Here is a 64,717-nt window from a genome sequence, read left to right as displayed (position 1 = left end):
ATTAGGACATTCCTAAAAGAGATGTGTATCAGATTTCCTGGTTAATGTGTGAGGAAAAAATATTTTTAATCCCAGCACAAACAACTAGACCTACTCACAAGGCACCCACTACTATCATTGTGAGCTCACTAAAGGTATAGCAAAAAAATTTATGTTTCGAAGAAATCATGTAATTCAGTTTTAAAAGAAGCCACTAAAATCAAGAATAATATTATATCACCATGTGTTTATTAATAGACATTATCAGGACAAAAAAATTACAATTCATACATTATGCTTCGAAACACAAAAATCAAAAAGAAATGTCTTGCCCAATCAGCATGGCTCAGTAAGTGAGCATTGATTTATGAACTAAGAGGTCATGGTTCAATTCCAGTCAGGGCATATACCAGGATTTCAGCTTGGGTTGGAATGAAAAAGTGAAGTAATTGATCAATGTTCCTCTTTCTCACTCCTTTCCTCTCTCTCTAAAAATCAATAAATACATGCCCTTAGGTGAGGATTAAAATTTTAAAAAAATGTCTTGTCTTCACCAAAAACAGTTTGGCTCAATGAATAGAGCGTTGGTCTGTGGATCGAAAGGTCCTGGGTTCGATTCTGGTCAAGGGCATGTACCTTGGTTTCAGGTGCATCCCTGGGGGGGGGTGTGCAGGAGGCAGCTGATCAATGATTCTCTCTCACCAATGTTTCTAACTCTCTATCCCTCTCTCTTCTTCTCTGTACAAAATCAATAAAATATATATTTTTTAAAATGTCTTGTCTTCTTTTTTTGTTCTGGCCACATTTCATATTTTGTCCTTCCTTAATATAAGTTAAAGTATTTAATAAATACTAAAAATTATTAAGATAATTAGTAGAGTACAGATCAAAATCATTATTACAATGATGATAAATATTTGACATTTTAGTTAAATTATAATACATTATATTATATATATTTTAAATTTTATAATTAAATTGTATTTACAAAAATGTTATTTTAACACTAGTGAAGTTTTCATGCATCTATTTGAAATAGATGTAGAAACACTAACTGTGGCCCATTTATTTTCATTATTTCCTATAAGCCACCAAATCCATCTCTCTCATTTTATTTGTTTGTTGAAATTAGGATTAACAACTTTTACAAGAAACAATAGGGAAACCAAAATCAACAACACATATCCCAGCAAGTGCACTGCTTTGTAGGATTTTCTGGATGTTTTTGTACAGAATGTGAAACAATCTTACTAAAATTTTAAAGAGATTTTATTAAAAAGACTAGGGCCCATTGCACAAAGATTCGTGCAATAGGCCTACCTTCCCCTGGCTGCCAGCACCAGTTTTCCTCCAGCACCCACACCCAGGCCACAGCAGAATGAAGCCTTCAGCCTTCAGGCTTGGCTCCAGCCACAGTGGAACCTTCAGTCTTCATTCTTTGCTCTGTGCCTGTGCATGCAAATTAACACACCATTTTGTTGGGTTAATTTGCATACACACTCCTGATTGGCTGGTGGGTGTCACAGAAGTACAGTCAATTTGCAACTTTCTCTTTTGTTAAAAGAGATAAAATGTAAATAGCAGTTTGCACCAGGAGAGTATGTTTTAAACAATGCTTTGAAGTGGACTCCTGATAATGATATGACTCACTACATTTCTTTCTCCTCTGAGTAGCATGGGTTGCTTTCACAAATTTCTTTGACTCAGATTTTTAGAAACAAAGTATTATGTTTAAATTAAGTAAAAGAATTTATTGGGTTTTTATATTTGTGTCCCATTTGTTATCTGTACTTTAACACTAGTTTAGTTTTAACTTTTCTTAGAAGAATATACAATCTGACTGAAAAAGCAAATGTGGGTATGTGTCTATTAATTAAAATAAGATGCAAGAATATTTTCTTTCAAAATGTAACTGAGGAAAAGTTTATGTTAATAATCTAGGCAGGATTTTATTTTAATGATAACAGATTCTTATTGACTTAAAAAAGACTGACTGCCGAAACCGGTTTGGCTCAGTGGATAGAGCGTCAGCCTGCGGACTGAAAGATTCCAGGTTCGATTCTGGTCAAGGGCATGTACCTTGGTTTCGGGTACATCCCCAGTAGGGGATGTACAAGAGGCAGCTGGTCGATGATTCTCTCTCATCAATGTTTCTAACTCTCTATCCCTCTCTCCTCCTCTCTGTAAAAAAAATCAATAAAACTATTTAAAAAAAAGACTATTATATATCAATTGTACCTCAATAAAAATAAATAAAAAGACTGTAAAGAAGACCAAAATATATATTTTTCTTTTGAGGTGACATTATCTATTATTAATTTATTTTTACACATTTACATTTCATCAACTAGCAATGAAACCATTATTTAATTTCCAGAAGTTTAATTTAAGTTTTTTCTAGCATTTTAAAAAATCTTGTACAACATTAAAATGGAAACTCCTTTGCATTCCCACTTTTTTCTACTCTAACTGGCCTTCCTTCTTGCCATTACCAGTAGGAAGGTGGGAAGGAAGGGGATACATTGGTGAGCCAAACAGACATTCAATAAAAAATTGCAGAATGGATGAGTGCACTAGGCTTCATTGAAACATTGCCTCAGAGACCAACTGCTGATCATCACTTACCTGATTTAATTCTTGGAACCACTAAGGTTCATACCGATGATGAAATTGAGGCTAGGAGAAGTTAAGTAAACTATCCAAGGCAAACAGGTAGTAAGTACTAGAACGAGGACTTGACCCAGGTCTGTCCCTCCAGTCCATGCTCTGTGCCCATTACACCATATTGCCCAACAAATACAAACACGAAGAATTTACTGGTATCTTTTGGCTTTGGTTGTTGTTGTTGCTTTGGCTAGCTCATTGTTTTGGGACTACAGTGTCTCATCCTGGCACACATATTCTTAGCCTTTATTTCCACTTACATTTTCACTTTTTCTATAAGGGTGTGGATGTGGATATTCCTGTCTGTATGAGAGGCATGCATGATGCAGTGACAATAACTATGAGTTTCTTTCATCCTAGTCCTTGTTAGATATTGTTTTTCTGTAGAGTTATAGACAGTTACACTAACACACTAAAATGCCCAATATTATAAAGTACCTTACCATGATTTCAAAGAAAAAGAATATATTTGCAGAGATTTTGCTTAACTAAAATATTTAATTTCTTTCAAATGTTGATGCGATTGGTGGAGAAGCAAGGGAGTACTATTTGTTCAGTTATGATTTCAGGTCAAGGGTGCAGTGTTCTTCATATTCGCTGGTGCTCTTACATAAGTCAAGGGCAGTAAATCAGTGACAGAAAACACCATTCGTCCTGCCCAGCAGCTCTCTGGCAGGAAGGGCAGATTTGTGGGCACTGACTGTCAATGCACTTGCTCTGGATAGTTTTACAATTCATGCCAGGCCCAGTTTGTAGAGCACAAGGCAATTCGTGTTTATGGTGTACAGCGCCCATTTGTGGCCAGGTAGTGTGCTAGGGGCCAAGGATACTTTGGTGACCTGGAGAGACTTGAACCCCATTCTCATAAAATTTTATGTCTATATGGAGCAGGGCACCAAAGTTTTGGCACCCTAAATCTGCATTTTTGGATAGTGATTTTAGCTGGTTATTAAAGAAAAAGAGACTCATAAAACACACACACACACACACACACACACACACACACCAAAAAACAAAAAACAAAAAAAACAAAACAAAAACAAAAACAAAAAACCACCCTTTAACCCTCTCCCTTTTCTTCCCAACAGATTCAGATGGAAAGGCCTGCTCCATAAAGGAAATCTTAGCTTTTCCACCTTCGCTTAAGTTGAATTAAGTATGGTAGATAGGAAGGCACCAAGGGACTGGTAGCTAGATGACCCTTGTCCCACTGAAGCAAAAATTTGCTTGACATGTGTGTCCTACACTTCCTCAGTTACATTTACATTGTCCACCTTCATTTTTGAAACCTAAAATCCCATTTCCCTTTTTTCTCCTTGTTCAAAATGACATATACACATATACACCCAATTTTGATTCACTGTCTTTAGGAATTTTCATGCTTATGTATTAAAATTTATTTCTCCCTGGCAATCTGTTTCTGTTAATTTATTAGCCCAGCTAAAAGCATTTAGAAGGTGGGGGAGGGTATTATTTTTTAGCCCCCACAAAGGGAAGACAGAAAATGAAAACTACTTATAAGATGCACAGTGCCTCAGACAGGGACAGATGATGCTGTGAGAACAGTAACTTAGGGATATAACCTCCTTCAGAGGGAAAAGAGATATACATGGAAAAGGCTTTTGGACTTGAAATGCGTGGTTTGAATGACTGTATGGTTTATATCATACACCTGACACATGGAAGATATTTGATAAATATCTGTTGAAGAAGATCTGAGTGTATGAATTAGTGAATAATTGAGTGAATAAAATAAAATGTTGTTTCTTTCTAAATAGGCATAGCTTTTGAGGAACTATACTAAACCATTGTTAGACGCGGTGTGTACTTTTCTAGTTGTATCCTGAGCTACAGTTTGAAAACCACTATCCAAGGGGAAAATAATACTAAAGAGTTGGAGGCCTGTTTGGACCAGAGCTTTGATGGGCAAGCCTGAGAGGCCAGTGTGGGGGTGACAATTGTAATTGGTTAGCCATCCACGATGGGAAAGCAGGGAAGGTGAGATGGGGTTAAGTTCTTGTCTTTTGTGGAGAGTCTCTCTTGACTTGGAAGATGCCACTTTGTTTTTCTTAAGGGAACTGATTGCTACAGAGCATGGCAATCTGGGAAAAATGGGATATTTTCATCTTCAACCCAATGCCAATCACAAGAGCTAGAGAACATCCAGAGATGCTCTTCTGCTTCTGTCACATTGGGACTCTAATGAGACCACAAAGGTTAATGAGCACCTGTTGGAGTTCTGTCCCCTTCTGTGGGAATGACCCCTAAAATGCACGAGTGGTCCTGTTAATATTGTGATACTCTGACTTCTTACCCAATCATATTCATAGCAGCATTCTAGAGAGAAAGTCTATCAACCCCAGCAGCAGAAATAACCAAAACTTCTAAACTTGACCATTTCATTCTTCTGAGACACCTGATGTCCTTCTAATAGTACCTATTCCCTGTTACTTAGGCTGAGATGGCTTCTAAGGTGTGTTAAACTAATCCAAAGGGAAAATTAAGATGAAATTTTTAGGAATCAGATTGATTATTTTTTATAGTATAACTTGCACATTAAGAAAATAAGCTGTATTTTCAAACAATAAATCATTAACAGTTTTTATACTTAAGTACACAGTGCCAGCAGTGAAACTGTAGAAAATAAAAATGTTTATTTTATTTTGGAGTATCTTATTGATATTTGTTAAATTTTTTTCATTAATAATTATTTCTTGAATTAAATTAACAATATTTTCTGCCCTGACAGGTTTGGCTCAGTGGATGGAGCATCAGCCTGTGGACTGAAGGGTTCCAGGTTTGATTCCGGTCAGGGGCATGTTCTTTAGCTGCGGGCAAATCCCCAGTGGGAGGTGTGCAGGAGGCGGCTAATCAATGTTTCTCTCTCATTGATGTTTCTAATACTCTATGCCTCTCCCTTCTTCTCTGAAAAAAATCAATAAAATATAAATATTTTTAAAAATTAACATTATATTCTGTAAAATTCTCTCAGGATTAGATTAATTGCACAATAGACACATTTATTATTTTGAAACATCCAATCCAATAATAAAGTATGCATTTTCATTCATTCAAATATTTTTAATGTCCCTTAAGTTCTTAAAATCTATATTGCAAATTTTTCATTTAATGCTATTATAAAATGGTTTTCCCTGTTATATTTTTAATTACATATATGAAAGCTTGAGATTTCTAATATTATTTTTGTACTCAGATACCTTAGTGAATTTTCTTATTATTTCCAACAGTTTCTCCAGTTGATTCCTTTTTTTTTTCAGATATAAAATTATACCATTTGCAAAGACAAATAGCTTTGCTTCATTATTTTCTGTTTTATACCACTTATTTCATCTTTTATCCAATTGCATGATTAGTACTTTCAGAAAAAAAGTAAGTATGGATAATAATGGTGATAGTGGAAATTCCAGTTTTGTGGCTGGCTAATGAGAATGTTTTTAATATTCATCTATAACTGGAACACATTTCTTAAAATTTACTATGATTAGAAAGACAGACTGTCCAAGTATTCTTTTTTTTATTTCTGACATCAGGTATTCCAAAAGAAATGAAAACTTTCACCATTTCTTTCTTTTGAATTAGTGAGGCATTATAAATCTAAAAAAAAAAAAAAAAAAAAAAAAAAAAAAAAGTGAAAAGGACATTGAACCAAACAACTCTGCATAATTAGTGTTTGATAAATATTTTAAAATTGATTTTTAGAGAGAGAGAGGGAGAGAGACATCAATGTGAGAGCAAAACATTGATTGGCTGCCTCTGACATGCCCCCTACCTCAGAATCCAGCCCACAGTAGATGCCAGGGCAGAAACAACTTTTGTTGCCTGACCAACTGAGCCATACCAACGAGGGTGGTTAAGATTTGTGATCAAGGAAGAAGAAAAAATATTTATCATTTTTATGAGCATAAAAATGAGAAAAAGCTTCCTATAAAAAGACCCAATAAAATGTGTGTAAAAATTGACAATGAAATCTACTCTTGTGATCCCTATCATTATTCAAAGGCACACAATTATTTGAAAGAGAATAAAGAGATCTCAGTATTGGAGAGCTTTTTAAAAAGTAGCTTAACCAAAGAAAGGAGGCCTTCCTTTAAATTTGTATTATTGGTTTCACCATAGCAGACTTAATGTTTACATTTAAGTTATTCCCATCAGCTTTAAGGAAAAATCCTCCTCCCCTTATGAAGAGCAACAGCGACCCCTACTGCTCAAATAAGACACCCTGGTGTTGGCTGGGACATGGATTCTCAATCTGGTCCTAGATCCTTTTAAGAATCCAAAGAAATCTACAGATCTCCTCCCTCACCAGAACAAAATTTAGGTTCTTATTTTTAACACAAAATTTGCATACAATATAGGTAATTCATGGATCCCTGGTCTAGATACATGTCACTGAGCTCTAAAACTTTCAAGTGTATAATTCTGCGAATTCAAGAGCTTTTTAAAACTTGTAGCACAATCTAATCCAAATGACCAAAATCATTACAATGTTTTCATGAGTCTGGATTTATATATATATATTTGAGGGGGAGAGGAAGGTTAACAAGCTAATAGACCTAATAAGACTATTATATTTCCAGATGTATTAGAGCCTTGCTTACATTTCTATAACTTTATTGCCATTTAAAACCGTGTTCTATTGTATAGTTATTACTACCTTTATAATTATATACACAGCATGTATTTTAGAATTATGGCATTTTCCTTGCAAGCCCTACCATCAGCGACCATTGCCAGAGAAAATTAGCTCTCGGCACAACTCACACTCAAATTCAGAGTGATTGCACCTTAATTAATGGGTTTAATTAATTAAAACTTAATGAATTTCCAAATGAGATAATCGGTTCACATTGCTATACTTTTGATAGATTTTTTTTCCCCTCCCTCTCAGGATGCCCTGGGGTTGTCCTGATCAGTGGAACTGATTCAGTTAAGAAAAAAGGCAAGCCAGTGAAATGTTCATCTACTCAAGTTGGCAAACGCGCGTCGCCACCCCGTTTTTCTTTATTCCTAAAAACACACGCGTTCCAGGAGCCTGGGCTCCTCAGGAGCCTGGGCCTCCGCCCCCGAGCATGCCGGGAAGAGGAAGGCCCGCCCCTAGCCCGGGACCTGCGCGCGCTGTGCGGGGCTACGTCACATCCGGCGCCAGGGCCCCGTTTCCGGAAGAGGCTGCACAGCGGTGGCGGCTGTTTCTGCCTTGATGTTTAGTGTCTTTGCTGCCGGAGCCTCGGAATACACGGCAGCATCATGGTCGAGGTAGGGTGACGCGTGGGTGCTGGCGTATTTGAAATACTGGGGCTGTTTTTCGTTGGCGGCGGGCGTGGAGGGTCGAGTGTGTTGCGACTCCAGGGAGAGTGGAGGCTGCGAGGGAGGCTTGTTTGTGGCCGTGGCCGGGTGTCCCACGGCTTTCTGGAGCGAGAGAGGCTGGGTGAGAGCACGGGTCGGAGGTGGCGTCCGAGCGGGAAGCCTGAGATGATGCCTGCAGCTCTGAGTTGAGCCTGGGGCACTGGTGGTGGGTCCTGTGTTCGGGGGCGGGCCTTCTCTCTGCTTCCGACCGCTGGTATTCGGCGTCCGCAGGGTCCTGTCCGATGAGACTGGTCTTCTTGGGTGTTCATTGTGTCTCTTACTCCAGCGGTTCCCCAGGAACAATCTGCCATTCTTGAATTTGTGCATTTTCCCCTAGCTGGAACAATCAAGCCTTGTCTCTGTTTTCTCAGAACTATTTTTTTGAATATATATTTTTGATTTTTTACAGAAAGGAAGGGAGAGGGATAGAGAGTTAGAAACATCGATGAGAGAGCGAGAGACGTAGATCAGCTGCCTCCTGCACACTCCATTCTGGGCATCCAAGGTACATGCCCTTAACCAGAATCGAACCTGGGACCCTCGAGTCCGCAAGCCAATGCTCTATCCACTGAGCCAAACCCGTTAGGGCTCAAAACTATTTCTTGACTTTTATCTATACTCACTGCCATCACCTTAATTCACAGCAGCAGCATCTTTCTCCTGGACAGGTGAATTAGCTCTCAGCTGGTCTCCTTGTTTCCATTTTTTGTTACAGCTCCTCTTCTCCCCAGCCAATATGTTTTAAAATGTACGTTGGTCCTGCTTTTCTTGCTTAAAACCCTTTACTAGCCTTTTGTTATTAGAGCGAAAATACAGAGGGTTGCAGTGCTCTTTAAAAAAAAATCAACCTGACCTGCACCTCGTCTGTCCACCCTTGCAACCTTATCTTGCTTCCCAACTCATCCTCTCATTGAATATATGTAACTATTGTGCAGCCCCTGGCATTATTTGCATTACTGAACACCTTTGTTCATGGCATTTTTGTCTCTGCCTGGATTGTTTTTACTTTTTTTCTGTGCAAGGCCTAACTTCTTTTCTGCTTAAATACCACTTCAGAGAGATCTTTTATCATATCCTAAGTTCTTGCTCCATTTTCTGGTCCCTTGCTTCTTTCCTTCATAGTACTTATTAAAATGTTAGGTTGTTTTGCTTGCTTTTATTTGTCTTGAGCACAGGGGCCAGACTGTCTTTTCATCATGCTATTTCTATTATAGCTCTTAACACAGTACCTACCAGACATATAGTAGTAGCTCAGTACATTTTTATTGAATAAACCAGAGACCCAGTGCATGACATTTGTGACTTGGGGAGGGGGGAAAGGGACCCTCAGCTCGCCCTGCACCCTTTTGCAGTCTGGGAGCCCTTGGGGGATGTCCAACTGCCAACTTAGGCCCACAACTGGCCTAAGCCTGCAGTCAGACATCCTTAGTGCTGCCACTGCCAAGGAGGCAGGAGAGGCTCCCTCCACTGCTGCTGTGCTTGCCAGCGGTGGCCCCTGAGTAGCATTCCATCTGTGGGAGCACACTGACCACCAGGGTGCAACTCCTGTGTTGAACGTGTGCCCCCTGGTGGTCAGTGTGCATTATAGCGACCATTGGTCTCAGTTCGGTTGATTTGCATATTACTCTTTTATTATAGGATAGGATGATTAATTTTAAGCATCGCTCACTTGGTCAACTTGGGGCTCTAGCCAAAGAGGAGCTTCATCTTTTTATCTGAACTTGACTGCCATAGCTTGCTATAAATAGTTGTGAGTGGTGCGAAGTTTTTTACATTTTTAAACATGTAATAATTAATTTGATTTTAATTTAGGTTTGATATGTGTAATTTGTAGCTGGACATGTAATTACACTTTTTCTTTCTAGGAGGTACAGAAACATTCTGTGCATACACTGGTGTTCAGGTCATTGAAGAGGACCCATGACATGTTTGTAGCTGACAATGGAAAACCTGTGCCTTTGGATGAAGAGAGGTAGGTATAGTTTCCTTTTTAATTGCTAGACTAGTTAAATTTCTAATATTGGGGGAAGAGAGCAGGGAGAGGGGAGCCTTTAGAGTTTAGTGAGTGACACTACAGACATAAGTGATGTATTCAGTAACGAGTAGTGTTAGGGTATAATTTAAGCTGATCTGACCTTTTTTTTTGCCTTATTTTGTACATTAATCAATTAATTGCATTTTATAAGCACTCAGTAATTAGGAGAGTCCTTTTATATGTTATATTTTATAATCAGTCATTTTGAATGCTTTCAGCTTCTCTCCTGCTGTTCTCAGAGCCTTGTTGAGCTGAACTGTACTTTTACTCCCATCTTTTTTTTTATTAGTATGATAAAGATTTTTCGTAGCATATTTTTGGTTCTACATGTCCAGCTCCAATCTGGGATTTACACTATGTGCAACATTCCTCTTTTGCCATTTACCCTTCTTTTAAAAATTTTCTTAATTACTCAAACAAGCATTTATATTTAATTTGTAAAGTGTACTATTTTTTTTTTTTTTAAAGAATAGTTTATTGATTTTTTTTTTTTCCCCCCTAGAAAGAGAGGAAGGGAAAGGGGGAAAGAGAGAAACGTCCATATGCAAGTACCCGTAACCTGGGCATGTGCCCTTGACTGGGAATTAAGCCGGCAACCTCCTCATACATTGAACCATGCCAGGGCTAAGGTGGACTATTTTTAAATCAATATAGTTACAATTGAAAAATAATGATTGAACTAACTGAGTACTTTGATTAGTTCTAACTTTTTTTGATATATTCAGGAAAGGTTACTAGAAAAATTTCACTATATTTTTATATTTAGACATTTGAAGGAAAATATATTGACTTCCAGGTTTTTTTAAAGATGTTTTAGTTTCTATATATTTTAAAATCAGATCCTTGATACCTCATGAATCATTGATTTACAAACTACAACAATATTTAGATGGATTCTATGTGGTGGATTGTGAATTAAAGTGTGGAAATGAGCCCTGGCTGGTGTGGCTCAGATGGTTGAACTTCATCCCATACACCAAAAGATTGCTGATTCGATTCCTGCTCAGGGTGCATGTCCAGGTTTTGGGTTCTGTCCCAAATCGGGCTACATACAGAAGACAACCAATCGATGTTTTTTTCTCTCATCAGTGTTTATCTATCTCCCTTCATACCTCTCTAAAAATTAATAAAAACATTTCTTTTTAAAGGGGAAAATCAACTTGGAAATTTTGAACTTTTTAAAGTGCAGTTTTACTTTAAAATTTTTATAGAAACTTTTTCTACATGATTAGATGAACATAATAAACTATTTAAGTACTTGTTTCCTGGCTGTCCATGAATGCATTTATATTGGGGGATATATTTAAAGAACTTAAGGATACATTCTTATGCTTATAACTTTTTAAAATAGTCACAAACGAAAAATGGCAGTCAAGCTACGGAATGAGTATGGTCCTGTGCTGCACATGCCTACTTTGAAAGAAAATTTTAAAGAGAAAGGTCCTCAGAATGCATCAGATTCATATGGTCATAAACAGTATCCTGCAAATCAAGGTGAGTATGGCATTGTCAGAAATGTAAGGACTTATATATAAATTTTAAAAATAGATACATGAAATCTGTTATTGGTACCCCTCCTGGGAGGACTAATTAGAGCCAAACCCTCTTTAACACCTATACCTATATTGATTTCCTCATTGGAGTAGTGAGTGAGATTACAAGTTGATAGATTTTTTTCTGTAGGAAATGGAAAAGTGGTAGTATAATGATGGCAGAAATTCTTAGGATATGGAGAAGGTCATGATGGAGATTAAAGGAAAAATTCTTAATATGTGGGGAGACTGTCTATCTCTTTTTCAGAAAGATGACATTAAGTACTGAAGTTATAGTGAATAAAAATAATTCAGGATTCCCCAGGGAAACCATTTGCTTAGAAGAAAAACCAGAGTGGACTATTACTTTATAGGATGATCGCTACACACCATTGCTTTATGGTAAATGCACAACTTTCTTAACATGTTAGCAAATGGTCAAGGAAATCACTATATACGTGATCTTTAGAAGTCAAAACAAAAATGATCGACTTACCTTATTCTGAGGCTTGGGTTTAGTTGTGAAATATTTAGAAATCTGGTTGAAATTTAATATTTAATCCATTAAAAAAGGTGATACTATTATGTAAAATAAATTTTGCCATTGATAAAACTTTCTACCTATCTCTCTTTCTTTTTCTCTCTTTCTCTCAGGACAAGAAGTTGAATATTTGGTGACAGGTACCCATCCCTATCCATCAGGACCTGGTAAGTGAGCTACATATAGAAAAAGTCTTACTGTCACATGTATTTCTGTGAATGAGTTAATATATGATTCTCATAGCAGATAAAATAAGTTCAATAGCCAGGCATAACTTTTTAGATGATAATGAACTAATATTTAGTTATCACAAGCATTTATTTGGCAAATATACTTAGCTAGTTAACTGCAACAATATTTTGAATTTAATTTAAAAAGGTCCGCCACTTATGACTATAGATGCTTATGGTATACAAATGGTTAAGCATCTATATTTTTTTATGCACTTGGTTAGGAATTCAAAGACAATAAGACTGTTCCAGACTGAGACAAGCTTATTTGGAGGTTTAGGCAGACATAAATATCATAAGCTTATAAAAATGATAGTAGGAAGCATTAGTGTAGAAGCAGCTATGATAGAAATGTTTCCTGGTGTGTATGTATGGAGGAATTGGCACACAAATGGAGTGGCCAGTATAACAGGGTAGAAGATAAAAATCTTAATATATTTAGGTTCTAGTAATTTTAGAGTACAGAATTACTATATTGAAGGATAGGAGAATTTCTGCTTGTTGTATGTTATACATTTACTCTTCAAAAACATTCTGTTAATATTTAGGGAAATGTTTAATTTTTATATCTGATGGTAATATCCCAAGATTATAGAAGTTTAACTTTATTGTCTTGGACTTTGCTAATACCAAACTTATTGAGATTAATTAAATTTGAGTTATATATTGTTAGGCAATATTTGTGGTAAAAAGTTAGTGACAAAAGACATACAAAACGTAATCGGTTTTTGCAATATCATCACGTGGAGATAATCACTGTTACCTTTTTGGTATGGTTTCCTCCAGTGTTTTATTTTAAATGCATGTGAATAAAAACAAAGATGGCTACTAACAGGCTTTTTTTGTGTGTGTTTGAAATTTTAACAGGGGTTGCTTTAACAGCAGATACTAAGATCCAAAGAATGCCAAGTGAATCAGCTGCACAGTCCTTAGCTGTAGCATTACCTCCTTCTCAGGCCAGGTATGAAATATGCTTCTCATTATCAGGGCTTTGCAAGCATTGTTCACTGTTCACATTTTTTCCCCTCATTTTAAAAATTGTTTGTTTATAAGTGTATTACAGGTCATTTTTCTTTATCAGTGCTTATAAAAATTTAACATAATAAAATTCATTCTACAGAACATGTGATTGGAGTGATTAAATTTTTAGAATCTGATATTTTTTTGCCTCAGGGTTGATGCCAATCGTGCTGCACCTGCTGTAGGCTCTGACCGTTCGCAGCCTGCAGGGATGACTTTGGTAAGTTTCTCTGTGTCAGATCACACTGCATGTGTCTACCTTTTGAGACATGTTGCCTAATTTTTCTTTATTCCATTTAAGTTTCCCAAAAATTTAAGTTGCTAATGAATTGACATATTTTTTAGAATTTAAAATTGTGTTAGCTCTGTGTCTGCTAACACATTGTCTTTTTATATTTATTTTGGTGAAGATAATGTGACATTGCTCTTTATTATCCACTATTTAAAATACAAGAAATTTTATTCTGAGACTTGTATTAGTATGTTTTAGATATGAAAAGCCTTTTTTTAAATTAAACTCTCAGTTGATTTATACAATTAAGTTGAGTACTAAAAGTTTATCTACAAGTAAATGGCAACTACTGTTATTGGTAGAAGTGGTTAGAGAAAGAATACCTGAAAACACGCTGTCACTGGAAATAAGTGTCAGCTTTACTTCTTCACATATTATGCACTTGGTTTGACTTTATGAAGTTATTGGACTTGTAGTCCTCCCACCACATCCTGTTTTTAGTCTCCATTCTCAGGTCTCTGCTCAGGTTTTTTGCCTTCTTTGGAGGAAGAAATGTTAGCTTCTTGATGGTTGAAACTTTATGGACTTGAGTATTTTTCAATAAATGGGTACTGTAACAGTAGATTGCATATTAGCTAGAATGCCTTTTAAAAGGAGTATTGAAATATTTGGGGGAAGATAGGACGACTTCATTGCAGTATTAAATCAATGATGTTAAAATATGGCAATGAAGGGCAATAGTATTAATACACTATAGTCACTTTAAAAATGAGGCACATAGGTTACATAATTTTTACCCAAGGTCAGTCAGCTATTAATTAGTAGAGCTGGGTTTTGGACTTATGCACAGTGATATATACTCTTAACTTCAATGTTCTGCCTCTCTGATTTTAAATTGCTTTTTTAAATTAACATATATAAAATACAGTTTTTATTAGAAATCTTAGACTCATTTTCTAGCTATGCAAACATGTTTAGCTGCCCTTTCTCTTCATGGGGTGTAGGGAGCTGCTTTCAAAAATTCCCTCTTTGAATTTCCATTTCTGAGAAAACTTTTATAAATCCCCTCTTCACATTTCCATTTTTGATAACATGAAAACTTAAAAGCGATATCTTTAACAATAATGTAATCTGTTCCACACCTAGGCTGTTATGGAGGGTGGCAATGCCAAGAACTCTGCACTCATGGCAAAGAAGGCCCCGACAATGCCAAAACCCCAGTGGCACCCACCGTGGAAACTCTACAGGGTGAGTGAATCTCTATATTATTCCACTACATGAAACGTGGTCACTACTTCCCAATTGATAAGAGCTATGAATAGAGTAAGGAGGAAAAGGAATGAAAATGGGAACTGGTAAAGTGATCTGAGGTTGGGTAATGGAAGGAGCTTAGGCACTATGTTAAAAAAATATATTGGAAAGCAGATTTGTATTTTGTATAAAATATTGATAGAAAGCTACTAAATCTGGAGAGCAGGCGAAATAAATTTAACAATGTGCTTGAGGTATTTAATATGGAGCTCAAGGGGAAAAACTGTATTTTAGTACATTTTTTTTCACTCTACTGATTGTCTTTTAAATTATAGTAAATTAAAATGATTTAAATTGTACCAGATCTAAAATAAAATGTATATAGTAGGGAAGTTGCATAGTTACTTATAATTTAAGTATGTTACACTTTTCAGAACACCATACAATAAAATAGATTTTCTTTTGGTATACAGAGCTAATAAATTTAATAGCTATACTAGATTTTGGTAGCCACTACCATAATTAGGATATAGAAGTTCCATTTTTTATATCCACACCCTTCCCCAACCCTGGAGACCATTTGTTTTCCATCACTGTGTCTTTCCAACTGCGTCACATTAATGGAATCATTCAGTGTGTTCCCTTTGGGACTTTCTTCACTCAGCTTAATGCCTTTGAGATTCATCCAAGTTGTTGCAAGTAGTAATACATTGCTTTCTATTGCTGAGTAGTATCCCATTATATAGCTATACCACAGTTTGTGCATTCATTCATTGACTGAAGGTAATTTAGTATTTAATATCATTCAAAACTCTAATCTACACTAATAAGAGAAAAATGCTAATTGACCATACCTTCGCTACCCCCACAGCCAATCAGAGTGAGTATGCAAATTAACCCAAACAAAGATGGCGGTAAATTTGCATATGCTGAGGGAGGGAGGAGTGAAGACTGAAGACAGCATAGAAGGAAGAGAGGGAAAGTGGAAAGCAAGGCAGCTGCAAGAGAGAAAGCATAGGCAGCCCTGCAGCAGGAGAAGTGGGGGAGACAGTAGAAGTGGCGGTGGCAAGAGGGAAGCCAGCCGGAAGCCCTGTTCTTGCAGGAATCTTCCCACAATGGGCCAGTGGTTGTCAGATAGTCTTAAAATCTTACTAGAGGCCCAGTGCAGGAAAATCATGTACTGGAGGGGGTTCCCTCAACTGACCTGCACCCTCTCGCAGTCCAGCAGCCCTCGGGATGTCTGACTGACGGCTTAGCACAGCTCCAGTGAGAGGCTCCCGCCACTGCTGCTGCACTCACCATCCATGAGCCTGGCTTCTGGCTGAGTGGTGCTCCCCCTGTGGGAACACACTGACCACAAGGGACAGCTCCTGCATTGAGCATCTGCCCCTTGGTGGGCAGTGCAAGTCATAGTGACCAGTTGTTCTGCCGTCAGGCCAAAAATAGCTCTAATATCCCCTGAGGGGTTCCAGATTGCGAGAAGGCACAGGCCAGGCCAAGGGACCCCACTGGTGCATGATCAGGGCTGGGGAGGGACGTGTGAGATTGGCTAGCTGGGGAGGAGCTACAAGAGGGCTCCAGGGTGTATCCAGCCCATCTTAATCAGTCCTGATCAGCCAGACCCCAGCAACAAGCTAATCTACCGGTCGGAGTGTCTGCCCCCTGCTGGTCAGTGCATGTCATGGTGACTGGTCAACCAGTCGACTGTCTGCCCCCTGGCGGTCATTATAGCAAGCAGTTGAGTGGCCTTAGCATATCATTAACATATTATGCTTTGATTGGTTGAACAGCCAATTGGACAGGCAGACAGCATATTAGGCTTTTATCATTTGAAGATGTTGGAGGTCAATTTAAATTTAAATAAACTTTTAACTTACATGTGATAACATGAAATTGAATAACCTTTAACTTATGTATCTACTCATTTTACATTCTGATTACAGGTGATCAGTGGGCATCTTGGCTGGGTTCGATGTATTGCTGTGGAACCTGGAAATCAGTGGTTTGTTACTGGATCTGCTGACAGAACTATAAAGGTAATAAGGAAAGAACTGCTTTGTATTTTCCATATACATGTAAAATGTTTTAAATTATTTCCTGAGGTGGGAATTGCTCTTGTAGTTCCTCTGACTTCTTAGAACTGAGTATGAAGTAAAACTTACTGTCTATACCAGTTAAAAGTTCCATGTGTTTGGAAAATGGTATTTAAACAACAGTTTTTTCCAAACAGAATGTGCTGACTACCTATCACAAATTCCTTGATATTTAAGTTTTTTCTTCTCTGGTTATAAAACTAAAGCATGATCATCTATACAAATGTGGAAAGTACAGAGAAGTATAAAAGAACATAGACCCATATATAATCCTACCACTGTCAAGTATTTGAATGAATTTCTCTTTAGTTTTTATTTCTGTGCATATGTATGAGTGCATTTTCTTATGAAATTTTTTCCTTTGTGTGTGTGTATGTATGTATCTTTTAAAATCATGCTTGGTAATGTAATTTTCAACCTTTTTGCACTTAACATTATATCAAAGGCATATTTCTGTGAAAAAGCTTTTTATTTTTTTTATTTTTTTAAATATATATTTTATTGATTTTTTTACAGAGAGGAAGGGAGAGAGATAGCTAGAAACGTCGATGAGAGAGAAACATCGACCAGCTGCCTCTTGCACACCCCCTAGCAGGGATGTGCCCACAACCAATGTACATGCCCTTGACCGGAATCGAACCTGGGACCTTCCAGTCCGCAGACCAATGCTCTACCACTGAGCCAAACCGGTTTTGGCTGAAAAAGCTTTTTAAATGGTTCCTTGGAAGTATATAACTTATGTACCCTCTAATCAATTTTCTTTCAATTTTTTAATATTTATTGATTTCAGGGAGGGAGGGAGGGAGGGAGGGAGGGAGGGAGGGAGGGAGAGAGGGAGAGAGAGAGGGAGAGAGGGAGAGGGAGAGAGAGAGAGAGAGAGAGAGAGAGAGAGAGAGAGAGAAACAGATTAGTTGTTCCACTTATTTATGCATTCAATGATTGATTCTTATATGTGTCCTGCCTGGGGATCAAACTTGCAACCTTAGCATAATGGGTGAGCTACCTAGCCATGGCCAGCCTTTTCTGTTTTTAAATTATTTTTAATTCTCGGAAATGGAATTAATGGGTCAAACATTTTTGAAGTTTGCACCCAAAGCACAAATTATTTTCTAAAATGGTTAATTGATGCTTACAGTGTATGAGAAGATTCTTTTCAGCCTATTGATTGTGTATGTTTAAAAATTTCTACTCATATGATAAGCAGAAATGGTTACCTTATATTGTAAATTAGAAGATGCCTTAACCCAGTGGTCAGCAAACTATGGCTTGCGAGCCAACTTTTGCCGCTTTGTTGACTAACGAGTTTATCAACCACTGCATAAAGCATTACCCTTACCAGAAGTTTTGACTTCAGATTAAAGACATTAGTACATTATTAAAATATTTTTTAAGTGTTTTTCCCTAGCAGTGGTCTGCAAACTGATTAGTCAACAGAGCCACAGTTTGCCGATCACTGCCTTAACCAATAAGCCAAACTTAGTTGGAGTCCTGTTCGCTAGCGTTAGCGGGCCCAAAGGAAAACTCGCTTCTCAAATTCTGGGGCCCAATATGGTGGAAGTCTCCCTTATTTATATGTTTTCAGCTTTGTTTTCCAAATTTGGAATTAGACTTCTGGACCTTGTGAGAAAAAGTCCTGTGTGCTGGGATGGGCTGTGAGATTGTATCTCAAGGCCTGGTCTGACACCAGCAATAACAACTCTGTCTGGGCATAGTTTATGGCCTCTCTGGAATGGGAGTAGTCTTATTTTACTTATTATTTAAGCAAGCAAATGTTTACAGAAGCCAGAATAGCAGGGTTAAAATTTTAAACAGCAGTTTTTACCCAAGATGTAGGTTACTGTACTTCAGTTATCCAATCTTTCAGAAACTGTTCAGATAGAATTTTTAGTGAGGACCAATTTTTTTGATCCCTTATAAAACTACTGACAGGGTTTTAAAAATATTTACTTTATTGAGTTGTAATTGACATATAATATTAGGTTAGTTTTGGGTGTACAACGTAATGATTCACTATTTGTGTATATTGTGATATGATCACCAAAAAGTCTAGTTAACATCTGTTGTGGTACATAGGTACAAGTTTGTTTTTCTTGTGATGAGAAGTTTTAAGATGTACTCTCAGCAGCTTTCAAGTATGCAGTCCAGTATTATTAACTAGTCAACATGCATACATTAATGACATCCCCATAACTTACTAATTTGTAACTGGAACTTTGTACCCTTTGACTCCTTTCACCCATTTTATTCATCTTCACCCTGGCTTCTGACACCATCAATCTGTTCTCTGTATCTATGAGCTTAGTTTTTCAGTTTTTTGTTTCCGTTTTAGATTCTGCATATAAGTAAGATCATGTTCTATTTGTCTTTTCTTTGACTTATTTTGTTTAGCATAATGCTCTGAAGGACAATTCATGTCACAGGTGGCAAGATAATAGTCCATTGTATGTATATATGCCACATTCTCTTTATGCATGTATCAGTTAATGAACACTTAGTTTCCTTAGAGGTTGTTCTTTGTTTTATTTTTAATCCTCACCTGAGGATATGCTTAGAGGGAGAGAGAGAAACATCAATGGCACATTGATAGGTTGCCCTTGGTGAGCCTGCCCACCGGATCAAACCCAAAACCCAGGTCTGAGCCCTGATCAGGAATGGAATCTGGAACTTTTCGGTGCACAGGACAATGCTCAACCAACTGAGCTACTGCAGCCAGACTCCTTAGGGTTTTTTTTAAAGTTGCCTTCCTTGGCTAATTTAATACCATAACATTCACACTTTTGTTAACAACGATATCCATTCTATATAAAGAGTATTAATTTTTTGTCATCTGTTACCAATATTTTCCCAGTTTGAGCATGCCTTTTAATTTTGATCTCTCTCCTGCTTTTATTTTTAGTAGTTGGAAGAGGGCGAGGGGGTTGGCAAATAAGAAAATTTATATGTTCATATCTTTCACATTTTGAAGACTTAATTTTAATATCAGGATCTTAAAATTTTGTTTTGGGATAACCAGCAAGGAAAAAAATGAAATATTCTTTGATTGCAGATCTGGGACTTGGCTAGTGGCAAATTAAAACTGTCATTAACTGGGCATATTAGTACAGTTCGTGGTGTGATAGTAAGCGCAAGGAGCCCATACCTGTTTTCCTGTGGAGAAGACAAACAGGTCAAATGCTGGGATCTTGAATATAATAAGGTAAGCTTGGATATAAGTATTGAAAATAGTGATTCTCTGAGATCTGCTCCTACTGAAGTGGATCAATGATGAAAATAGCCAAATCTGAGCATCAGAAGACCTTCCAGTCCACCTGATGCATGATCTATCTAGTTCTGAGAAGCAAAAGTATAAAGTAATTTAAAACAATAAGAGAGAGAGAGAGTGTGTGTGTGTGTGTGTGTGTGTGTGAAGGTGACAGTGGATAACTGAGGACTTTGCTGATGGATGAATGAGATTGGGGTGGGGAGATAGGGACATATGTATTTGAAAACCTGATCAGTTCTGAGCAATGATGAAAAGGTTTGACTACTGACCTTTGTAATAATGAAGGTTTCTACACTTGACCTGAGCTCAGACTTGAATTGAAGAAACAAAAACTCTACATATTATGAGGCATGGATTTTCTTTCTAATTATAGAAATTTTAACTTTCCTGCTATATTTGTAGGTTATAAGGCACTATCATGGACATCTGAGTGCAGTGTATGGTCTGGATTTGCACCCAACAATTGATGTGCTGGTAACCTGTAGTCGTGATTCAACTGCACGGGTAAATGGAATAGAGCTTGGTGTTTATCTTTAAATACATTGCATTTTATACTTTACATATGTGGTATTGGAGTCACATATTGTTTGGTAAAGAATTAAAGATAGTTACTTTGACCCGCCAATAACCTAATCCCTCTGTTTCCTGACTTGTTTTTACACTTTCATGTTCAGTTCTGTGACCTCACCAAGCTTATTGGGAACGCCCTGCCTCTGAAATGTGACACTCTCACAATCCGTTCTGCCATTGCAGGTTTCATTTAGTAGTTCCATTATACCTCTTCTTACACATTCAGTCTCCTACTCTTTTAATTCCCCCCTCCTCCACCCCCCTGCCCCCATCAGCTGTCTCCTATATATAGCCCCCAGCCAGCTTTGAGATTATTCTTTCTCATGTAAGGCTTTCTTTATATTCAGGCACTATTACGTATTAAATTCCCAAGCTTGAGTTCATTTACCGTATTTTTCGGACCATAAGACGCACTTTTTTCCCCCCAGAAGTGGGGGGGGAAAGTCCCTGCATCTTATGGTCCAAATATAGCCTACACATATACTTTTAAAAAAAAAGTTTTTTTACTTGCCCGGCTCTGTGTGGTCTCTGTGTGCTTGCCCGGCTCTAAAATGGTTCTAAATGCTGCTGTTTACTTTATAGGGTTGATTACATGTGTTTATGACTGTGATGTTGGGTTTTAATGCACATAAAATATTTTAGGACACTTTGTTTCAGAATCTTTTTTTCTTCATTTCCCTTCTCTAAAAACTGGTGCGTCTTATGGTCCGGAGCGCCTTATGGTCTGAAAAATACGGTAGTTACCTGCCTGAGTTATGGATACCTATTCTCTTTGACAGGATGTCTATTGTATGTGGGTGTTTTTTTTTTTATAGATTTGGGATGTGAGAACTAAAGCCAGTGTACATACATTATCTGGACATACAAATGCAGTTGCTACAGTGAGGTGTCAAGCTGCAGAACCACAAATTATTACTGGTAAAATCAATACTTTCAAATTTACCATGTATTCATATCAACACATTATTGTACATGTATTTTTCATACTTGCTGTGACTCTCGCTTTGTATTGTGTATTCTGTGTTTCTGTGTACATTTGAAATTTATTATAATAATATTTTATTCTGTTATCATGTCAGACTTTTTACATATTATAGACTATATCTTACACAGTCTTATGTAATGTCTGACTAGCATCAGAATTACTGGTTTAGAAAATTAAAATTAGAAGACAAGATATCCTGACATCAGTAATCTTTAAAACAGGTTTGAGGCTTGTTTTAATTAAAGTTAATAACAATGGATCTTTACTCTAAAACTAGAAATTTCTGTGATGTATTTTATTAACTAAAATACCATTTGAGTTTTTTCCTTCCCCTCCACTAGGGGATAACATCATGTATGTGTTTTATCTGTTATTGGCATTTGTTCAGGCTGTTCAGTTGACAGCACATCAAGCATATATTACATTTTTATTGTGGTTAATTCTCACCCAAGCATAATTTTTCATTGATTTTTATGAGAGTATAAGGGAGGGAGGAAGGAAGGGAGAGAGGCGGAGAGGGAGGTAGAGAGAGAAACTGATGTGAGAGAGACACATCATTTGGTTGATTCCCACATATGCCTAACGGGGGCTGGGGTAGAACCTACCCTTGACTGGGAATCTAACCTGTGATCCTTCTGTGCACTGGCCAGCCCTGTCCATTGAGTCATGTGGGTCAGGTCTACATTTTTTTCAAGAATTAGATTTAAAAGGAACCTAAAATTTTGGAAGTACAAAGCAACTAGCCAAGGGTTTATATGACTTCCATTTTGTATGTATGTGTCTATGAGAGAACACTTCATATTTTATTATAGTTTTGCATTCTTTTTTTTCTGATCTGTGTTTTGGGGATACGAATTTTCATTACAGGAAGCCATGACACTACAATACGATTATGGGATTTGGTGGCTGGAAAAACAAGAGTCACATTAACAAATCACAAAAAATCAGTGAGAGCTGTGGTGTTACATCCAAGACAGTAAGTGTGTTTTTCTAATGAGTTTCTCTCCTTCCTTCAGTTTTTGGTATAATATAGGAATACCAACGTTAGTACTGCTTTGTAGTCATTTAGACACTCATTTACAGGACTTTTCTTTAAGTGGTATTTTGCTTCATGCCTTATATGAGATGAAGTTTTCTACATGGTAAATAATGATAATGTCAAATGAAACTATATGAACAAGTCACTTTTAAAAACTGGATGTCAAAATAGAAGCTAAGAGTAGCTAGATTTAATGTTTTGGACATAAGTGTTGTTTATTGTACACTGAGATATACATAGAATAGTTTAGTTCTTAAGGGGGAAGTTAATATACATAGGAAAAAAGGGTAGGAACAATGAACATTATTATAGTCAGGGTATCTAAAGAGGTGGAGCATAATATCCCAAGCTATTATTTGTTATATCACATCACCCTGACATTTTCTGGCCATATTCATGTGTTTTCTCTCTTTCCTCTCCCTTTTTGTCCCTCCACCCCCTCTCTCCTACTTTTTTCCTTTCCCTGTGTTCTTTACTCCCTTTCTTTCTCTCCCTTTCTCTCTCCCTTCCTCTTCCCTTCTGTATCTTTCCTTGGGTTGTCCTCTTATCTCCCTGTCCCTCCAAAATAGTTTCACAACCCCTTCCCTTTTTATGAATTTAAGGGTTTTCACATTTATTGTTCTAGCTCAGTACAGGTCATTGGGGAAACGAGAGGAAAATAAAACATTAATCTAGGCCTCAAAACTCATTTAAAATAATTTGAAAATCTGACTTAGCTTGGAATAAATGTCTTGGTATTTTTACCTCTTGGTATGACAATAATCTTTGGCTAACACTACATAGATCACTGAATATACATGCTAAATACAACAACATAATAAGCTTTTTGACTACCATTTTATTTTTTTTACTTGGTTTACTTTGTTGCTGTTTTTAATCTTATTTCAGTTACACATTTGCATCTGGTTCTCCAGATAACATAAAACAATGGAAATTCCCTGATGGAAGTTTCATTCAAAATCTTTCTGGTCATAATGCTATTATTAACACATTGACAGTAAATTCTGATGGAGTGCTCGTATCTGGAGGTAAAAAGATTTTTATGATAAGTTTGTTTTAGTCTGTCATTGTTTGTTTTAGTGAATGAGGAAATATTTGTAAAATTTCTAGGCCCTCACACCTAAATATTATAGCAGATCTTGCCTAATGTATATGTGAATGTTTATATGTGTGTTCATGCATATTCATCATACATGTAGCATATTTCATAGTTCAGCCTTCTCTGAGTTTCCACGTGATAAATCTTAAGTTTGGGATTTATGCTGGTTTCATATTCTGGAGTTGGATGTCATTTTGTGGTGCTTTTTGAGGTCTGTAATAAATTCTGAATTAAACACAAATGTAAGTGAGCAAACCAATATTAAGAGAAGCTTGAGTGCCTTTGTCATATATATCTTCATAATTATAGTTATTGCCATTGTGCTCAGCTGATGGTTCATGCTTATTGCTTGCCAAGCTGAATTGTTAAAGGGATACCCAACTTAACTAGCTATTTCCCTTTAAGCTGACAATGGAACCATGCATCTTTGGGATTGGAGAACTGGCTATAATTTCCAGAGAGTTCATGCAGCTGTGCAGCCTGGGTCTTTGGACAGTGAATCAGGAATATTTGCTTGTGCTTTTGATCAATCTGAAAGTCGGTTACTAACGGCTGAAGCTGATAAAACTATTAAAGTGTACAGAGAGGATGACACAGCGGTAAGTTCTCAGTTTCATGTGCATGTTAAAGTAATTCAACTGTACCAATTTTGCAAGTACATTCTCATTTTAAAGTTACTGAAATTATCAGAAGGGAAAATATTTATAGCGTAAAAGTATTTATCATCTGGAGTAGTGTCAGCTCATAGCTTTCTATATTGGTCTTATTGATACCAATGAATCCATGCATCCAACTTTTCTTATTATAGTTACCGGGCAAGTGTTGCAAAAAGAACAACAGCAAATGGATTGCTATGCAAATGAATTGTAGAATCATCAGCTTTGGTTTTACTAGAGTATCTACATAGCAATTTTATTTGAAATGAAAAAACATAAACTAGATTTGTAGTGAATCCACTCATTATTAGATTCAGATAACCCCAAAAGTTTGCCAACTGTTCCTGAAATTGTTAAATAACTTAAATATATAATGCCAAGTAATATAATGTAGAATAGGTATCTTATTTTTTTAGGAAGGATGTTACTAAATATGAAGAAAACTAATACTTTATTTTCTTACTACTTTTCTATTTTTAGACAGAAGAAACTCATCCAATCAGCTGGAAACCAGAAATTATCAAGAGAAAGAGATTTTAATATGACCTTTTCATGGCGTTTTTTTTTGTTTTGTTTTTATTTTTGTTTTTGTTTTTAGCTTGGTGGATATCCAGTCATTTTGTGCTCTGGCTAGCAAAAACTCAAACATGTTTGAATCATTGCTGCTTCATATTTTACAATAAAATGTACTGTCTCCCCTCGCCATGTTTTTATTTCTAAAATAAACAATTTAAGTCCTAGGAAGATGCAGATAGTAAGCATATGCTGGTTTGTTGACTACAACTATTATATAACTACTAGTGGCCTGGTGCACAAAAATTCATGCACAGCGGTGGGGTGGGGGTGCGGCGCGAGAAGGGTGGTCCCTCTCAGCCTGGTCTGCACCCTGTCCAATCTGGGACCCCTCAGGGGATGTCCAACTGCCAGTTTAGGCCCGATCCAGGGACCGCTGCCTCCTAACTACTCACCTGCCTGTCTGCTTGATCACCCCTAAACACTGCCTGCTGGCCTGCTTGCCCCCAACTACACCCCACACACCCCTGCTGCCTGATCACCCCCACTGCCCTTCCCTCCTGGCCTGATTGCCCCTAACCACTTCTGCCTCGGCCCCTCTACCATAGCTTTGTCTGGAAGGTCTCCCAGTCTAATTAGCATATTATCCTTTTATTAGTATAGATTCTAAAGATAGAATATTTTGTCAATTTTATAGGCTTTTTTTTTTTAACTTACCAAATTGCCTGCTATAATAGGACTTGTTTTGAGGGAAGCAGTTGGTGGTTTTTTTGTTTGTTTTTCAATTCTTTAAACACTGATATTTTCAGATAAAAGAATTTGAAGTTTTAATTTAAATTGGATATGTTGATTCCACCGGCAGTTTTATGACTCTGTCCTACACTGATTGACAGGTGCAGCGTGCCTGCTGGCAAGTTACTTAACTTTTCTGATGTTTTCTAACTGACAAATGTGGGCTAATAGTACCAACCCCAGGTTGTGCCTGTTAAAGAGCAAAGTGGTCTTAACAGAACTTGGGAAATAGTAAATTTGTATAAGTATTAACTATTATTTCCCTGGATGCATTGACTTCCATCATTCTTAGTTGCTGCTGCTTGTAAGTCTTATAATTGCCTGAAAATTGTTACTTCACTCTCACTTTTTAAAGGTTTTTTTTTAATTAGTCATTTTATATTGATTTTTTACAGACAGAAGGGAGAGAGAGAAAGCCAGAAACATTGATGAGAGAGAAACATCGGTCAGCTGCCTCCTGTACACATCCTACTGGGGATGTGCCTGCAACCAAGGTACATGCCCTTGACCGGAATTGAACCTGGGATCCTTCAGTCCACAGGCCGATGCTCTATCCACTGAGCCAAACCAGTTAGAGAGCTTCACTCTCACTTCTCTCTAGAGTTGGTAAATTATTTCTACACTCTAGGGCCGTGGCTGGCAAACTGCGGCTCAAGAGCCACATGCGGCTCTTTGGCCCATTGAGTGTGGCTCTTCCACGAAATACCACAGCCTGGGCGAGTCTATTTTGAAGAAGTGGCGTTAGAAGAAGTTTAAGTTTAAAAAAATTTGGCTCTCAAAAGAAATTTCAATCGTTGTACTGTTGATACTTGGTTGACTATGAGTTTGCCAACTACTGCTCTACGGCATTGGTCTCTCCCGAAGTCATTGGAAAAGGAGGGTGTTTTTGTTTTCCTACCCTTGACCTGAACCGAACCCATGACCTTTCAGTCCACAGGCCAACGCTTTAACCACTGAGCAACTGTCAAGGGTGAGACTTATTTTCTTTAAAGGTTTGCGTCTTTCCATGTACTTTGCTGCAGCCTTTTCTTTACTGTGTACCCGTGATTCCAGAAGTCATATTTTTACTGTCCTTTCCAAAATGTTTCATCATCTTTCCCAGCCTGCCTTCTAATGAAACTGGACATAAATATTCCTGTAGAAGAGCTAATTTTTTTTTAGCATGTTTTTATTGATTTTCTTATAGAGAAAGGAAGAACAAGAGTGAGAGAGAGAGAAACGTCATTTGGCTGCCTCCTGCACACCGCCTCCTGGGGATGGAGCCCACAACCCAGGCACATGCTCTGACGGAACCCAACTGGCAGCCTTTGGATGCATAAAACGACACCCAACCAACCGAGCCACACTGGCCAGAACTGTGTGTGTGTTTTTACTAATTAAATTCAAAAAGTGAAATGCTTAAAGCACCTGTGCTACTACTTTCAGAGAGAAAAAAAAAAGACATTTAGGGTGACGCCTGGCAAATAATAGGTCCACTATAAATATGAACTCTTGCTTCCTGCAGTAACAGGCCCTTCACTACCTGGAAGGAATTTTTAATTGTCCATTTGCCTTTTATTTTGTCCATTTGAGTTTTATTTCTTCTTTTCAGATTGTGAACTTGGACAAGCTTACTTTTAACGTATGTCATATAAGAGTGTATAATTATTTTTAAAAACCTTGAAGTTAATATTTTTTTTTTCATACAGGCCATTTATTCACCTGTTTTGTCACTTAGATAAAACCCAAGAGAATGAACACCCATCCTGTTTTTCAAAATCATTTTGAAACAATGGGAACCCTGCCCAACCCTTTTGAGTAAAAAGCTTACTTTGATAGATTTTGAGGGGTATCCTAGCAACCACTCCATAGTGAAATTGATTAATTTCTCTGAGAGAATTTGCACTAAATCCATGAAAGGGACACTTCAATTTTAGCTTCTTAGGACCATTCTTTTTTCCTTACATTGTTCCAAGAATTGGATCTTCTTAAATACCTTCACTCTTGAGATTTATTTTAATGACTAAACCATATTTGATGTTATCCTGCTGAGATTTGCTTCTTTAGTGGCACTGGATTATACCAGATGATTGATTGATAGGTAGGTAGATAGGTCGGTAGATGATAGATGACAAAGATAGTATTTTAAAATTGTATATGCAACCTAAAACTTAATGAAAAAGTAGAATATATGTTTGTGGGGTCTTTTTGTTTTATTTCTGTATATGCAAAATACAAGACAAAACATTTCTTGATCCTAAGGATATATTGACAAAAGCTGAGCCTTAGAAGCACATTCAGACTTGATAATTTTGGATTTTCTGGATGCTATAAATAGGAGAAGATTTATTTGGCTGTGTTTTCAGATAGTCGTTTTCAAATTTATGATGTTTTTAAAAAAGGATTATGAATGAAAATTAAAATAGAAAATTCTCTCAGGTGTGTGGACAAGTCAAGCATAAAAGAGCAGGAACTGAGCACACATTCCGAAAGCAGGCTTTAGAATTGAACAGGCTTATTAAAATTAAAGAGCATTAACAATGCAGCTGTGAATAGCCAGGGAATAATGCCTGCAGAGAAAGATAATATGCCTGAGCAAGGCTTACCCTCATCCTTTTGCTATCTTGGAAAGCAGTATGAAATTATAATATGAATTTAGAATCCAATCCATGTATTGTTTTACATGGAAGTCATTTAGTATTACCTAGGTATCTGTGGATGTGTGTATGAGAACATAGATACTAGCAGAGACTTACTTTAATTAGCTTTATGATAATTTAGTTATAGGGAGAGAATTTCCATAATCTAGCAGGCTTAATAATGCTTCCTTAATGTGTTCTAATGCATGAAGCACTTAGAAGTCAGTATATGCATGGACAGGCCCGTTGCACTGGATTCATGCACTGGTGGGGGGTGTAGTTGGCTGTGGGAGCACCACTCTTCCAGGTAGCTGAGCAGCACTCCCAATGTGGTAGCACACTAACCACCGGGGGCAACTCCTGGTGATCAGTGTGTATCATAGCGACTGGTTGGTTGGTCTGGTTATTCCATTGTTTGGTCACTGGGCTTCTCCTGTCTAATAAAAGAGCAATATGCAAATTGATTGTCACTCCAACATACAAGATGGCTGTCACAAGATGCCAGCAGGGGAAGAGCAGTTGAGGACCCCTGCAGGGGAGAGCAGTTGGGGGTACCAGGCCTGCAGGGGAGGGCAGTTAGGGGTGATCAGGCCTGCAAGGGAGGGCAGTTGTGGGGGACCAGGCCTACATGGGAGGGCAGTTAGGAGCAATCAGGCTGGCAGGGGAGCAGTTGGCATCAGTCAAGGTTGGCAGGGAAATGGTTAGGGAATGATCAGGCTGGCAGGCAGAAATGGTTAGGGGCAATCAGGAAGACAGGCAGGCGAGCAGTGGGAGCCAGCAGTCCTGGATTCTGAGAGGCATGTCCGACTGCCCATTTAGGCCCAATCCTACCGGGTCCCCGACTGGAGAGGGTGAGAGACACCCCCACCCCCCACCCCCTGTGCACAATATAGTATTCTGGCAAAATGCCCATTAACAGAGTTGGAATTTATTGCAAATGCTTTTTAAAAATATTTCTATACCTACTAATATGGAAACATTGTTGATTTCACCATACTAAGTATTCTTTTTTTTTTTTTAATATATTTTATTGATTTTCCACAGAGAGGAAGGGAGAGGGATAGAGAGCTAGAAACTTCGATGAGAGAGAAACATTGAACAGCTGCCTCCTGCACACCTCCCACCGGGGATGTGCCCACAACCAATGTACATGCCCTTGACCGGAATCGAACCTGGGACCCCTCAGTCCACAGACCAATGCTCTATCCACTGAGCCAAACCGGTTTTGGCACTAAGTATTCTTTATGAAATTTATTTCTGTATAGTCTGAATTATTTAACATTTATTGTTTGAGTTATTTTTCAGAGGTATGTTAGCATTACCATAGCTTTTTGCATCCTTTTTACTTTTGTTTTTTTAATCCATTTTTAACTTCATAAGCTTAAAGATTATTATTTTCTAAACTTGATGTTTAGCACATTGAATCCTGCATTATTTGTTTTCCAGCAGTATAAAACCTTTGGTTTTCTGGAGGGAACTGAGTATATTGTTGATCATTTTAAAATGGAAGCCTGGTATATACCTTAATCAATAAAATAATTTTTAAAAAGAATGAAAAAAAATAAAGTGGAATCCTGGGCACATGGTGGCAGGAAATGCCCACACTTGGAAGTAGAAAATGTGGTAACCCATCCACTCGCCCATTATGGCCTTCTTTTTTATTCTCTTTCATTCACAACTCCCTCAGTGTCCCTCCTCCAAATACTCTTAGCCAGGGTAATTTAAGAATCCGTAGACTAAGAAGGCTTTTCAAGGCAAAACTATCTTATTGTACAAAAAGCACATTCAAAATTCCTACTGCAACTATTTACTGAATAGCTATGGTATGCTGAGTTTATGCCATATATTTCCTGTAAAATGGCTATTTGGAACTCAGAAACACTTTCCCCTAAACATGGCCATCTTTGTATCTGATATCCTAGGTTGGTCAGTAAAAGCCCAAGGGAACCTGGACCAGCTTAACACTGTTTAACCCTTCTCCCTTCTTTTATTTAAAACAAACAAAGTGAAATATAGTGGCAACCGGGTTCGACCCCACAACACAAAGTCCTGGCTCCTGGCACTCTGAATTTCTGTATATATTTACAACACTCTCAAGAAATCTAATTCCTATACAGGTTAGTTTTAAGCCACTCTTTGCAGGTTTAATTGAGATAACTGCAGGGAGACATAGAGGTGGCAAAATCTGCCTCAGAAGCCTATTGGGGCAGAGAGGTGAAAGATGGGACAGAATTCCAGCAGGAGGGAGTGAGGCAAAGATGGACAAAGCACTTGCTGAGGAAAATGTCAGAAATTTGTTGGTCACTTTGACAGGAGAACAGATGTAGAGACTAATGCTTTTAGTATGCATTTTATTTTTAAACTTATAAGCATCTTCCTAAAATGGCCTATGTGGGAGGTCACCAAAAGATTCCAGAGAACACAGGATCATTAACAGAATCAATTAGTAATTAATATTACTAATGGGTTTTACTCTGAGTCTTGATGACCTCAACCAGTTTTTCCTTCACGTCTTAAATTTTGCCAACTCCACTGCCAAGGGGACGGTAGAATGAGTACTGAGAGCCATGAGAAATAGCCTAGTGATGCTGCAAAGCCCTGAATTCAAGGACAAGAGCACTAACCTACATTAAAAACAATTCTGTGTTATTTTGAATGCTGGTGCTTGAGGGAGGGCAAGTCTAATTAGAGGACGATGAAGAGATTCCAAATGGGACTTGTGGCTACTTTGAGTAAAAGGCTGGTGGCAAAGATTCCTTTTGAACTCTTTTTTTTCTTTTTTTCTTTTTTTCTTTTTTCTAGAGCTTCCATGAGTCTTCAGAAGCCATAGAAATGTAACAAAAGAAAGATTCCCAAAAGAAACAGGCAGAAAGTGGAAAGAGGAAGAAAAAGAAAGGGATCAAAAGATATTGAGGGGACCAAAATCGGTTTGGCTCAGTGGATAGAGCGTCAGCCTGTGAACTGAAAGGTCCCAGGTTCGATTCCGGTCAAGGGCATGTACCTGGGTTCGGGCATATCCCCAGCAGGAGGTGTGCAAGAGGCAGTTGATCGGTGATTCCCTCTCATCAATGTTTCTAACTATCCCTCTCCTTTCCTCTCTGTAAAAAATCAATAAAATATATATTTTTTTAAAAAAGATATTGAGGGGGATACCTGACTGGTGTGGCTCAGTGGTTGAGTGTTGACCTGTGAACCAGGAGGTCACCATTGGATTCCTGGTCCCCAGTGTGGGACATGTAGGAGGCAGCCAATCAGCGATTCTCATCATTGATGTTTCCACCTCTCTCTCCCTCTCCCTACCTCTCTGAAAGCAATAAAAAAATATATTGAGGGGGGAAATTTCTCAGAGCAGTACTGAGAGTAAGGGAGAGACAGAGGGAGAGTAGACATGTGAGTAAGGGAGAGAAGAGAGTAAGGAGGAAAGAGAAAGCAAAATGGCAAGGCGAGGGGGTGGTTGGGGGGGGGGGGAGACACATAATTGGGGCTACAGTGGCGCTCTGAACCTGGACGTGCTTTAGTGCTGGCTGCACATTACATTCACCCAGGCCTACGTGCTTTGTTTGTTTGTTTGTTTGTTATGGCAATTTATGAGAATGCATTTTATTGTATTTTTAAATTTTTTTAAATTCATTTTTCTCTTTTTAATTGAATTTATTGGGAAGACATTGATTCACAAACCATACAGGTTTCAAGTGTACAACTTAACAAAACACTATCTTCACACTGTATCATGCACCCATTGCCTCAAGCAAAGTCTCTTTTTTCTTTCTGTCTGAATCCACCTCACCCCTCCCCCTCCCCCCCTTTTGCCTACTTCCATCTACTTCCCATTCCCCTTTTCCCTTTGGCAATGACACTGTTAAGGTGAAGAGGTCAGGCCTGGGGGCTTCAAAAGCTCACTTGGTAGTTCCAATGCATAGCCAGGGTTGAGAACCTCCTGGCAGATCTGAAGACACAGGGGCAACATGCAAGGGACTACTTGTGTTTGCAGAATGCTCTTTGTTACCTAGGTGTCACTCTTAAGAACACTTGTGCATCTAAATACTTGATTTGTATTAATTCCCTTGAGGAAGAGACCCTGGGGTGGTCTCCAGTGCTATAACCTTCTAAGGAGTTGGACTCTTCAGAAGCCATAAAAAAACATGGCATTCAATATAATGATCAAATAGCTTCTTTTAACTATATCACACTTCATTATGAATGTTTTTATTACCTACTTTTAATTCCAGGGCTTTTATCATTACAACTCTTCTGCTCAGAGATACAAAAAGGGAAGGAAGCTTCCCTGTTCAGTTGATTTGCATATTAGCCTTTTATTATATAGGATAGCTATTATGTGTCAGATGTGGGATTAGGTGAATTGTATAGAGAATCTCATGTCATTCACAGAACTCTCTTTTCAAGGTTCAAATATAGTCTTCAGTGATTACAAAAGTCAGCCTGAACATTTAAGAGTTTTGTGCACATTCCCTGTGTGCAACAGAATCCTTGTCTGGAAGTTAGAAACCTGTGAGAACTTATTCATTTCTCCACGGTATCATTTCTTCCTTTCTTATATTTTCAGCTTGATTTCTATAAATTTATGAAAATCATGGTAAGAAGACATAGTGGATATAACTGAGCTGTTGAGTGCATTATGAATGTTTTTGATGGACAGTGCCTTATACTTTCCACTATCAATGTTGTTATTTTTTATTCCCACTCACAGCTCCTCAGTGAGGTAAGAAGGATAAATATCCCCTCAGCATCCTGAGAACAAGGCTGGGAATGTTATTCTCCCTTAAGAAATGATACAGAAGGAGCAGTCAGTTTTTGTGTGTGTGTGTTTTTTTTCCCTTGCAGTGCAAGGCTGTGGGAAAAGTAAATGAAAGGTTCTATGATTGCTAAAACAAACACACAAAGAGATGTAAAAGCGCGACTGTTTCACTATGCATTGCAAACATTTTACAAATTGTCATTTTACTAAAGAAGAAAATCATCTGAATTGTTTCCCTCTAAAATACTCCACTTGAAAAGGCAATTCAGTCTCCTAGCAACCAACACTTCTCCAAATGAGAAAAATGTCTGGAGGAAGGGAGAAACTACAATTACACATAATGAATAGAGCAGAATTCTCATGGGCCTGGAGAGAATCAGAAAGGGCATCTGAGCCCATTTCCATTCTCCCAGAGTGTCAGTTTCTGGGATCCTCCTCAGAGGCTCTGAACAGGGTCACCAGCAAGGTCAAATGTAGTGGCCTACCTTCTACCTGTGCCTGGTACCAGGGCCTCTTTCTTTCCTACCGTCTTTCTGAAGGAGCAGCATTTTTATGAGCAATGTCTGGAAATCCTCATGGATTACATTAACATTTAATTTTAAATTTGAATGCATTTACATGAAATGAAGTTAAAAGTCAGTTCCTCATTCACACAAGTCCCATTTCAAGCACTCACTAGCCTCGTGTGTTGATGGCCCTCATATTGCCCAGTGCAGACTTGAACCACTGCCATCATCAAAGACAGTTGTGTGCTGCTGCATTGCGCCACTGTGAGTGTCTGCAGAGCGGATTCAGATGGAGACACTGCAATTAGAAAGGGGCTGTCTGGGTGAGGAACCTTGCTATTGCCTCCCTGGGTTTTACCTCCAACTTTTTATTTTTCTCATCATATTTCCATATTAGATATGCATTTTTCCTATTGTCCCCTTCAGTGGGAAAAGTAATTTTCATAACTGGTGCATTATGTTATGAATGTGACTGAGGGTCACAGAGGGGAGATCCATGACAGGACAAGCACCTCTTTGCAATCAAGCAATTGATGTTTTCTACAGGTTTAAAAATTTGTAGCAGCAAAAGGAAACGCAGGTCAGAAATCACAAAATTCTCCATCAAGATAACTCAGCAGGGGTGGGGTGGGGGTAGTCTGAGAACCTCAGAAGTGGTTATTTTTTGGTTCCTATTTTTGGATCCTGCTATTGTCTAGCCTGTGAGATGGTGCTGACTCGTGCTTGGGAATGAACATGGATTTCCAGACAGATCAGGATTTTCTCCTGGATTTCTTCATCTGTTCTTCTTCTCTTTCTTTCTCCTACACTGACTTGATCAGCTCCTTCAGTGCCCCTTCTAATAAAACAACTTAGAGTCTTGGAGGAGAAGATGAAGCAGAAAGAGAATGCAGTGACCGTGTACAATTTTTGTTGTTGTTGTTGTTGTTGTTGTTGTTGTTGTTGTGTGTGTGTGTGTGTGTGTGTGTGTGTGTGTTCTTGAACCAGATAACTTTATGGGAAGCTAAAACTAAGCAGTATAAAATTCAAATTTAAAAAGTTACTATTTCACCCTGGTGAGTGTTTCTATATATTTTTCCCCATTTTTTTAACTAAGGTATTATATGTGCCATTAAGATCACGTTTATAAAAATGTGTCCTATGTCACTGAAACACAGTTCTAGGTTGATATTTTCTTTTCTTAAAAATTTTTTAAATATATTGGGTCGGCAACTAAGTAATTGCGGATTTTTTAAAGAAAATCAAAGACAATTTTTTTATGGAACTAAATAACTTTATTCTGTAATGTATTGCCCATTTTGATCAATGACCTTTTGTCATCTTTCAGGCAGCATCATAATCCCACGTTCAAAAAACTTCTGGTTTTTATTAGCAAAAAACTGAATCAGGTACGATTTGACATCATCATCATTATTGAAATTTTTACCATTCAAGGAGTTTTGTAAAGATCGAAACAAAAAGTAATCAGATGGTGCAAGGTCAGGACTATATGGTGGATGTGGCAAAACATCCCAACCAAGCTCCATTAATTTTTGCCGAGTGACCAAAGATGTGTGTGGCCTTGCATTGTCATGATGGAATACAACACCTTTTCGATTTGTCAATTCGGGCCACTTTTCTTTAACTGCAATGTTTAATTTCGTTAGTTGTTCAATGTAGACATCAGAATTGATCGTTTGGTTGGGTGATAAGAGTTCAAAGTAGACAATTCCTTTGTAATCCCACCAAACTGATAACAAAACCTTCTTTTGATGAATATCAGCTTTTGATGTTGTTTGAGTTGGTTCACCTGGCCTGCTCCACGATCTTTTCCGCTTGATATTGTTGTAAACAACCCATTTTTCATCGCCAGTTATCAGTCGTTTTAAAAATGGATCATTTTCATTATGTTTCTTTAGCAAATCGCAGCTGCTAATGCGTTGCGTTAACTGTGATTCTTTCAGTTCGTGAGGAACCCATGTATCGAGTTTTTGAACATAGCCAAGTTGTTTTAAGTGATTTTCAGTGCATGTATGTGATACATGAAGCTTCTCTGCAATCTCACGTGTTGTACTGTGACAGTCCGAATTGATTATTGCTTTGATTAGGGCGTCATCAACTTCAACTGGACGACCAGAGCGTTTTTCATCTTTGAGTGAAAAATCACCAGAACAAAATTTGGCAAACCAATTTTGACACTGCCGTTCTTTTAAGGCTTCGTCACCATAAACAGCACATAACTTTTTATGAGCTTGGGATGCGTTTTTCCCTTTGCGGAAATAAAAAAGCAAAATATGACAAAAATGTTCCTTTTGATTTTCCATTTTTCAACGAACGCCAAACAAAAACTACAAAACAGATCAAAAAACTTTTTTTACTGATTAACAGCTGAATAGCCAACTATCAAATAACAAAATGTGTTTTACATTTGTACTACGTCTGCAAACCTAAAAATTCAACTGAAGCCATATATGTGTGAAACCCGCAATTACTTAGCTGCCGACCCAATATTTTATTAATTTTTTACAGAGAGGAAGAGAGAGGGACAGAGTTAGAAACACCAATGAGAGAGAATCATCGATCAGCTGCCTCTTGCACACCCCCCAATGGGGATGTGCCCGCAACCAAGGTACATGCCCTTGACCGGAATCAAACCCGGGACCCTTCAGTCTGCAGGCCAATGCTCTATCCACTGAGCCAAACCGGTCTCGGCTTTTCTTACAGAATTGCAAATTCTTCCTTCAAAAAACCTTTCTACTCCCATACAGTTCTCTGTGGAAGACTTTCAATTTGAGAAATTCTAAGTCAGCAGAAGCAAGAGTAGGAATTCTTGGAAACTGAATTAGTTTATAAAGCATGGGATATTGAGGAATGGACAGATGCAAGGGCTGTGTGAGTTGATGTACCCAAGAGATGCTGGGCATCAGTGATTGGACAGCAATGCCAGCAGGAGGGAATTCCCTGACATGCTCAGCAAATAATACAGCACCCATATTTCTGCTCACAGGGTATCAATTTTAAATAGGAATCTTAGCGAGAATTGATCCATACTCTAGGGGAGGCCTAAGACACTCCTCTTTCTACATGGCTGCAACATGCAGAGGGGAGACCATGCAGAGAAAAACCAGATGCCTATACCTGGTTGAGAGACTAAAAGCTGTAGGTTCCTGATCCTGTTTCCATAATAACAAGCGCTGGCAGCCAGAAACACAGAGCAGAGGACAGGAGCACAAACCACTTCCTGGAAATTAATTACTAAACAGTAACAAAAGGAGAATTGTAGATCGTCTTAAGAATCAGTTTGGTTAACATTTTTACACAAGTCAACTTTGTCCTCAAGCCCCTATTTCTGCCTACTCCGAAAAAAAAAAAAAATATTGTAACTCAGCACAGCTCAATCACTTCTGGTATGAAATATAGTCAGGTCAGGATTTAAACAGATTCAAGTAGAATTTTTCGGGGCTCTCCCGCTTCATACACACACCCAGACATGTACACACTTCCTTCCCATGTTGGAGCTCTGGGACACAACTATTTTTGCTCTTGTAGCTCATGCTATCACAGGGTCCTCCATGAAGCTGTCTGTTAGAGCCACAGACAGGAATTGGAGCAGGGGCCTGCTGTACTTTTGGGCCTAAATGGTTGGGGTTTCAATATTGCCTCTTTCTGGTAATAAGATGATGATGACAAGGATTGTGGCGAGGTGGGGGACCAGCTGGCCATTGTATTGGTGTCTAAACACCTTTGTTCTCTCTCATCTTCTCCATCCTTCTCCCTCCAGTCCCAGAGGGTGGCCCTGTCTTCTCTGCAGAATAAAACTCTGTGCAGCATGGTGTGTCCTTCCTCTGAATGTCATTGACAGCATGAACCCAGTACCTAAGTCCTCCACTCTCTGGGCTTTTGGAGATACAGATCCTTGTGTCTCTGAACAAAGCCAGACTCTGGTAAACAACTACTTCCCCCCCCCCCACTCTGTTATTTCAGAAATTAATTTAGCACTTTACAGAAATTAATTTAGCACTTTAATTAATGTTAAATGATTAATTGTTCTTACCCGCTCTCCTCCTGGAAACAATGAATGGCATTGATTCATTGGGTAAAAAGCCCTGGGCAACTAGAAACTATGAGGAATCACTCACTGGGAATGAAGAAAATATTTCGATTAGGTGCCCCACTGACCTCCCAGACCGAGGCTGCCTTCACCTCTGGCTTGTTTATTTCCTCTGGTCGTTTATTTTGGCTTTCAACTCTACCAGGCAAAAAATATTTGTTCTTGGCCAGGGCTCAGCAGTCACAAAAATCTCAATTTCATAGAACCCAAATTGGGGGAGTTTTATTAATAAAGGAACTTCCCAGAATTCCTGGGCCAGCCAGCATTGCATTGTGTGTACAAGCAAGTCAAACTCAGCTAAATGGAACTGATGTGAGAGGAGCAGGGCCGGGTGTGCAGGAAAGAAGGACCTGGACTCCTTCTAGCATCTGCCACTAGCCTGGGCACAGTCCTCACTGTGGCTGGAGTTGGCCCCTTTGCCTTCAAAACTTTTTTTTTTTTTTGAAAGAAACATTTTGGTTGCTTCCCACAACCACCCTGACTGGGGATTAAATCCACAACCAGGGTATGTGCCCTGACCAGGAATCGAACTTCTGGTGTATGTAACAACACTCTAACCAACTGAGCCACAACAGCTATGGCAAATTTTTTAAAATTTTTAATGGGAAAGTATTACGCTAAGTGAAATAAGCCACTCAAAGAAAAGTAAGCATCCCATGATCTCACTCATATGTGGAATCTAATGGTCAAAATAAACTGATGAACAAAATAGATCCAGAGATGTAGAAGCTTCACCGAACAGACTGTAGAATCTCAGAGGAAGGCTGGGGGAGGGGGAGGGGAGAAGAGGGCATAGATTAACGGGAATTTAAATGTGTACATGCATAGCTCATGGACACAGGCAATAATAGTGTGGTGAAGGCTGGGGAGGAAGGGGTCAATGGGAAAATAAAAACAACAACAACAAACCCAAAGGGGACATCGATAACACAATAAAGGTAAATTTAAACAATAAAAAAATAAATAAAAGAATGATAAAGATCCTTGAAGGAGAATAAAGAGAATCGAGTTTCAGAGATAATGTTCAACTGTTTCAAGCACTTACATTAATGGAGTTACTGACAGGATTAGTGCCATGATTTCATTTTACAAATCCTCCTCCTTTTTGGCTTATTGCTGAGTGTGAATTCTGTTCATGGAACCTGCTTCATCTCTCAATAACTCAAAAGCCAGAAAACATCTCGGATCATTAATTTTTAAATTCACATCTTTGGCTAATCTAGCCTACCTGTTCCATTTTCATGCTTTATCATTCTCACAGTGGACAGAGAGGAAGGCAGCTTAAAAAAGAAACGGAAAGAGAGCAACAAGCTAAATGGTCATGCTGGGCTTTGCTGTCTGCTTGGTCAGCACATCATTTCCGTGACGAATTCACTTAGACTTACTTTTCAATATTGATTTATTTATGGGGCGTGAACTGGTAATTAGTTATTGACTCTGTGAAAAACAAATTATTTGTGAAGCGTTTATTCTATAATGGCCCATACTACAAATGAGCTTCAGAATGACCAATGACTTTTCAAAACAGTTTAGTTTATTTCTAGGTACCAAAAATCCCCCAGTGGCTACCACACTGCTTATGAGAAATCCAGTTCTAAGTCATTTGAAAGCAGTCATTGGGAGAACAGACTTAAAAAAGAAGTTAGTGTAAGGGATGGAATATTAATAGAGAAGTAGTCAAAGAAAGGAAAAAGAAGAGTTTGACAAAGGTGGGGTTTTGTGTTTGTTTCAAAGCAGCACCAAAAAGAATTTGAGAATGTCTGTGTTTTCATTCTGCTCTGTGCCCACTTATGCCTACTTTGTCTTTGAACAGTTCCTCTGAACCTGTTTTTGGTGTGTCACTGGGCAGGTCACGTCCCCTCTCCGACCCTCCCTCATTTGGCTCATTTATTTCTAATGATTGTTGGAGCTAGGGCAGGTATTTTCATATATTATTCTTTCTACTTTTGTATAGGTTTAAAATGTTCCATAATAACAAGTAAAGAAAAGAAATAAATGGATTGGAACCAGATCACGGAAGTTTTTCTAGCTCTAACTTTTTTTTTTCTATTTGGAGTGATAGAAGTCTCAGTCAGTATTTACTCTGAACATTAGCTTATATAACTGGTTTTTGACTTTATAACACCGATATTTTTTTAAATTATAAAAGTAATGTGAGATAATTAGAGTAATATAGTTAATTATGGATCTTCACTTCCTCCTTCCCCAAATTCCCACTGTCCCTACAGTAATAACAGTATCTCTCCATCTTTTTTTCTGTGGTCTTATGAACACTTATAGATACATATAAACTTTGACTTTTAAAAAAAATTTATTTTATTTTATTTTCAAAATTTTGGCTACTTATCACTTAATTAAGGTAGAGTTGAAAAAAAAATAAAATTAGTTAAACCTATGCTTATTTACCAGGGGATTCCTTGATATATTAGGTAATTAAGTGAGAAATATGTAGCCCAAATTTTGTAAAGAAAATAAAACAAAAACACCAAAGTTTATATACCGGTATGTATATAAATGTTTGTATGACCACAGAAGAAAGGGTGGAGTGATACTGGTTCTGAGGTAATTAAGATTAACTGGTATGCCAATATTTCAGGATGGTCTTGAAATTTCAAAACACAGTGACTGTTATAAAAAAAATATTAGAACACATTTGCCACTGCTTTTGAGGTTGTCATCATATTTACTGTCCAGTTATTCATTTATTCTTTCAATAAGTAGTTTTTTAGGACTTTTCACCTGACTTTATACTGCAGACAAAGTCAATACATTGCTGCCCTTCCAGAGCTGACAATTGTGGTCTGAAACTCATGTTAGTTTCTCAAAACAAAAGACTTTTTAAAATTTCCTAAGCCAGTAAATGAAGTGCAAATGGCTTTTATATATGTGTGTCCTTCAATCTCCTTAAGCTATCTTGTTTAGGAAAATCAATAGAACTCTACAAAAGAGAGTCACTAAAAGTAGAGACATAATTTAGCATTCCTTGTGGTGATCAAATGCTGTTCATTTTAAGGCCCGGGAAAGGGAAATGGTGAGAGAATCTCTGAGACCTTAGCTCTTCTTGTTTATAAAAATTTTATAAAGGGAGGATCAGTTTTCTTTCCACCTTCTTCTGTGATCACCAGATGGCAGTGTTTCTGAGCTTTGCTGATACAGCAACTTGACTTAAAATGGCACTGTCAAAATTGCTGTAGGGAAGTCAGGATAAATGATGTGGAAGAACTTTAGGGTGTGAAATAAAACTCACCAGCAAAGAAAAAAACAACTGCTTGTTCAGGAATTTGCATTTCTGGAGGAGTGAGAGCGTGCCTAGGTCCTAGAAGATAACGATGGCAATATTTTATAGATTGACAGTGGAAATGAGGGAGCATGTTTAGATTCTTAAGGCAGGCTAGGTAGTCAGGAAGCCATTCCAAAGGTTTAAATGAGACCTAATAGAAGAGATCGGAACCGTAATTAAAAGTATAATCAGTAGGACTCAGTGATTGTTTTAAAGTCCTAAGTTAGGTGACTGGGTAAATAATCACATTATTATAACTGAATGGATTCTGCCAGAGGGATAGAAAATAAGTTTAGGGGAAGAAGTGGAGTAGAGAGGCCTTTTGGAAAAGATTAGCTGAGAATTAGAAATTAGCATTTGAGAGGGAAAGGTGTGTAATCTTAAAAGTCACAGGTTGGGGTAACTTAGGGTCTAGAAAGCCAAAGCTATGGAGTGGGCATGTGTTATGAGTAGTGGGGGACAGGTTAGCCCCCTAATAATAATGTCCTTGGTCAGAAAAATATTCTCTTTATTGCAACTAATGTATTTTCTGAATCTAGTTTAAGACATGGATATATGCATATTACAGTTGCTTTCATATAAACTGTGGGTAAAGGAATCTTGAAATTTCTTACTGTAGTAATTTGGGAACATGTAATCCAAGCAAAAGAGAAGTGTTTGCCATAAAGAGATACTCCACTCCACCTTTATGTACTCCCCTCCCCCCCAAAATTAAAAAACCCCTCCCTAGACAAGAAAATGAGAAGAGAAGAAAACCAGAGGAAGTGGTTGTTAGCCTTGCCTGTGCACCAACGTTACCTATGGCTCTTAGACAAAAAAGTACACATGCTTGGATCCTGTCCAAGGCAATTTCCAGGCCACAGATCTGGGAGAAGAAAACCAGGAAAGAAAAGTTTTGTGTAAGCCACAGGAGACACTTTTACTTTTTTATTTTTTTATTTTTTTTATATATATTTTATTGATTTTTCACAGAGAGAAAGAGAGAGGGATAGAGAGTTAGAAACATCGATGAGAGTCATCGACCAGCTGCCTCTTGCACACCCCCTACTGGGGATGTGCCCGCAACCAAGGTACATGCCCTTGACCGGAATCGAACCCGGGACCTTTCAGTCCGCAAGCCGACGCTCTATCCACTGAGCCAAACCGGTGCCGGCAGGAGACACTTTTAAAGGAGGGACTGGTGAGCCTGGTCTAAGGCAGCAGAGGTCAAATAAAATACATACTAGACAGTGCCTTACATGTGGCTGCTGGAAACACATTCAAGCCCTTGTTGGAGCATTGCTATGGGAGCGGGGGTCATTAACAGAAGGGGATGAGGGAAGCATTCTTATGACTTAAGGAATAAGAATAAGATTTGTTGATTTAAAGTTTTGGTGGACACCTGTGAGGACCCTACTGAGGTCAAAATGTACAGATTTGAAATGGTGTCAACCTGCATTAATTCATAAGTCCATTCTCTACTGTTGTAGGCACTGGTGACAGAGAAGTAAATAAAATACACAAGGATCTTGCATGTCAGAGGAAAGGCAGACAATAAACATAATTAGATAAAGGTGTATATTTCAGAAAATGTTAAGTATTACAAAAAAAACAAAACAAATGTACTTAATAGGTCTGGACAGTTTCTTTCTGGAATGCCAGCAGGAAGAATTTGGCTCTCATGCCTCCTCATGATACTGTAGTTCAATATAGCCCTATAATCTGCTTATGTGGGGATCCCCAAAAGACCAGACAACTGGTAGATAATTCCTCAAAAATAACAAAACAGAAGTCAATGACTTAGACCACTCTCTGTTATGTTGGTAAGATTGCTGGAAGAAACCAAAAGGCAATCAGGAATGGATTTAGTATTTTTAGAAGTCTTTTGCAAGAAGTGAGGAAAAACAAGTTTTCTGCACATTTGAAGAAAAGGAGGTTTAGATCTTTTATTCATCCAATAACATAGAAGACAAGTATTTTTTTCACCCTGAGGCATTATTGTTACTGTTTTATGCCTCTGTCTGCAAGCCCAGCCCACCATAGGAAGATCATTGAGATGCTACATCTTGGGAGCAGCTTTGTAGTTTGATGGCTGAGCTTTCTGGAATCAATACAGACTTCAGACTTTAAAAAAAACCTCTATTATTCATTTTAAGTCTCTTTAGATATCAAAAATTATTCATCATAAATTATTAAAAAAATAGCTACCTCTAAAGAAAAAAAATAACATTTAACTACTTTTTGTATTTGTCTTTAACTGAGATGTCTTTCACTTCTATCATTTAAGCAGTCCAAGAGTTTCTAGATCTTATGAGTCCAAATCATGGCTCTGGAAAGTTCTAGAACCTTTCAGTCTGAATTGGAAATGGAAGCTCCCCTCTGACAATGTGTCCAGCTGCTCAGAATTTCTCTCAGCCTTATAAATCAACACTCTCTTTCCCTTCAGGGCAGCTCAATACAAATGTGGATATTAGAATTTCCCTTCAAAATCCTTATTTGACATTCTGAATGCACTTCTCATAATAAGCCACATACTAAATGGAGTAGTATTTGGTGGAGCCAGACTAAGTTCTGGTCCTGGACAGATGGGACAGGTCCAAGACTGACATTTTCCTCTTGTATTGCTCCCTTCCATTATCTATTTGCAGAGGCAAAGCTTTCTTGGTATCTTCTCAGCTGCTTTCTTACACTCAATATATATACTTTCCAGCATCCTTCTTTTTGTTTTCTTAACACCTTTTTTTTTTTAAATTTTTTTTTTTTTTTTTATAAAAGAGACCATGTCCTTTCAGCCCAAACAAACAAACAAACAAACACCCCACTAATTTTCAGCAGAATTTGATGGGACTTAAAAACAAAGTCACAAAGCATTTTTGCTCTATAGACAAAGGCTTCCAAAATAGTATGTTTTGCCAAAACCGGTTTGGCTCAGTAGATAGAGTGTCGGCCTGCGGACTGAAGGGTTCCAAGTTCAATTCCGGTCAAGGGCATGTATCTTGGTTGCAGGCACATCCCCAGTAGGGGGTGTGCAGGAGGCAGCTGATCAATGTTTCTTTCTCATCAATGTTTCTAACTCTCTGTCCCTCTCCCTTCCTCTCTGTAAAAAAAATCAATAAAATATATTTTAAAAAATAGTATGTTTCATATTGTGAAGCCTGGAACTGTGATCTGCCTCAGTTCCAAGGGAAGCTTCCCCTTTTCTGTCAGATTTAATTTTTTACAATCAAATGAGCTGGAGACACTTATTTACATTAACGTTTATTGACTTGCTGTATTGGGGGGCAAGAGCCAAGTCATCTTGATATACTTCAATTTAAACTATCGATAATTGCTCTTCTTAACATGGAAGGGAAATTAGCTGGCCTGGTGAGTCAGCCTATTGAGGCAATATGTCTCTTTATGTCAGTTCGCTGCTCTCCGTACCACCTGCCAGAGTCCCCTTCAGGGACACAAACTGATGAGCTCACCGCAGCAAGCTATAGATCTTGGGCAAGTTAAGGGTTTGCTTTTGCTTGGTAATGAGGAGAACGTCTTTGGAAAAGGGGAAATTGGAATCTGTCGCCCGCTCTGCAAACTGATGAGTGATTGCTATTGTTTTGCATCTCGGTAAGGAATTAACTATTCCTCAGCCTTGAGAGTTTAGTGTCATTTTTTATTTTATAGGCAAGACTCAGAGAAGTGTGTTGTGAAGCATAATCCTTGAAGTCAAAGTGAAGGCAAGCAGATTTCTCTGAGTTTAGGATGCTAATATCATCTATCTGTAGCCAGTGTAGTGATGAGGAGGGAAGGTGATTTTCAAGGTGATGTGGGCTAAGATCATAAATCAAAATGCTCTCAGGGAGTGACTCACAATGCTTTGTCCCCAAAGAGTGACTCTGGTTCCCCAAATTCCCGAACTCAAAATTCACAAATACTGTACCAATGTGTCCCATTGCCCCCCACCCGCTTGCAAATGTGACAATACTTTCAGTAATTCCTGATTTTGGTCAGGAATGAATCATTAAAGAACAAAAAAAGTCAAAATTATCTTAAACAAATTTACTGGAGGGAAATTTCCAAGTTGTTCATCCTTGCTTACTCTATTGAAAAAGGAACTTTGGATATAATAATGTTTCTCTTGAGAAAAAAAAAATACTACAAAACTATAAAATTATAAACTTGGGGAAGACCTTAAAGGTAACCAATTCCAAACTATTACTTCATTTGAAATTACTAGGTGATAATGAAAAAACTCTTTATCGTCATTTGGAAGAAAATTCTGTAGTGATAAAGAGTACCACTAAAATCTGTGCTTTTGAGCTGCAGGTCATGACCACTTAGTGAAAAAGAATAATAAAATTAAATAATAAAAATTAGGAAATATTTAGGTTCATTTCACATTGTAAGGATAAGCAGGGCATCATAAAACTATTGTTCCAGTTACAGTGTGTGTGTGCGTGTGTGTGTGTAGTGGTTTATGATATAAAATGTATTTTTTAGAGTGGGTCAGAAAAGTTTGAAAACCACTGCATTTAGAATGAGTATGAGGAGGTGAAAAGAAAGAGTTTCTCTCTGTGTGCATTAGCAGGTTTCCTATCTCTTGGGCCAGTGACCCCACCATTGAGTTGATTTCATGGCCCATTATATAACACTTAGGCTGTTTTCACAGTCAGGATTTATTTCTCTCCACAGTATAACCAGAACCCTATCTTCTGGCTGTTGGGCCAAGCGCTTTGCCTTAGAAGTAAGCGTCGTGGTTAATAACACATCATGGTTAAGACTCTGTTGTCATTCTTAGATATACTGTGGCTACCTCTCAGTTGTACTCCAAATGCACGCCTACTTAAGATTTTAACACTTGTGATTGACTGTGTTTTCTGTGCACAGTATTTTTTAATCTTTTAAGTGGATTTTCTTTGCAAATATTTTTCTAAAACATTTTATAAAAAGATAAAACTAATGGAGAATGTTTAAATCAAAGGGAAAAAACCCCACCCAATTTGACATTGTAAGAAATGAATTTCCTGCAATGAATATGCTCAAATTGCCAGCTGGAACTAATCTGTTGAGATACTATTGGCTAGAAGCAAGACCAATGCCATGGTAATGTCCACCTTCTTTGTAATGAGCATTTAGATGTTTGAGAGATAACAGGCACTGGAAACACTGCTATTTATCATGGAGGTGGCAGGAAAGAGGGCAAACTGTCCTGGAAACTACGGAGGGACGTATTACAATAGTTTCTTTCTTTTTTTTTTTTTTTTTTTTTACTTTAAAAAATATATATATCAATATTTTATTGATTTTTTACAGAGAGGAGGGGAGAGGAATAGTCAAAAACATTGATCAGCTGCCTCCAGCACCCCCCCCCCCCACTGGGGATGTGCCTACACCCAGGGTACATACCCCTGACCAGAATCAAACCAGGGACCCTTTAGTTCGCAGGCCGAGGCTCTGAGCCAAACAAGGTTAGGGTATGTATTAGTTTCTTATTGCTGCTGTAACAAATTCACAAAAATCAAGGTGCTGTCAGGGCTCTGTGCCTTCTGGGTGCCGAGGAGAATCCATGTCCTCGTCTATTTCAGCTTCTAAAAGTTGCCTGAATTCTCTCTCATAGTTCCTTCACACTGACCTCAGCTTCCATCTCCTGCTCTGACTCTGCCCCTTCTTTCATTTTACAAAGACTTTTGTGATGACACTCACCCACCTGGACAGTCTCCCTGTCTCAAGAAGTTTAACCAATCTGACAAGTCCTTTTTGTCATGTATAGTAATGCACTCACGGATTTGGGGGCTTAGGATGTGGACATCTTTGGAGGAGCATCCTTTTATCTGCCACAGGGGACTATGAGGATGCATGTCTAGGAGCAAGGGAAAATGAGGTCCCAAATAATTCACAAATCCATTGCTCTGCTGCTGATAACATGCTCACAGAGGAGGGACGGGAATCATATCCTGTGGGCCTCTACAAAGTTCAAGGATCGGCAGCTGTGTGCCTCTCTGCGGCCTTCTATGGCTCTGCATTTTTCTTCTAGGGCCACGCTATACACTTGCTCAAAAATGAACAATTGCCTTTATGATTGATGGTGGTTGCTTCCCAACATTTAACATTCCCCTGTGTCTCTGGGTCTTTAAAGCATCTCCTCTATAGTGCATTTCTCTATGGCTGTCATCTGTAAGCTTGCCTGTTTGCCTGGATTGGAGACCAGGGCTTAAAAGAAGAAAAGAACAGTGAACAAAGCCCACAGGTGAAGCAGGTGGGCGGGGTGGGGGTGTCAAAACACATCCCCTTGAAGGCCTTCCAAGGGGATGTTGAAGATAAAGCAAAAACTCAGAAGCTGGATCTATAAATAAAGTGTCAGAAATAAAAGCCCATGAAAGCAGAAGGAAGAAAGAACAACAAAAAAGTGCCCATATTTACAGACACAGGAAGTAGTACTTTGGAATTCAGTGTAATGGTGAAAACACTGTGTGCTGTGATCAGATGGATATTATTGACCATGGGACTTAGGCTTGCTTTCCAGAAAGATTATGGTTTATTCATTGAATGCATCTTGCCAGGCCAAGAGCTTCTGGAATTTCATCATCTGTTTTTCTCTCTCTGTTCACACTATACAAATAGTCATGGGAAACAAGGAATTTGGCAGTCAACAGAGGAAAGTTGAGGAGCACCTGAGTTCAGGAAGCAGTTTCTACCCTGGCCTCTCCAGGGATGGCAATCTCGTTTCCTAGGGCAGTCACTGGGTAGAAGGGACTCTCCTAAGACTTAGTATTCCAGAGCCCTCCAACTCCGATCCGTGATCTCTCAAAGCACAGGATTAGCTCAAACTGCTATCACAAAACATCTCTTAAAATATTAAGCACTGATTCACTCCTTTTTAATGATAGTAGCTATAAGGAACCTCTGCTTGCCTTCAAGTGGGTAAAGTCACTCTCTATTTAATCTGTGCGAATATCTGCCTGATTTTCAGATTAGTCTCAGGGCCAATTGTGGTATTTGAATTATAACTTTCTGAAAAAATATTTGGAAAATAGATGCAAAAGAAGTTTAAGTAAAAAAAAAAAGTGGAAAATATGAATTGTAAGATAAAAATAATGTTCTCTCCCCCTCCCCCTAAGTTCATGTGTGTTCAGAAAGGCTTGGAATATTCCTGCTATGATTATGCTACTGTGTTGTTAATCATACCAAAGAAAAACAAGGTTGACCTTTAATCTTGCATTTTTCTTTACATGTACACACTGTTAACTGTAAAGAAGCAGGGCAAAACACTCAGATCCTATGTGATCCAGGAATCTTAATCAAGGAGCAGCCCTGCCTTGTCCATATGTGTTCCATGAGAAAAACAACTGTGATATGGACACGGCCAAGAATCTGTGGCAGAACTTTTCTTCCCAAATGTCTGTGTATTAAAGGCGTTTCTCACAGATCGTATTTGTACCCAGTACATCCCCATCTGTGTGTGCAAATCATGAACTGTGCTTGGATCCAGCAGGATCCATTTATTTCCAAAAGAAAAAAAAAAGCTGCGTCTTGATCAAATAGGATTCATGTGTGCCTGTCGTAGTGCAGAGACACTCCTGGCCGGATGTAGTTCTTTTCCCTGCCTGCCTTGATTCAATGGGATCCAGGCGTTTTCCAACTGAACAGCTGTGGCTTGGGGAGAATCCAGGTGTTTTTCTCACTGAGTATTTGTGGGATTGGCAGGGTCCTGGGCATTTCCTTTGCTTTCTCTTGCCTGGAATTATTATAACATATATTATCTGTATGTATTTCAGTGAACTTTGCTTTGTCCCAAGGAAACAGATCAGCTTCCTTTACTTCACACAAAGAGCAATTACACCAAGAAAAATATGGGCAGGATTAAGTACTACTTATCTTTTTCTTCGCTAGCTACATCCTTCACGCTTTAGAATACGTGAATATTCTAAAAAGCCATCTGAGCGAAAGCAAGTAATTTGTCTTTGCACACTGAATAATTATCTACTTTGAAGGCGTTTCTTTACTGGAATTGGGGGTGCCACACCTGTTCTGGCATCCGGTTGGTAGGAACCTGTTGCATTTGGCTTTGGTTTCTGATTGAAGAAGGAAGTTTCCCTGGGTTTGGCAGTGTATAGACCCTGCCAGAATATGGTGTGTGGTTTTGGTTTCCACATCTTAAACAATCAATAGGGAAATTGGAAAGAGTTCAGAGAAGAGAAACAAAATGATTAAAGGGTTGGGGAAATAAGGAGCTGAGATTGTTTCATCTAAAGAAAGGCTCTTGGGAAAAACAAGATGGCGTGTGTGCGTGCATGCACAAAAGAAAGACAAACCAGACCTTAAAGGTTATGTGTTTGAGCAGGTTTGATTGGCCTTTGTAGGCCATCTGGAGTTGTGGAGGGAGTTGGGAGAAGTTAGTCTGCTTTACCACTTATTGGTAAGGAGAATAAGCAATTTAGGAAAGAGAAGGGGACTTGGGGGAAAATTAGGCAGAAATTACTTTAGCTAGAGCTTCTGTCTCAGATATATTTATAGGATCATTTTCAAATGGGAGGGAACTTTAGCATATGCACCTCTTACATTCCAGCTTTTACAGGATTTGAAAAATAGGATTCGATACAGCATATCTAACATTACTTAATGATAAGCTATTATACTTCTCTCCAACCATATGATAAAATGTCAGCATAAAGTTGTTTCCCATCTTCCCAAAGAATCAGATAAAATAATTACAGTTGATCCTTGAACACATGGGAGTTAGGGGGTCCAACTCCCACACAGTTGAAAATCCTCATATAACTCCTGATTTCCCCAAAACTTAGCTACAGTGGTCTCTTGGTACCTGTGGAGAATTATTTCCTGTGGCTATTTTCCTGAGCCATCCACCATTCCCACAAAAATGCTGTCCAAATTTCTTTTTTTGTTGTCCTCCCGGGTCTTTCCAAAACTGTTACTATTTCACTGTTTGATTTTAGGGAGAATTCAGAAGCCAAAAATCTGCTTTAAGCAGAAAAATCACAGAGATGATAAATGACCAATGAAGAGCTCAAAAGGCCAGGGACACTGGAGCAGTGCTATCTGGGCTTACATTCTGACACTTATACTTGTGTTGTGACTTTGGTCAAGCTACTGGCAATGTTCTTGAACCTCAGTTTCATCTGTAAGATGGAGATAATAATTATAATTATTTTCCTAAAAGGTTAATTCGAGATGCTTTGAACACTGCCTTGAGCACTTAGTAACTTGTGGGGGGCTGTTTCTCTGTTTTCCATGTCCATCTCCATCACAGAAAAGGAAACAGTCAGGTTCCTGAGTGGAGGAGCTGGGGATTAAGAAATTAAAGGAAAAAAAAGAGAGAGAGAGAGAGAGAGAGAGAGAGAGAGAGAGAGAGAGAGAGAGAGAGAGAGAGAGAGAGAGACCAAGAGGTAGAAATAGATTCATCAAGCTGGGAGCCAGGTGGGCGCCGTTCTTCCTCTCTGATGGAGAGGCAGCGAGCCCCCAAGCAACGCAGCAGGTTTATTTTATAGGGTCAAAGGAGCTTATTTGCATTCTTAACTAGGCCCTAGCATTACTGGATTTACATATCTAGACCCGCCCCTGCTGACACCTGTACAAAGGAAAGTCAGAAACACCCACAGCCCTCTTGTGGGGTGTAACCAGGACATGGATTCTGCCAGTGCCTCGGGCTCAGCTGACAATTTAAAGGATGTCCATGTGCCTTCTCAGACAGCCCTCTACAGTAACTTTTTAGACTATTTAATAATTACAAAGCTAAGAACTGTCTACCATCTGGGAGAAAGTGTTTTGACAGTGGACTTCCTGTTCTACTTCAACTGTGTCATGCTGGGTGAAGATCTGCTCTGGGCCTTTTTGCCCATGACAGGGTCTGTTCATGACACTGGGAATTTTACATTTTCCCTCTCTACACCTTAATAGGGGGGCTAAAAAGTCAGAATTTGATATTACTGAGAATCCCAAAACACTTCTCCCCAAATATTTCATTACACAGAGAGCAAAAGAAATAATATTGACTTCTATGTGCTAGTTCACACTCACTGTCTCATTTAAGGCTCATAACATTCTTGTAGATTAGGTATTTTAACCCCCATTTTACAGAAGAGGAAACTGAGCCTTAACAAGGTTGAAATAATCTGCTCAAAATTATAGAGCAGAACCAGAATTGCTCACTTCAAAGCCCCAATTCTTGCCAGTTTCTCTCTGACATTTCTCTCAAGGGTCAGACCTTCACCTATTTCTTGCAGGCTATTGGCTTCTGTGCTATCTAAAACTATTTCCTTTTTGCATAATTGAGAATGCTCTTATATCTTTTACTCAACTAAACTGAATTCTCTATGCTAGAATGCTGCTCAGGACACTCTACTGCCCATTTGAGAAATGGGCAGTAGAGCTTAGAAACTAATGAAAAATCGATGCTTAAAGTTCCTGATTTTTCTTTTGTTTCTAAACTAAACCAATGTTTACAAAGAATGTGTCACTGAATGATGCAGAAACAATTATCCACCTTTCCTTTATTTTTAGATTCAAGTAAATATTCGATAATAGTACAGTTTGCAAAATACAGTATACTGAAGGAGCTCAAAAATAAGTCCATGAAGCGCCCAGAGAATGGTTAAAAATGAGTAAATTGTGAAGATACAATTCATCACAGTAAAGAATCTCACGGCAAATTAATTCTGAGTTATGGTTTCAAACTCCTCCTTCAGCAGACTTATCCTTCATCTTCCCTTCAGTTCACTCAACCATTCATCCAGTCATCCAACACATAGTGACTAGAAACCCATTTGTACTGCATGCTGTTGTAGGTGCTAGGATAAAATAGTGCTTAGAGTGTGTAAAGAAGGTTAAGGTCACAATAATCGAATAAACAAATGAATAAAATAAGTAAATTTAAGGTACTGATAGGTGCTGAGAATGAAATGTATATAAAGATACAGGGTTTATGGTTCAGAAGCTACTTGAGCTAAGGTGGTCAAGGAAGCATTTGAGTTGAGACCTAAAAAGAGAAAGAGCCAAATATTCGTAAAACTGAAGAAATAACTCCTTTCTGTAAAGGTTTGAATAATTCAAACTTAGACTGTCTTAGTCCATTCAAGCTGCTGTAACAAAGTACCACAGACTAGGTGGCTTATGTACAACAAACATTTATTTTTCATGGCTCTGAAAATTGGAAACTAGAGATCAGGGTGCCTGCAAGGTCAAGTTGTGGTGAGGGTTTCTTGCTAGTTGCCACTGCCTGCAACTTTTGCATCTCACAGGGTGGGGAGCAGGGAGCAGCAAACTCTCTCATAGCTTTTATAAGGGCACTAATGCCAGGACCTCATCGGATCCTAGTCTCCTCTCAGACTCGCCTCATCATACCATCACATTAGGGGGTAAATTTCAACATATGAATCCTTGGGAGACACAAACATTCAATCCACAACAGGTACCAAGATCAGAGAGGGCAGTGCAGCTGGGCCAGGAGTGAATGAAGTGAGAAAGGTGGGTAGGGCCATGTTAGCTTAAATCTTGTACTATTAAAAGGAGTCTGAATTATAATCCACATATAATGGAAATATATTGGCAAGTCCATTTTTATTTATTTATTTTTAAAGTATATTTTTTATTGACTTCAGTGAGGAAGGGAGAGATAGAAACATCAGTGGTGAGAGAGAATTATTGATTGGCTGCCCCCTGCAGGCCTCCTGCATGCCCCCTACTGGGGATCCAGCCAGAAACCTGATCATGTGCCCAGATGGGGATTCAACCATGACCTCCTGGATCATAGGTCTAAGCTCAACCACTGAACCACACCAGGCTGGCAATATAGTGCCAAGTTTAAACATATTAATCCAAATGCTTGGCTGAGAGTTACTTACAAAGGGGCAATAATGGAGGCAGGGTGAGCTTGAAAAGGTTAAGGCAAAAGAAACTGAAGATTCTTAACACATCTCCTTCATTTTAAGGGGACTTTACTGATGAAAGGAAGCTGAACTTATTTTAATAATGTCTCCATTTACATGTAACATTATCTGCTATAAAATTGTTTTATTATTATTATTATGTGAGGGATGGAGATGAATGACGTGGGTGCAGATTAGCAATTATATATAACGCCACTATGTATTAAAAAGGCATCTTACTGTTGTTTCAAGGAGCCACTATACGGGGCTTTTGGTCCTCCCTAAAGGAGAGCCACAATATTGAGGAAAATTAATTCTCCCTTCCAGTCTAAATGCAAAACTGCAGAAGCCATTTGCTGAAATATGGCCAGCCATTCTTCACAGGGCACCGAGTCCTTCTTCCGGCATTCCTCTTTAGAGGCCATTTATCAATTCCTAGCAATTATTATGGACAACTTACGGGAAACTTGCGACTGTGGCCATTTATTGGCATTTTCCTGGGGCTCAGCCACAAACTGCGTTGAAACTGGTAAGGGTAGTGGCTCTACTTCCCAACTTCTTTGCTCAGAGGAGACAGTGGGGCGCTGGGAGGTGGTGGGGCCTCAGCCACTCAGTCTTTCAGCCCATAAATCAGCATCTGAAAGCACCCTGGAAGTGTCACGATGGCGCTGAATATACAAAAAGTGTTGGAGAGCCAAATCCGCTGTCTTGTTCCTGGGGGCAGAGGGGAGTGACAAGACGCTCTCGTGTTCCGGAGCAGTAACGCGGCACAGCAAAGCGTGGCTTACACACCATGTGTGTCACACATTTCTCAGGGTTTCTCGAAGGGTTTTTCTTTTCCAAGTTCCACCATCCCTGCTGTACAGTTACCCTGGCCCCAGTTGTGCATCCGCTTTCGACTCCATCTGTCCTTCCGCTGGGGACGAGTCTGTCTCCCTGGCCAAATGGAGAACACAAGTTTGGCTCCCCAAAGTGAGTGTAACCCCCGCCCTCTGCTCAGGCTGAGCCAAGCGTCTGGCCTGTGGAAGGGAAGGGACTGGCGGTCCAAGGGATGGAGAGGGAGGGCTGTCCCCCCCCCCCCCGCCCCCGCCACGCCTCCGCCACCATCGGCTCTTTGCACGCAAAGCCGGGGCAGATGCCCGCCTGCGCCTCCCCCACCCGTCTGGCGCCCCAAATCTCAGGTCCTTTCTCCTTTGCTCCCTCCTCCTCCTCCTCCTCGGTCCCTGGCCCAACTGCTAAGGCGCCGGCTGCGGAGCGGGGACCGGCAGGTTGGCATCTGCCCTCGCGGGCGCTGCGTCACCCGCCGGGAAGGAGACCTGAGGGGAGGCGCCCGAGGCTGAATCGCAGAAGGCGCCCTGAGACGCGGTGGAGAGCAGCCGCTCCCCTGCAGCCCATGGCGCCGCTGCCCGACCCGCCGCTCCCCCCTTTATTTCCTCCCTTGCTTGCTCCGGCTCGGCGCCCCCACCCTCCGCCTCCCTGCCCTTACTCCACCCCCTTCTCCTGCCCGACCCCTCCTCTCTCTGTGTGTGCGCGCCTTAGATAATCGCATCCTTTTTGGCAAAAGAAGCATGCACCTGACTTTACCAGGGGGAAACGATCGGCCCAGGCAGAAGGAACAGGAGAAGGGGGAGGAAAAAACAAAACAAAACAAAACAAAAAAAACCACATGAGATTCCTTTAAGGAAATCCCGGGGCTGAAGAGGTGGCCGCAGCGCCAGTGGCATCCAGCGCCCCCCTCTGCGGGAGCTGCGAGCGGAGGACCTGCTCACCAGTTGCAGATGCGATCCCGGAAACTCCTGGGTCTGTCGGTGTGTTGGACACACGAAGTCTTTTCCTCCTTTGGCTCAGACCCCGAAGAGGCGGCTGGATTTTGCTGTCATCCTACCGCAAGCTGGCTGTTCCTCCCCGGGAGCCTTCCCCCAGGAGCTGGCAGAGCGATGAGCCGGTCTGCGCGGTCTGCGCGGAGGGTGGGCACAGGGCGCCGGCGGGAGAGGAGAGGGTGGCCCGGCGGCCGGCCGGGAGGCGGCGGCGGCGGCGCCGGGGCGCAGCGCTTCCTGCTCGGGCTCCTCATGCACGCGTGGCTGTGGGCGGCCTCGGGCTCCTCCGCCCAGGTGTTCCACCTCAGCCTCTCCGTGGACGAGGGGCTTCCCCCGGACACCCTGGTCGGCGATATCCGCGCCGGGCTGCCGGCGGCGCAGCAACAGGAGGCGGGCGGCTTCTTTCTGTCCGAGGATTCCCACGACTCCCCGCTGCTGGACGCCTTCCACGTGCATCCGGACACCGGCATCATCCGCACGGCCCGGAGCCTGGACCGCGAGCGGCGGGACCGCTACAGCTTCGTGGCCGCCACCCTGCTGGGCGCCGTGGTGCAGGTGGAAATCTGCGTCAACGACGTCAACGACCACTCGCCCCGCTTTCCCCGGGACTCCCTGCGGCTGGACGTCTCCGAGCTCAGCCCTCCCGGCACGGCCTTCCGCCTGCCGGGTGCCCACGACCCGGACGCGGGGCTGTTCAGCACGCAGGGCTACACTCTCCTGCAACCGTCCGACCTCCCCGAGGAGGACCCCGCAGGACCCTTCTTCCGGTTGCGCTACGGGACCCCCGGGTCACCGCCACCATCGCCCCTGGAGCCCCTGGACCTGGTGCTGCTGCGGCGCTTGGACCGAGAGACGGCCGCGGCGCACGAGCTGCAGATCGAGGCGTGGGACGGGGGCCGCCCGCGGCGCACAGGCCGCCTGCGGGTGGAGCTGCGCGTGCTGGACGAGAACGACAACCCCCCGGTGTTTGAGCAGGACGAATACCGCGCCGCCGTGCGCGAGGATGCTCGGCCGGGCGCCGAGGTCTGCCGCGTGCGCGCCACGGACCGGGACTTGGGGCGCAACGGCCACGTGCGCTACCGCCTCCGCTCCCGCCAGGCGTCCGGGCCGCCGGGGGACGCAGCCCACTTCTCCGTGGACCCGCTGAGCGGCGCGGTGCGAGTGCAGAGGCCGCTGGATCGCGAGGCCCAGGCCTGGCACCAGCTGGTGGTGGAGGCCCGCGATGGGGGTGCGGAGCCCGAAGTGGCCACGGTGCGGGTGTCCATCGCCGTGCTGGACGTGAATGACAACCGCCCCACCATTCACCTGCTCTTCCTCACCGAGGGGGGCGCAGCGCGAGTCTCCGAAGGCGCCAGGCCTGGCGACTACGTGGCTCGAGTGTCAGTTTCCGACGGGGACAAAGGTGACCCGGAGAAGGAGGAGGAGGCAGCTGGGGAGTTTGATCTGAGCCCTGGGGACAGGACCATCTCTCTGACCTTGGAAGGCACAGAGGGGGCCTTCGCGCTGAGGCCTGGCGGCTCCCCGGGGGTGTTTTTCCTTTGCGTCGAGGGCCCCCTGGACAGGGAAAGCCGAGACCTGTATGATTTGCGGCTGGTGGCCACCGATGCGGGGTCTCCACCGCTGAGCACGGAGGAGACACTGCTGCTCCGGATCTCCGACCTCAACGACCAGCCGCCCCTCTTCAGCCAGGAGCAGTACCAGGCCTCAGTGTCCGAGGCCGCGGCCCCTGGCACCGCCGTCCTGTGGGTGAGCGCCTCCGACGCGGACGAGGCTGGCACCGGCCACGCCACGCTGCGCTATGCGCTGGTCCACCTCCCCGGGCGCTGCAGCCCAGAGGCTCAGCTGTCTACTGTGGCGGAGTGCGGACCATCCTTCACCATAGATCCAGACACCGGCCTGATCAGCACTATCCGGGTTCTGGACCGAGAAGTTCAGGAGGCTGTCGAGCTGCGAGTGGTGGCCCGAGACCTGGGAGAGCCCCCGCTGTCTGCGACCTGCCTGGTGAGCATCACCGTGAGTGATGTGAACGACAACGAGCCCATCTTCTGGAGGCAGGTGTATAACGCCACCCTTCTGGAGCACGCCCAGATGGGACACTGCTTTCTGCAGGTGAGTGCCTCGGGCCTGTGGATCAGAGGAGAAGGGATGGAGTGGCTGTGTGTCTGTCCAGGGAAGGAGAATTGGGATGCGGTGGTCGTGGTCATATCCCAGCTTGATATCGGGGAACAGGGGTTCTAGCTCCTCCTCTACGGTGAGGTGCATGGGTGCCCTCTGGCTACCTAACCTTTCTGCCAGGGGCTTGGGCTGAATGATCTCTAGGGCCCTTTCCATGTCACATAATAACTTGGATCTTGCTTTTGCTTGTGGATCCAGCTTCCTGAATGTTAGATATGTTTACCCAAATTGGTAGGAACCACCCATTCTCAAACAGTAGGTGAGTGACAATATCTCATAATTTTGAGCATCATTATGTGGTATCCTAGGGAAGTAAAGTGGCCTTCACAAATTAGTTTTGTTTGGTTTGTTGATCCTCACCCAAAGATCAATGCCAGCCAGGGCACAATTAGTTTTTCGAACAAATTCATGCCTTTAAACGCTGAAAGTGTTTTTGAGTAACTCTTTCCAGAGACTTCCTACATGTTGTCCTGCCTGCAAAGGCCAGTTGAGGACATCAAGTGTGGGGGAGCACGGGATTGGCTGGAGTATCTGTAAGGAGGATTCTCCGAAAGGTCAGGGCCTCTGAGGGGACCTTGCCCAGGGCGGCAGCCCATACCTTGACTTTTCCAAACAAGTCCGATCCCCTGGGGTGTTCTACTAGAATCTCCATGTTTAGTCTTTAAAGATTCGACCTTATAGAAGCATATACTTTCTCAAGGATACTAACCCTGCTAATTGTATCTAGAGTTTAATTTTAGTTCAATCTGTAATGACAATAAAAGCCAAAAGAGGCAGGCGAACAGGGCTATGCGGTTTCGATAGCCAAGTCTGTTCATCTGTTGCTCAGGGTCTGCCCGTCAGTCCCGGCAATCAAGTCCTTTTTATCTCTCGTGAGCCAAGCTCCTCCAGTGATGCTTTCCAGGACCATGAAGAGTAGGGAGGCTCAAATCATCCTTAATAAAAAGGGATCTTGTCCTGGCCAGGGCTGCTCAGTGGTTAGAGTGTCATCCCAGGCCCCACAGGGTCCTGGGTTCAATTCCTGGTCAAGGGCACTTATCTGGGTTGCAGGTTTGATCCCAGCCCTCTCATTGGAGCAAGTGCAGGAGGCAACCAATTGATGTCTCTCTCACATCTCTCTCTCCTTTTCTTCCTTCCTCCTCCCCTCCCTTCTAGTCTCTTTAAAAAGTCAATGGGAAACATATTTTAGGGTGAGGATTAATGACAAAAAGGTGGGGCTCTCTGACCTTCTTTTTGGGGGTATTGCCTTTTAGAGTTCTGATCCCTCCTTCACTCTTAGGATGTTGTGATATGTTCCTTTCTAGGACCACTCTGCTTATTGATTCCAATTTCCTACTTCTTGTCTGATGTGAAATAACAAGCCAGATTGCCAAGACTGGTTTATTTACTCCAAGAAAACTTGAGTAAATAAATAGAGCTGGAGAGGCTAACTAGTGAGCGAAGCTCTGAAGCTGTAGTTCACTCTTAGGCTGGGTTGTTTGAAGACCTCAAAGGCATATTTCCTAGTTGGGGGGTGAGGAGAGCCCTTTGGCTTTTATTAGTTACTAGAGGCCCGGTGCATGAAACTCATGCATGGGTGGAGGGGATTCCTCAACCTGGCCTGCATTCTCTCACAATCCCGGACCTGTTGGGGGCTGTCCAACTTCTGGTTTAGGCCTTATCCCATAGACATCCCTCTCACAATCTAGGACCGCTGGCTCATAACCGCTCACTTGCCTGTCTGATTGCCCCTAACTGTTCTGCCTGCCTGCCTGATCTGCCTGCCTGATCGCCCTTAAGTGTTCTGCCTGCCTTCCTGATCACCCCTAACTGCTCACCTGCCTGCCTGATTTTGCCCCTAAAACTCAAGCTTCTTCTTTTTTTATTTTTAACATTTATATTTCTTCTTTATTTTTTATTTTAAAATTCAAGCTTCTTGAGAACACGAGGTGTTTAACATTATTCATATTCCTTACAGAGAGCTAAGCATGGTAAACACAGCAAATATGTTATACTTATGGACTTCTATATAAACACTTTCCAACCAGGAATGTTTTAATAGGCAGTCTCCAAAAACTTGAACTGGAAAACCTATATGTATTACAGTGCTGAGATTTCAGGCATCAGGTGCTGTTAGCAGGATTTCTATCCCAATTAAACTCTAATTCTAAGCTCTCAACAGTTTGGACAAATTGCCCTTCACTATCTCCAAAGTTTCTTATTCATCACTATCCCATTTTCCTCCACTTCAAACCAACGTAATAAACAAAACCTTTAATTCTGACCTTCCTCACTGCAAGGGAACAGCAAACCTCAATAGAATAATTTTCCACCAGGAGTCCAAATATTGCCAGACTGAGGACAATAGGCTGGCTATGCACATGCGCAATAAATAACAGGCTCATGGTCTAGCAGTAGGCGCCCTGGCATTCTCCACAGTCCCACAATCCTCTGGTTGCACACTTCAGGTTTCTCTAGCTCCTCCTTAAGTGGTGTTTCCTTCAGTCCAGTTGCAACGTCCAGGGCCTCTAGTTGGAGAGGATTTTTCTGTTTTGTCGTTGATGGCTGTTTACTATTTGGAATCACTGAACTTTCCGGAGTACTGCCACTGCCATGAACATGTGGGTCCCGAGCGCATTCATGAAACAACCGCCCATTCAGTTCACTGATGGAGCCATCCTGGTTCGCAATGAGAAAGGTATTGTGCTGAGCCATTTTCCAATCAGGTCTTCCTCTTCCTTCTTCAGCATACCCCAAACCTACTCTGGGCCGACCACTCTAACCTCGCAGACCCTTTAGACCTTCCTATTTCTTTGACTTTTCTCCATCAAACTCGCATCCTAGGGACCCTCCTAACTCGCTCTCTGGGGGGCGGGGCCTGCCTGGGTAAGGGGCATAATGTTCTTGTCTCTGGGCGCCTGGTCCTTTCAGCGTTCAGGTGGCTGGCTTTTTATACGTATAGATGTCTCCAATCACTTTTAGGTAAGCGAGATGCTACTATATTGTAAATATAAGCTTCATGACCGCTTCTATTTTTTGTTTTGTTTTTAATCCTTTGGATGATAATAACCTCCATCATTTGCTCTGGCACAGTTGACAACTCTGAAAAGCAGTGAATGCTTGCTGTTGCTGAAATGGACAAATCCACAGATGTCAGTGAGTGACATAATGGGACATTACTCATCACTCAAGCAGGGTCTAATATGGTGCAGGTTGGCTGGTCCTCCTCCATCCAAGATAGCGCCAGGCCTGAGAGTGACTTAAATCAGGTTCACCATCGTCCCATTGCTCAGAGGTTAGCAACGTGGCCTCATATGTATTGCAAAGGGAGCTGAGAAGTGGAGAGGAGCCCATGGGTGCCAGGGTATGCTGATGGTTTCTGCCACGGATTTCTAAAACTAAAGTCATGATAGGTGAGAGGTTGGACTAGATTTCTTCCATCTGGAAGACTTAAGGATCTTGATATAAAACAGTACGAGTTGGCTCCATTTGGAGGAGAATAAGCAGGGTGGGCTAATTGTGATTCCTTTGACTAGAGCTTGTCTTTAGAGCTGTTTCTAAAACTGTGAGGTGATTCTGCTATGAGGTGTGAGTTTATCCCATTGTTACAACTCGGTCCGTGGCAGATCCATTATGGTGAGCTGAACTTGGCTCAAGTGTAGGACTGCATCTCTAACTGCAAAAAACCTTTTCAAGTTGCCAGCTATTGCTGTAGATGCCATTACATTGTGCTGATTAGAATTTCTGGACACGCCAGTGATCCGGCCCCACCAGAATGCAGAAACCCTCTTGCTTATGAGGCTCTCAGGTGGCCCCTCCACCGCAGCAATGTGAACTTTCTATGTTCCATAAGCCCGTTCGCTGACTCTGCCCCCTAACTTCTGGGTAAGCCTAAATGGAGTGTCTTCCACATACTTTTTTTTCCCTTTAAAAAAAGTTTATATTAATTATATTAGTTTGAGGTATACAATATAGTGATTCAACATTTATATTTAGTAATCATCTGTCCCATGCAAACTTCACTCAATATTATTGACTATACCTCCCTTTACCTTTTTCACCCATCCCCTGTTTCTCTAGCAACCCATCCCCCTCCCTCTGGCAACCATCCCTTTGATGTCTGTTTCTATAAGTCTGTGTGTGTGTGTTTTTTTTTTGTGTGTTTTTGTTTTGTTTTGTTGTTCTGTTTGTTCATTTATTTTGTTTAGGTTCAACTTATATGTACGACTTGGCTCCATTTGAAGGAAAATAAGCAGGGTGGGCTAATTGTGATTCCTTTGACTAGAGCTTGTCTTTAGAGCTGTTTATCTTTCTCTGTCTGACTTATTTCACTTATAATAACCTCCAGGTCTATCAATGTCTTCAAGAATGGCAATATTTCATTCCTTTTTATTGCTGCATGACACTCCTTTATTTACATATACTACATCTTATTTATTCATTTATTTATCCAAGGACACTTATCTTGGCTATTGTAAATAAGGTTGCAATGAACAGAGGCTTTATTTTTTTACTCTCAAATTATTTCATATCACTTTGTAAAAATGAACTCTTTGGATCTCATAGCCTCACCTTTCTTCCAAGGCTTTGTATTAATTACATTATATCAATTCTTTAACTGTATCTTCTTTCTGTTGCCCTCTGCCAGTTTTCTCCTATAGACCTTATACATATAAACTAGATTCTTCTTTGTTAGAATCAAAACAAAATGAGAGACAACAGGGAGAAAAATTTGTTTTCTAGATTCCCTGTAAGTGAATACTATGTCATCTAATAAAACACACTCTTGAGCCTTTTTGGTGTTTTTGGTAGTTTATTCACATCACTAACCTGCTCTTAGTGCTCCCCATCCTCCCGAACCCTGGGGCTGGCTGAACCTTTTTATATTGTCACACCCTGAGAGTAAACATGCACAGCTAAGTAATCTCTCCCACAGCCATGGTTTGGAATCTCAAACCAAAGCTCCCCAGATAGGAACTTTCCAAAGACTTTGCATGTGGGTCATACACTCAGTGTACCTCTCCCAACCCTGTGCCTGGCTCGATAGATTCTTTTTTCCCTCAGATTACAATATACAAGACTAATTTGCCAAAACCGGTGTGGCTCAATGGATAGAGCATTGGCCTGTGGACTGAAAGGTCCTGAGTTCAATTCCAGTCAAGGGCACGTACCTTGGTTACCGGCACATCCCCAGCAGGGGGTGTGCAAGAGGCAGCTGATCCATTATTCTCATCCATGTTTCTAACTATCCCTCTCTCTTCCTCTTTGTAAGAAATCAATAAAATATATTAAAAAAAAAAAAGACTAACTTCATTCTTCACCCACACTAAATCCAATGGTTTGAACTGCACTTACGGACTTTATCTTGTAATCAGGTCTTAAAACAATATAAATCCAGCGTTGGTATCCGAATCACCCACATGCCAGAGCAAGATTATTCTCTCATGTCCCTCACATATCAGCACTGGATTCATGCACTAATTCATTTATTTAATCAAACAATAGCATTTATTGAATAAGCAGCATCCAGTGGACAAATATTTATTGAGTACCTTTTACACGCCAGAAATTGGTCTTGGTGCTGGAGACACAGCAGTGAGCACAATGGGCAAGGTCTCAGTGCTAACAGAGTCTTGGTCCTTTCTCCCCTTCTCATACTGTCAGTCCTCGTGGATGAATGGATGTGCCCTACCTCCACCTGCCTATCACTTCTCCCCCAACCCTCTTCTGACCTTCCTCCATTATTATACTAAATTGTACCTCTCAGAAGGTACCTGTGTTCTTTTACTTCAAACCCAATGAACTTTTATTACTCATAACCTCTTCCATTCTCTCTAAAGTATGCTGGACTGTGGCCCACTTCCTCTCTCTTGAGAGTATCTTCTTCACTGCCCTTATCACACTGCACTCTTTCTGGCTCTGTCCTGCCAATTCCCCCTTTTCCTCTTGTTCTGCCCCACTCCGTGTGATAGGGGTATCGCCAAGGGGTCTGTCTTCTTCTCACCTCTTTCTGTACTTTATTCTGTACTTCCACATCTTGAACTTTTTTTTTTTTTTAACATCTCCAGGGTCAACCTCCTTTATAAACTCCAGATGAAACATTTCTCTACTTGGTATGTATCTCTATTTGGATGCTTTTTTGGCATCTTAAATCTAACATTTCCCCAGTGGAACAAACCCATTTCCCTTCTAGCATTTTTTCTTTCTTTTATTTTCAACCTTCATTAATCAGCTCCTTTTGGAACTTTTCCTATCTTTGTGAATGTGTCCTTTCTATAGATGTGTTTATGCACTCGGTGGGTTCTGTGTGATGTATCTGTTGTTTGTTGGCATGGTTGTGTTTGCATTGCTGAGAATTACAAGGATAAAGAGCGAGGTCATGTCTTATGTCAATCAGTTGGATGAAAAGCAGGTCTTGAGATTTCAAACCATGGCTGTGGGAGAGATCACTTGGCTATGTTTGTTTACTCTTATGGTCTGACTTTGAGGAGAGGTGTCTGGGCAATGGACCTTAAAAATAGAATGTACCATCTGGAAAGACATGAGAAATTGGAAGGCTTGATTCCCACTGTGCTTTATAGACTGAACAGGACTAAATTACAACTTTTTTTTCCTGCTTCATTATATCTTTGGGGGTTATTTTCTTTTTATTGATTCCCAAGCCTTCAGTAAAGTCTTTCTAAGTATGTTCGCTTTGTCTCAGTTGTGCTGTAGAGGTAAAAATGGAGAACCATGGTATGATTTAAGGGAAGACTTATTAATTAGCTTTAGCCAAAGTGTCCAGGGCCAGCAGCTGCTCTCCTAAAGTCTGAGTGGTGATGATAGCAAAGGATGCTGAGGTTGGGTGGTTCTTAGGAGCAGAGGTGCTCCTAGTGCCAACTTCAGAAGTTAGAGAGTTTATTAAGGAAGATGTTTCCTAAAATCTTAGTGTCATCTTTGATTCCTCCTTAAATTTGACAACAGTAGAGTCCAAGTCATATAGCATTTCTGACATCTGTCACTTCATTTATACCCATGATGATCACCCTCACTTTGCCCACTATCACTGATGCATGTTGTTCCAGCTGTAGGGATTGTAGGCTTATCTCAGTCTCCTTCCACTGAAGGTTTTATTGGTCAGTCTGGCTCCTTTCTTAATGGTTCTTTATGGAGCTATAATTACTTACTCATTTTAGTAAAACAGGTTTTTTAGTGCCTTGTGGGATAGCAATTTAATGATATTTGAGTCCCTTATAATTTCTAGTCTCATGTACTAGAAGATCAATTACCTCGTTGAATTATATTGAAGAGCTACATAGCAAAAACAAATTTCTGAAAAGAGTTACAACTAGTCAAGATTTTTTTTACTGTTTCAGTTTACACATTATATATAATATATTAACTTTATTATAAGTTACTCAGTATATTTTATCATTGGCTCTTTGGAAATTTATGGCCTGAATTGCATAGCGTATCTCATATTTTTGTCTCTATCAACTTACTACCAATATACTCTTATGGTTTAACTTACATACTAACAGAATTCCATAGTGTGCACCAGCTTTCACAGTCACATCATCATATTTTCTATGTATGATTGTCTTCTTCTGACTGCTTTAAATGGACTGGACCCATCTGAAAGCATGTCAGGTTTCCACAGTAGTCATTTGTGCCTGTCTCCAGGATGTGTCTAGACCAGCTGCCAATTGTTGTCTTCCCTGAATATCTGACTCGTCCTGGCTTTATACTATAGTGTCAGCATGTGCTGTATATGCCTGTGGCTTTGCTTTGATAAGCTGCTACTCGGGGTTCACTGTAAA

At 40.3% G+C, this 64,717-nt stretch overlaps 2 protein-coding genes and 2 non-coding genes across 4 annotated transcripts; all 4 read left to right on the top strand.

The window, feature by feature from the left end:
* The first annotated feature begins 7,763 nt into the window (after positions 1–7,763).
* On the top strand, positions 7,764–25,251 carry PLRG1 (pleiotropic regulator 1). Its single transcript, XM_036423902.2, has 15 exons — positions 7,764–7,917; positions 9,873–9,979; positions 11,394–11,536; positions 12,229–12,282; positions 13,213–13,306; positions 13,519–13,585; positions 14,744–14,845; positions 16,792–16,884; positions 19,988–20,137; positions 20,606–20,707; positions 21,589–21,691; positions 22,626–22,734; positions 23,686–23,825; positions 24,302–24,495; positions 25,033–25,251. Exons 1-15 carry the CDS (start codon positions 7,909–7,911, stop codon positions 25,090–25,092), a joined length of 1,527 nt encoding a protein of 508 aa, XP_036279795.1. The 5' UTR covers positions 7,764–7,908; the 3' UTR covers positions 25,093–25,251.
* On the top strand, positions 20,198–20,277 carry LOC118711965. The gene has a single exon (XR_004985912.1). It is a non-coding gene; the product is annotated as a small nucleolar RNA U2-19 (small nucleolar RNA).
* Positions 20,443–20,512, top strand: LOC118711964. Its single transcript, XR_004985911.1, has one exon. It is a non-coding gene; the product is annotated as a small nucleolar RNA U2-30 (small nucleolar RNA).
* Positions 25,252–54,575: 29,324 nt separating the features above from the next.
* LOC118711449 (protocadherin-23-like) lies at positions 54,576–57,002 on the top strand. Its single transcript, XM_036424539.2, has one exon. It carries the CDS (start codon positions 54,726–54,728, stop codon positions 57,000–57,002), a length of 2,277 nt encoding a protein of 758 aa, XP_036280432.2. The 5' UTR covers positions 54,576–54,725.
* The last annotated feature ends 7,715 nt before the right edge of the window (positions 57,003–64,717 follow it).

This window comes from Pipistrellus kuhlii, unplaced genomic scaffold, assembly GCF_014108245.1.
Source record: "Pipistrellus kuhlii isolate mPipKuh1 unplaced genomic scaffold, mPipKuh1.p scaffold_m20_p_8, whole genome shotgun sequence".
In the NCBI taxonomy this organism is placed as follows: domain Eukaryota; kingdom Metazoa; phylum Chordata; class Mammalia; order Chiroptera; family Vespertilionidae; genus Pipistrellus; species Pipistrellus kuhlii.
The sequence above is the reverse complement of the archived record's forward strand: the minus strand, read 5'-3'. Positions and strand labels throughout refer to the sequence as shown.

Bases quoted from the DNA above. Each gene is read 5' to 3' on its own strand.
- PLRG1 (XM_036423902.2), top strand. The intron at 14,846-16,791 runs GTGAGTGAATCT...TTCTGATTACAG, and splicing joins CACCGTGGAAACTCTACAGG to GTGATCAGTGGGCATCTTGG. The intron at 21,692-22,625 runs GTAAAATCAATA...TTTTCATTACAG, and splicing joins AGAACCACAAATTATTACTG to GAAGCCATGACACTACAATA.
- LOC118711449 (XM_036424539.2), top strand. From the start codon at position 54,726: ATGCGATCCCGGAAACTCCTGGGTCTGTCGGTGTGTTGGACACACGAA.